Genomic DNA, 72,089 nt, shown 5'->3' on the forward strand with positions numbered 1-72,089 from the left:
GTGGAGAGGAGAGCAGGTATACGCGTGGCTCGCGTGAAATGTACAACTTTACAAGTCACAACCTCTACAGCCATAGGCTTGGAATTGATGCCACATTACCACTTTTCGTACACGCATAAATTGCCAAATAAGAGCTCTTCCGAAATCTTTTGCACGACCTTTTGTCGATCGGGTACCAGCATTCGTAAATACACCGCTGCCACAGTAGGCCTACTCCTAACTACGACCAGCAGCCCCCATACGCATAGCGTAATGGGGCTACGCATTGTAGCATTCACGATCATGACAGATTAGTATAGCGGACAAATATCAACTTAAAATCGAAAACTTTCTTCAATTTGGAGACTTACCAGTGAATTTGAAGTGTTGACAACAGGGTTCGTGCAAACGTTTACTTCTGCCAATAGTCCCTTTCTGTTCGAATTGATGACTTGATATGACTCGGTCCTGAGAAACCTGAGTGAGCTACACTGAATTGACTGCCAGCGCATGCGCACACATCACATGCGCACAAACCCAAATCCATTGACTGGATAACATGTCTGTGCGCGCATGCGCTGGCCGTCAATTCAGTGTAGTTCTCCCAGGTTCCTCTTGACCGAGTCATATTAAGTCATCAATTTGAACAGAAAGGGACTATTGGCAGAACTAAACGTTGCACGAACCCTGTTGTCAATACTTCAAATTCACTGGTAAGTCTTCAAATTGAAGAAAGTTTTCGATTTTAAGTTGATATTTGTCCGCTTTACTATTCTGTCATGATCGTGAATGCTACAATGCGTAGCACCATTACGCTATGCGTATGGGGCTGCTGGTCGTAGTTGGCCTACTCCGTACTTGGCTATGATCGGCAGCGGACATGTATTCACAATCGACTTCTAAGTGCTGCCAGTGACTCAAGCATCTCGAGTGCACTTTCGAATTACAACGATAAAATCATTACTAATCCACATGTAAACTAATAATAGTAGACCGAACTTCAGTAGAGTCTAGTTCTGTGTTTTCAAACTGATTAGTCAATTAGACGTACGTGATACGTGAGCGTGATTGTATCCGATGTACAGAGTGCATGCTATCAAGTATGTGTGCAATGTGAATGTGTTTTGTAGTGCTAGCTAGCCTAGCTAGCTAGCTATCCTAAGCGACATGACAGTTCAGTTTTCTGCATGTGTACATTGATCGGACGAACCTCGTGAGTGCAGTGACATGTTTACGCACGAACGTATTACATGCACAACACCATAGAGATATATACTACATCTCTATGGCACAACACACCACACACACACACACACACACACACACACACACATATACATATACATACACAGGTACGGAGTAGCTAGCTCGCTGCATCGGGTGTGCGCTGCATGCACACGCGCGATCGATCCACACAATAATAATACGTATAATAAGAAATACGTTTCATGTGTACACAGAGAGTAGGCCTGTGGAAATATGCGAGTTGAGTCTGTTCATTGTGTACAAGTTGGCCCAGCTATACACGCGCTTGCGCATTTCAGTATTTCAGCTCAACCAATGAATAATTCATGTCCCATAGCGTTTCCATGTACGAAAAAAATATTCGCCGCCGAAACAACGCCAGTCCTGCGCGTATCATCATACAGTAATTATTTTTCACGAGTAGGCTACACAGCTGATGTCGGCGTAGTCGCTGCGCAAACCCTACGCAAACCCCGGTGTAAACCCCCTTTTAAGGATAAAATGCATGCACATGAATAGAATAAGCACACGTTTTCATGTCCTTGCATTACACATCTCAGGACAAATAAAGATTAACAGTGACAGTGGAATTTCTCATTTCATTTCATTTCATTTCATTTATTAAGTTTCCACACAAATCATTAAGTGTGGTATCTACAACATCCATCCATGACAATGTAAAGTAACACATAGATTATAAGTTCAGAATATACAAATAGCCCCAAATCAATTCAAATCAATCTCAAGTACATACATGATAATGACAGACAAATAAGATTGTGTGGCAGGAACCTATATAGAAGCAAATGCTTGTAAGAGTAGGTTCCACGAAAGAAAGTCAAACACAGGCAGTTACACTCACACACACACACACACTCTCTCTCTCTCTCTCTCTCTCTCTCTCTGCACGCACGCAAGTGCACATGGACAAGCGTGCGTCCTCACACTCACACACAAGGAGAAAGAGAATAAGAAAGAAGAATATCTAGAGAATTCAAACTCTTGCCATTGTTCAGGACTATTGTCTGGGTGTTAAACACTCCCATACACACCAATTGACCCCTGTGCAAAATTAAAGTGTTGTACAGCGGTTTAAAAAAGAGCAAAATCTGACGCCTAACCTTTTATAAGAGTAAATGTTGAATTTAATGCAACTGATATATGCTTTCATTCTTTAATTACCTCTGATAAAATTGTACATTATTTAGCTATTACACATATCAATGCCGTTGGTATCTGATATATAGTGTTTTAACTATTAACAATCAAAAGGGGGAACTTTTTTAATATCTAGTATCATACGTTTGTATTACAGCTGTAGATATTGTTTGAATTTGTATTTACTTCAGGACATTTAACCTTCAAATACGAGTTGATGATGCGTCTTTGCGATTTTTTTTTGTATTATTTGGATGTGGAAACAAATAAATGACATGAAATGAAATGAAACATTCAAAGATTTCACACTCATTAATAGACAGGAAATTGCGATTTCAGAACCTTTAATATTGTGTGTCTAAACTTTTAACATGCTTACTACTCATGACATGCTTGACATAAAGTTCACAACCAGAGAAGAAATTTTTATTTTCTTTACGAGTGTTTCACAAATGTGACTGTGCATCACAAAACCAACAAATGTTGCACGGCCTGTTTTTGTTTTTGTTTTCTTTTCATGAGGACTCAACACAGGTGAAAAGCGAATAACAAGTCAAACTTTTGTTTTTCTTATATTCTCTGTAAGAGTAATTCTGCTTCGAATATTTCTTAAGTTTTGGTCATCAAACAAATAGGAAATAGAATACCTGAATATAGAAACGACCCAAGTCATTACACAAAATTTAGAAAAAATAGATATCTTGAAATGATTTTCTTATTTTGTTATTTTTTTCGGCGAGTGGAATGTCATTTATACAAATCTAAATGTAAAACAATCATTTGACCAATTACTTATCTTTGCATGATTTCGTAAAGCGTCTCCAAAGACGATAGGCAAATTTGGACCTGGATCGTTTTTTATATTCAGGTATTAAATTGTCTATGTGGCAGGATTGTTTTTTTTTTTGTGGAACACTTTGTTTCGGTCTGACGAAGGTGTTTTTACGGTCGATTTAGTGATTCGGAGCACAAATAACCCTTCATTTTTTCCCATCTCTAACAACTTTTAAAATGATGATGCTATGATTTTGGAAATTAGTATCAGTGATGAATAGAATGTACATGATAATATTTAAAAAGAATAATTAGTTTAGTAATCCCTTCACAGTGGTTATTATAGATTCTTATGTCCTGTACTTTGTTTCCTTCATTGAAGAGAGCAATAAGCCTTAGCTTTAAACTTTTTTTTTTCTCGTTACACACTTTTCCGTAGTGTGTACATTTTTTCCATTATCTAGATGGGTAGGGATAGTCCATTTCTATTGAATTATGTGTCATTTAAAGCTTAGAGTCTGCTCAATTCGTATCCACCCTACCAGAAATCAATTCATGATGTCTTTTTGGTAGTTTTGTGATGCAGGGTCACAAATAGTGATTAGACCACTATACATATAAGCAGAATGCTGTTATAGTATACATATGCATTTAGAATTTTTGAATGCACTTGACATCATCTTAAACTGTTTATATTACAAGAAATCCACTCTATATTTTTTTCAAAACTTTTATTACGTCTACCTTTGTAACTTTGTAGCTATAGAACAGCATGTCGTCAAGAAGCCACAGCAGAATTAACATACATGATGTTAACTTGTAAAATGTGCAGCACTAATTCTACGGGGTCATCCCACGAGACCGACATCCATGAGTCATACAGCCCACGATTTCGACACTAGGCAAATAAAGCCCATGAATTCGACAATAGGAAAAAAAACCAGAGTTCGACAGATACAGCACGGGGTTTTATATGTCGGTCTCGTGGGCCTTGTTAGCTTAGTGTCAAACCCATGGGCTGTTTGACTCGTGGGCTGTATAACTCGCTGGTGTCGATCTCGTGATGTGCACCTTTAATTCACTACATATTGATGAATAGACAGGACATTGTCATAACAGTACCATAAATATTGTGTGTAACAATGTTGTGTTTACTATTCATGACATGCCTGGCAGAAATGCCAAGGCCATGTGAAAGTTATGATATTCGTACAGAGTGGGTCACAAATGGCGATTCTGCAATCTAAATACCTGCAAACTATAATATACAGTTAGATCTAGCATGCACGTGATATCACCCGAACCTGCTTGTATTACACAATAGTCAGCACAAACCTTACATTTTTTTTTTATATCTGCATATGCCAATTCTGTTGCTCAAACAACATTTTGTCAAGTAGCAAGCGCAAGTAACATTTAGCTTGTACAATGTGCATCACTCATTCACTGCTCGCTGTGTAACGGATAAATAATTGTCATTCCAGTACCGCGTTAGCATTTGTCACATTATAATTACTTCAGGACATGCCTGACAGAAAGCTCATAACCTGATAAGTCATTACATTCTTCGACAGTGTTTCACAAACAGCGATTCTGCAACCTACACACGGGTAGAATAGTTTACATTCAAGAGTTGTAAGATGCATGCGATACCATATATATATATAATATATATATATATATATGTATATATATATGTATATATTTAATCATTATTAAAAGTAATCTAAAGCGATTTTACATAATTTATAACTTATCGCAATTTTGTTGCTCAGATATTGTGTTGTCAAACAGCAAGCAAAAATAACATATCCCATAATATAAGCATCACTCATTTACTGCGTTGGGTGCATGCTGATTTCAGACAGGGAATTGTCATCGCAGTATACCACTATAGCGTGTATCACAGCTGCATTATGTTTACTTTTCGTGACACACTTGACAAGATGTTCAAACCAGAGCAAAGTGCGTTTTATCTTCCTAGAGTGTTTGACGAATAGAGATTTTGCAACCTTCATGCTCGCAAAAAAAAAAAGGATTTCGCCATATAAACACGCACGTGATACCAATTAAACTTGTTTTAACAACACGAAAATTCAACCCACTGCGTTACTTCTAACAGTTACTTATGACGAATATAATCAGTGTAATCAGCATGGTCAATAGGAAACAGTTCCAGTCTTGGAGTTTGTTTTCGTTAGAGTCTACTATTTTACAGAGATATGGCAAATCTCAAGTCATTTTAATACATGTAGTTTTATGTATAAAAAGCTCAAGTAGTATATAGCTTGTAAAATCTGCATCACTCATTCACTGCACGCTGAATAACAGATAAGGACTTTTCACTGCAGTACCGCGTTATTAGCGTCTTTCCCAACATTATAATTACAATTCATGACATACCTGACAGAAAGTTCAAAGCCAGAAAAGTCATTTACATTCTACGACAGTGTTTTAGAGACAGAGATTTGCAAACTACACACGCGCAGTATACTTTACATTCAAAAGTTGTAAGATGCATGGGACACCACCTATTATTTTTTTTTTACAAAAGGAATCTAACACGATTTGTACATAATTCTATATCTAACTTAATTGCAATCTTGTCGCTCAGATATTGTGTCGGCAAATAGCAATCATAATTAACAAATGCTATTATATAAGCATCACTCAATTACTGCGTTGAGTGCATACTAATTTCAGACAGCGAATTGTCATGGCAGTGCCCGGCTAGCGTGTGTCACAGCTGCATTACATTAACTTTTGATGACATGCTTGACAAGAAGTTCAAAGTGGAGCAAAATGTGTTTTATCTCCCTAGAGTGTTTCACGACTAGAGATTCTGCAACCTTCATGCCCGCAGAAAAATAAAGATTTCGTCATTCTAAAACGCACGTGATACCAATTATACTTAATGAAAAAAAGATAATATTATTCAGAGGGGTGAAGGCTCAGGTTTGAGTTTCTTCAGTTTGTCTCCCTCTAGAAATGAAAATTTGTTAAGATCGCAACTGCTGATCTGTAAATTAACAAAAAGGGAACCAGTGGGACTCGAACCTGTCATCTACTGCTTTCCGGGCAGCGACACTACCACCAGGCTGTCCCTGGTTGCCGCCAGTGACATGATGAACATGGAAAAAAAATACCCAAGCTCCGAGATTCCGACATTGTTATGTTAAGTAGTCCATGTTGGACATGGCATAGGATGAATGAAAGAAAGATATTATTATTCAGAGGGGTGAAGGCTCGGATTTCAGTTTCTTCAGTTTGTCTCCCTCTACAAATGAAAATTTGCTAAGATCGCAACTGCTGATCTGTAAATTAACAAACATGTCGGAAAAAAGGAACCAGTGGGACTCGAACCTGTCATCTACTGCTTCTATCTCGGAGCTTGGGCTTTGTTCCATGTTCATCGTGTCCCTGCCGGCAACCTGGGACAGCCTAGTGGTAGTGTCGCTGCCCGGAAAGCAATAGATGACAGGTTCGAGTCCCACTTGTTTCTACCAAAAAATGTTTATTCTACCAAAAATGTTCGAGATAAACTGCTAAAGAAACACACTTTTCTGCCCGTTTTATGATACCAAATTTTGGCATAATGTAAAAGAAGACCCGCTCTTTCAGAAAATACGAAAAAGTCAAGTTCGGCAAGGTTGACCCATTTCACTTATTTTCAGTCCTCACGCAAAATCAGTGTGTGCGACTTTATGTTCGTTTTGAGGTGCACGGTCACATATAGACTATTTCAACTGTACCTTGTTTTAAGAAAAAAGTTTGAGTGGGTAATGCATAACAGATTTTAGAAGTTTTCATGAAAAAAAGAGAATGTATAACTATATATATATGCATTGTATATTACATTGTACTTTACTTTGTTTGTATGCCAATGCAACATTGTGTACTTTCGTCAGAAATGAAATAAGATGAAAAGAAATGCAATGTGCGAGCCTGTATGGTTTCCACAAATTCTTTTTAAATGAAATGCCTATTATTGAAATACAAGATCGAAAAAAATAATGAAATAAAAGTCAATGAAAATGTAATTGGAATATTATATGGATCTTTCAGAGGCTTTTAATTGTATTTCTCATTCTATTCTGTTAAAGAAATTAGAGTAGTGAAATGCCTATTATTGAAATACAAGATCGAAAAAATAATGAAATAAAAGTCAATGAAAATGTAATTGGAATATTATATGGATCTTTCAGAGGCTTTTAATTGTATTTCTCATTCTATTCTGTTAAAGAAATTAGAGTATTTTGGTATCAGAGGTATTTGTCTGAAATCATTTGAGAGTTTTTGGCAGAATGCAATATACTGTTTTTGATTCTGTTTCTTCTGATATTAAAACGATTTGCACCGGGGTTCCACGTGGGTTGACTCTAGGTCCTTTTCTTTTCTTTTCTTTTCTTTTTTATTTTGCTTTATATGAATGATATTGCTATAAATTCTTGCCTGATTCTACCTTCGTTTCATATGCTGATGACACTACCACTCTTGCTCCACATAGTAATATATATATATATATATATACATATATATATTATATATATATATATATATATATATATATAATAGAAAAGTTGCGCAGTTTCTTGGCGTTTTAAAACGTTAGAAGTTGAATTATCCCCCTTTCTTTTATTTCATATTTACATTTTTTTTATTTTACCTCATTTGTTGTACTGAAATATTATATGGGGAAACACTTTTACTTACAGACTTGCGTCATGCGACATGTTACAAAATCTTCACATTAAGTTCACACCTAAATCACTTATTAAACGATTGAAAACACTAAAGTTGTATGATACAAATAAAGTTCATATAACTTCCGCAATGCAACGTTTTCACACAGATGCACTCTCTTCTTACATCATGAATAATCACATCTTCATATTAAAGTAAAATATACATACTTATCATACACGGAGCTACAATAATGTTCATCAATGGAAATGTCCTTGTACGAAATTAAAGCAACTCTTTGTCATGCAGGACCAGTTTTTTGGAACCCGGATAAACCCGGATAATTATAATAAGCAAAAATAATGATTTATTTAAGAAGCATCATAAGAGGCATTATTTTGTCTTTTCATTAAAACTACGTAATTAACCACCTTTTTATGTCTGTTTTTTATTCATTTTTTTGTATTGATGTATGTGTATGTTTATAATTTAGGTACCTTCTATATAAAACTGATTTATGATTTCTGAAAATAACTTACATTCCAATTTTAGATAATTTTGACAACGGTGTCCGCGCGCCTACAGGCCTTTTTGTTTTTTATGTGTACACCGTTTTCCATTTTACTTTTTGCCTGTTGTAATCTTTAACAATTTATGACTGTAATCTTCATGTTCTTGATGTGTATTTTATATGTCATTGCTTGTATGTTTTATCTTGTAACACTGGATGTTTAATGTTATATTTTGTGATTTGACGTCGAGAAAAGGGATTTGAATTGAATTGAAGTAGTAGTTGGTCACTTGTCCAACATATTTGAAAAATACGTGAGGAAAAAAAAAATCTAAGTTATGGAACTAAGGGATAAATGATCAACAACCATAAGAAAGTGAGACACGAAGTAACTCCATTGTAATAGTTGGCAAGAGCATGAAAAGCATATATCAAATATGAATCTTTTACCATTGTGCATTAAAGGTTTCAGTAAGTATTTTTTTGTGTGTGTGCGTGGAGGATTGGATGGGAGTTAGTGAAAATCTACAAAAGAAATTGTAAACTATTAGCTCAACAAACCTCGTAAACGTTGTTGTAAGTATTTTTGTTTCGTTTTAAGTTCGTTTATTTGCCATTGTTTTGAGTGGGGAGGGAGTTGGAGAAACAAAAGCTCTTATAACCATAAGTTTCAAGATTATGTCAACTGAAAAATTATTGTATCAATGATATCAAAGTGATATCATGATATAGAAATTGATTTGATAACATGACAAATTAAAACAGACATGCAATTAATTTCATGTATAATGTTAGACAAATTCAAAAATTCATAAACATGGAAAGAATGATATGATAATTGAAAACTGCAAACAAATACGATTTCATAATGAAGGATCATGATTACGCGAGAAAACATGATCATTTTAAGTCTACTGCACAATAAAAAATATATATCCACAGAATTCTATATTTGGCCAATTGAGTTGCCAACACAATTACATATAGGGACATAAAAAAGCAAAGGAGACGATACGAACAAATAAATAAATCAAATTAATTCACTTGAGGGATCATTATATGAAGAAGCCCTCAAATAACATGGCCCAGAACTTCGACTCTCATCGATGGAAAGTTCATGGACGTGATTGGATGGAACCTGACGTAACGTGCCCTCACCGGCTTAGGTAGTAACGAAGTCACGTGGGAGTTTCTGTCATAATTAGCTGGGTACACCTGATATGATATCACACACAAAGAAAGACAAACTTTAGCACAACAGTCAGACCGCAACTGTTTATGATTATAGAGATAATGAGGCAAAAACCTGGGAATTGCATGCAGTACACAAGGACACGCGAGACCTCTCTGTTCATCTTGCATTATACTTCACGAGTTCAGACACCGCTTTTTGAAATTGCAATAATTCATGATCACAACATGTGCTTTGAAAATATGAGCGTGAAACTTGATAGGAGACATTTTGAGCTTTTTAACTCTAGATCATTCTGTTAACTTGACCCCTGAGTAAGTACTATCAAAAAGATGAAGTAAGCATTAACAAATTGAACGTTCTGTTTTTATTCATTAACTACATTATTGAATCAATCTGGTTCATTTTAAAGGTTTGTACAACATTTTAAAGAAATTCATTTTAGTGCTTTAATAGTTCAAGAACCAGGAAAATAACAGGCAGAAGCAAAATGTACTAACGGATCCAGCATTTCAGGTTTGTGATTAGCTAATTGTAAACCAAATGAGAGTAACTCTAAGGCAAGACGACCCGTCATCACAACCTTGATGTGCGCCCATTTGTGGGACTGTTTTGTTCATTTTCCTTCGTCCAATCTTAGCTTAGTAGTGAATTTTCTTTCAAGTATTTTTTGTTTTTTACATGAGCATGATTGTGGGTGAAAAGTAACCACATGCATTCGTTATTGTGCGAGTGGAAAACATTTAAAGTACTCATAAGGAGAAAAAAATAGCCCGATTTCATAAATAAGGTGAACTGTAGATTTCTGGAAAGCTTAGGTCTGTAGAAATATGGATAATTAAGTTTCAGAAGGTGAAAACGATGGATAGATGGTGTTTTGAGATTCTTTTCTGACCACCAGAACCCAATCTGACGGCAAAATTTCCGGACCAAAATTATGACGTCACGCAAGAAACGAACCAGCTAGCCCTGCGCTGATGCGCTGTTGTTACACATCGCCGTGGTTCAAAGCGTGAGTTCTGCATGATCTGTATGAACATTTCAGCGAGGCATCTTCCTAAGAAAGGAGGTACGTGAACTTTGTTACATATAATTTTCGAACATTTTTCGTATGTCTTGCTTAGAACTAAGAAGAATACAGCGCTCCTTCTATACTTTTACTTGTGCTTTTGTGCCATAGTATCGACCCTCGAACAGTCGGTACTTGCTAATTCGTGCTAGAACTAGAAGCTCGTAACAGTCTGGTCGGGCTAGTAATTCCCTGAAATTTTGCACATCCATCTTCGTCTGTAGATCTAACATGTTACATTTTTAGATAGAGCTAACGTTAAAGATCTAGACTAGCAAATTAGTCCTATTCCTAGAGTCCTGAAAAAAAAAGTGTTCCCAAGACACCCTCTGAACCCTGGACATTTCAGGATTCTAGCTAAATACATATATATCAGATTCGTATCCCAGATATGGATAACTAACTATGGGTTTGGCTTTAGTCCGTAGTTTGTTTATAGGGAAGCAGAGCTAGATATAGTATGTAGGTTTAAATTAGACTTTAGAGGTCTACAAGCTACTGCAGAGTTCTACAGTAAACAGTCCCTATACTTTTGTGAGACGTAACTATGCCCTGCCTCTAAAACACACCGCCCCATTTTATCAAAAGATAAAATCGACATCTTACCACACAAGTTGCCATAGACTTACAGTTGAAATTAACTTTATAATCAATTTGACTCTTTATAAAACAGTGCCCTTTTGTCCTAACGGCTTCTGCTGCTAGCTTAATTGCTGCTGGCGACCGGCTGGCAGCTAGAATGTGTCCACTGAACACGCTTTATATGAGCTACTATACGGTGCCCATAACCCTAGCTACTCGTGTATCAGTATTCAAACAAATGGTAGTGAGAGCGCGTTTACACCGAGCACGTTAACGCCAACCGTCATGATTTTTTTTTTTTTTTGGGGGGGGGGGTGGGGGGGGGTGAAGGCTATGGTGCGAAAAAGAGAATCATGTCTGGTTCCCTTAAGAAAAAAAAAGACAGTATTTCGACAGAAAATCACCAAAAAATAGTGTTCTTATGTTTTAATCAACGGCAACAATCAGTCACCAGTAAAAGTTTACTTAATAGCGATATTAGGGAGGTTTAGATTTTCGCGACTGAGAGGTTCAGAGGGAAAAAAAATGCTTTGAGCATGCGCAGAATCGCATATCACAATTTCAGAGCCCTCCCCCCCCCCTCTCTCTCTCTCTCTCTATCTCTCTCTTTCTCCCTCTCAATTCTTCTCTTGGTCAGCGATGCAGGCTAACATGCCATGATTTTCCCTAGAACAACCAATAGAAATCAGTGTAGGCGGTCAATGCAATTTTCCTTTCTAAACAGTTGTTTTCAGAAAAGCTGCAGAACACTAGGCTATTTTTTTTTTCTTTGGGGGTTATCTTTCTTTCTTTTTTTCTTGTAGATGGGGGGGATACCGTGGATGGGGTAGTGTAGACATCTTGGTCATTTTCGCTGTTTTGCACATTTAAAATTTGTGAATTGAATGTTTCTTTTTTTTTTTGTACTGATCATAATCATAGACATTAACATAATGTATTCCTATATGACCGGGTCGCTGTGTTTTCAACAACACGCATGTCAAATTTCACATATGTTTTTCGTACATTTTGTTGAAAAGGGAAAATAAAATCTGAATCTAAATTTGAATTGGAATTAGAATTAACATGGACCAAACGAATGCGGTGCATGGTATTATAATCATTTTTTATTGTTATGATGCACGGACATGAGGAACAGCCCTATTGGCTGAATCATGTGCTGTCCTGGAGTAAATGCAATTATGAAATTAATAAACATGTATTCTTATCAACCATGACACTCTTCTTCTTAGTATGAATTATCTTATTGGTGATCTTTGTGGCCATCACCTTATACATTTTCACATTACTGATACCTAAAAACAACGTCTCTTATTATTGCAACAAAATGTCAATTATTCTTGCCCTAAGAGAAAAATATTCCTGGGTAAAGTGGCCATGTATTTAAGTGTAGTGATGAGTATGTATGTGTGTGTGTGGGGGGGGGGGGGGTACAGTGCGTTATTCCGGAGATTCGTTATTCCGAAGGTTCGTTAATCCGAAAAATGACACAAAGCTCGTTATTCCGAAGGTTCGTATCAAACCCTATTTCAGTTTCAGATCAAAGAACCTTCGGAATAACGAACCCTATTTCATTTTCGTATAAACGAACCTTCGGAATAATGAACCCTATCATTTTGGGATAAACGAGCTTTCGGAATAACGAACTTATTTCATTTTCGGATTAACGAACCTTCGGAATAACGAACAGCACCTGTGTGTGTGTGTGTGTGGTGGGGGGGGGGGGGGTTGAACGGACATTAATCGCCTTTCTTGGCCGCAATACATTGAGATCGCTCTCGGTTACAAATCATACCAGGTCTAATCTGAGGACTTGTCTACGCCACTGCCCCCTCTATACCGTCGGAGCTTTTGGATTTCTCAAGAAGAATTCAACAATCTTTGGCCGGTGCCCATTTCGGTGGAAAGATTTTTAAAATCTTTTTAATTAAATAGATTCTGGGACAGTAGGATTGCCTGAATCATGGTATCTGTCAACTCTTGATCCATATGTTGTCGGTCTTCGTGGTGCACTCTGACATGTGTGTTGGAAGTTGACAGTGGGGCTCGGGGGAGGGTGTGGGGGGCGGAGACTAATACCCCGTTTATTCTGCGAGCGGGTTTTCCAGCCGCCTCGAGGAGGTTCGAAAGCCCGCTACGAAAAAGCGGGCTCTCGTCTGTTTATACTGCGCGAGCGAAAGCAGGCCCGAGCGGGTCTTAGCAGGGTCACGGCTTCCGTTCCTATGGTAACCGAATTCCCCTCCGAAAACCGGCGCGCGCTTTCGTGGCATCACTTTCGTGCGGAAACGTGACTGCTGAGCGCGAATTTATAACAACGTGGGTTCGCGATCCGGTGCAGTTGCTTGTTTACATCATGAACGCGCGATGACCTCCAGTGATAACTTCCGGGTCAGCAAAAAAGCGGCTTTTCGAACCCCCTAGCGTTTATACTGCTGTCGAGCCTCCTCGAGCCTGCTATAGCGGGTTCTGAAACCTCCCCCCGTAGGAGGTTTCAGAACCCGACCGGACCCGACCCGACCGGATCGCCTTTTCTGAATTCTGTCTGTTTATACTGAGCTGAAAGCCTGCTCGAAGCGGCTACAGGGGGTTTCAGAACCCGCTTTTTCCTTAGTATAAACGGGGTATTAGAGGATGTCTCCGTCCCACACGAGGGAGTTTTTTTTATTTTCAAAATTGATATGATTTGATGCGTATTTTGACGGAATAATTGCTTTTTTTCACCCGTTGAGGACGAGTCCCGAGTATTCTCGGGCAAGTGTCTATGGGAAATGCGTTTTGTAGCAAATTCAGTCCGTCCTTAACGGGCTAAAGAGAGGAAATGTACGGAAAATTTGGCTGAATTAGTTATTATTCGCAACCTCTTTATCCAAGATCGACATAATATGCGCGTCTTCATTGTGTGAGAGGTGGACCGAATGCATTTTCAGAATCAAAGTCAAACCATGTGATGCACACCTTTGGTGAAATATTTGAGAATTTTCAATCAAATATTAATACATTGTAATCTTCAACATGTTCCCATTGCAGATCATCGTGACAAGGTCTATAAAGAGTGCTAAAAAAAAAATAAGAAAGCTAAATTTGAAAAAAAAATACAAGGGGGGTGATCCTCAGAAAAAAAAAATCTAGGGGACACGACCCCCCCCCCCCCCCTTAAAGATGTTTTATAAGGCCAAAAGGGCAGGGGCGAAAGAGAGGGAGAGATGGAGAGAAAAGCGTTTCAATAGCTCGAACTTTGAGGGACTACAGATTCGAAAATAATGGACATTTCTTCATTTTTTTTTATCTTTAGGCATGAATGATGCTACTAAATGGAAATTTTAGGTCTTAAACAAAACTATACCGCTGTTTGCTCCCTTAAAAGGGAAAAATGAAGGGGAGGCAGAATTCACTCCTATAGGTCACGTATTAGACGCTCGCAATAATCCAGCGGTTTGCTTCGTAAAATGGCCGCCGTTGGACTCCATGGCGTACTACACCTGTTCAGGTGCAGAATCGCGCAAGTAGACCCTCTTAGACTAAGGGTTGTACGCTCTTTGGTAGAGAGCTACTTCATGCACCGACAATAATTATGGGGGCGCCATTTTAGTTTTTATAGGTTGCGTCTTGGCGTAATCTAAAGCTGCTTTTCAACACGACGCAGGAAAAAGGAGAACGTCCAGCTCAAGCGTCGTCTCAAACATCCGTGCAGCAAATCTAAAGCTCCCTACTGTAACAGAACCAGTCATGGTTCCTTTTGGCGCACCATAGCAAAAACCCGGCCCGTTGCCCGTACTGTGCTTGAGACTCATATTCACGCTCATAATAGATGCACGTTTTACGTGCAACATCTTAGCGACTGCAGTGGTCGCAAACGTATCGTACACGAACACTTTCGACATGGCCTTTTTAATTCTGAGCCTAAAAGCAAAATTAGGATAACTGTGTTTTAATGAATGGATAAAGTTTGTGCCATTTAATCAGTCTTCTTCGTTATGTGTCTAAAACTAAACAGTCATGGCTATATATATATATATACATGTAATATATATACATATTATGTTATATGTAATATATATATATATATGTATATATATATATATATATGTATATATATATATATATATATATATATATATATATATTATATATATATTTGACTTTTACTATGCGCCATCACTTCGTCGCGCTATTCCCGCGGATTTCGCGGTCCTGTGATTCCAACACCAGTGCTAGTGATCGATAATTTTGATCGGTATCGCCTCGTTAATCTGACGTGTTGGAACGGCTCGATTTAAGACTGTTCGCGGGCTAGCACTATAGGTACTAGCACCGAACTTGAAATCACACAAGGTCCCGCTGCACTTTTGTGACGTCACAGTTCAGGGCTCGAAAAGGACGCGGCTGTAAATTGTTGTTCAGTGAATTGATTAGTTTTAACTCACAGTTTCTCAATGGCGCGAATATATTTTGATAAGACAAAATGATAATCTGTTTCAGGAGTATTTCCCTCTTCTGTGATACTTTTTCTTTCATAAGATATTCCTAATATAAATATCTCGTTCGTTGCACTTTAAAGGGTGTGTACAGTTCTGGTCGAGGTGAAGATTTAGCTTTTAACGTTTTGCAAGATATTCAGAAACCACTTTATGAGATGTCAAAGAACATGCAGTTCTAAGGGGTATCAAAAGTTTATTCGATGAAAATCGGTTTTGAAATGGCTGAGATATCCAAAAACAAAGTGAAACAAAGAGATACTAATAAAGTTGGGGCATGTCGCCTTTTATTATTAGCACTTTTTTGGATATCTCAGCCATTTGAAAACCAATTTTCATCAAATAAACGTTGAATCCTTCTTAAAATTACATGCTCTTTCATATCTCATAAGAGGCTTTTCATTATCTCACTTAGGAATGTTCAAAACATGAATCCCTACCTCAACCAGTACTGTACAGTCCCTTTAACTCTACCTTGGGTCCACGGGATAGCGGGTCGGTTGTAAAAACCCAATCGGTATCATCCAGGGAGGTGGAGATGTACATGGACGTTGCCCATTGTTCAGCATTTGATCTACCTTGAGTAACAACACCTGTGACGATGTACTCCTCTCCGAGGTCAATCTATTGCAAAATAGAAATATAACAAAGTACAGTGATTGGGTTTTGTCCCCTAAATAGAACGAGGAGTCCTTCTAGCCTATTTCTTTCTCTTCTGTTTCCTTCTCACTACATTCCATTATGGCTATCCCTTTCTTCTTTGTATTTATTTTTCTTTCTTAGCATCACATGTGTACTTGACCATGTATGTTTTATTGGGCCAAATAGTTTGTTTTTGATGTAGCTAAGAGACATCGACAGTTGATTAAAACTGTTTAGTTCTTTGTGCACTCAATGAGGCCCCAATATTAAGGTCGGCATACTGAGTATCCTCCTGTATTGTACTTTGATTTTTTTTTCCTTTAATTATATCCCTGTTCTCTGTCACAATGATTTGCTTACCCACATGTGCAAAATAGCCATGCATAATAATGAACCACGTGTAAGATGAGCATATTCCGAAAGTGATCATAGTTGATTACACGTACCGTGCAGAAACAATAAGATGAAATGAAATGATATAAAAACACTCAAGTAAACAAACAGGAAATTGACTAAAAGTAAATGTTAGGTCTTATTCATCGACAAACCGTGTTTTTCTCCATGATATCTAGAGGATCAGTATTTTTTTCCGAATTCATGTAGGTTTTAATTGTTATAATGATGACAGACATAATTATGTTTGTAGTGTGTAGATCTGACGATTATCATTTCTAACGTGAATCAATGAAAATGATGTCAGCGTAATTTACGATGTTGATATTCGAAACTGCAAACAGTGTGACTGTTGGGTATGTACGTATGGACAAACATTTTGCCAATTATGAAATTGATCGAATCGCCAATCAACTTGAAAAGAAAAATAGTAATCTTGTTTATGAACGTTTTCCGTCTCAGAATAATGAACTTCCTTTGGAATGCGGCGAGACACAAAGGACTGAAAAGAAGGAAAATGCCAAGAGGTTTAGATTGACATGGCACAAATTTCTAAGATATGCTACAATGTTCACCGCTGATCATGGACAAATCACAAGGAATACACGCTAACACTCCCCTCTACCTGTCCACACTGAATATCATGGTATATAATTCCTATGTCAGAGTGTATAAAACCATATTATAGTTTTAAGAATGTATACCTCATTTTATGCTCTCATACTTCCCGATCAGGAAAATAGCAGTTCCTGACACAGGATGAATAGAGAATGAATGATTGAATATCTAAACAATTGTACATTGTAGTAATTTGCAGTCAGTCACACTCTTTTTATTTCTTTGAACCAGAACACTAATAGGCCCTGTCTGGTTCTTCGTATAGATTTCACCGATATCCAATTGTCTCATTTTGCCCTCTTTGAAATACTGTATACAGATTTGGGCAAACTGCAGTGATATTGTCAAGTCTGTTAGAAAATGTTAGATCTAAGATTGATATTTTTCGTCAATGAGTAAATGTCCGTTGTGTGCATGTTTGTACGTGTGTGTGTTTGTAAGCATGCTTAGTATACTTTATCGTTGTTTCACCCAGCAAGTTTAGACTCTCATTACTTTGCCCTTTCTGTACACGTTTTCAGGACTTGACTTCACACATAATCATTATGAGCTGCCTTCCTGTCGAGCACTTAGTTATTCATAAATTCTGTCGATTACGTCTTTTATCAGTTAAAAACATGCCTTCAGCTCCTTTATGTATTTGAATACATGCATTTGTATTTATCTGCGTCTCAAATGTATTTAGATTGTCGGGGCGATCGTTAACAATCGTCCCGGCGCTGTATAGGCATGCTAACCTAGAAACATTGAATTGCATATTACTTGAATATGACACAATTCTGAAGCAAATAAATTTCCCACAATAGATATACAATGTACTCTTAAATGAATCCCAGAAGGATTGGAACAATCATCCCCCAGCATTCCACTGATTCCCAGTGATCAGTTACTAAACATCCCCTTTAAAACCCGATATCAGTTTTTGTCTCGTGAAAGTAAAGGTAGTAGACAATTCTTACTTTCAGCCATCCGTCTTGATCAGAAGGATGTGGTTTCCATACTGCCGAAATACCATGCGAAGCAGGATTCATGTTCAGCCGGCCATGCTGCGGCAGGGTAACGGGGCCGTATGTAGAAGACGACGACATACTTGAATCAGGAATCCGACCATCTTCGACCCCGAGAGGGACGCCTTGATCGAGTGGACAGAGCTCACTCTCGTGATCAATTGCGGCTAGAATCAATAACCATTAAATAGCCAGTTTACTGTTAGCTTATGTGAGCAATGATACAATTCTCTTTTTCTCTTTTTCTCAGTTGGTAGGTATTTTACTTCTTTTAAAATAGCATAATGCACAAGCTTGTCCGACGTAACAATTCGTGGAATTCATGTTCAAAGAAGAGAATAAGCTTGCGTCTATACTAGTTGACCAGAATTGGGTCAGCAACCACTTCATTAGACACCCATGCCTTCATTTTTGTATAGATAACGTTAACCACCTTTTCTATTAATATCACCAAATGCATGCACGCTTGCCAAGCGGATAGGCTCGCCAGCACCATATATTGCGATTATGGATATTGTTGTTACATTATAAAGGATGGTTATCTCAGTGAAGTTAAAAGCCAACATGCCTGATTATAGAAATGACCTTTTAATAATCATGTGCGAAATGAAACTGTGAGCTCCAATATCATGTCAAAGTTTGTTTACAATATTCGTGCTTATATCTGTAATAAAAACATAGCGAATAACCTCATACAAAAACGAACATACAATGCAATGTAGTGTGAATTATTTTATACCTATGATGTAAATTATGGAAATGTCATTGATACATAATTCATTTTATCTTCAAATCACACCTCTTATCTGTAATATCGACATATCCTGTAACATTGCCAAAAGGAAATTTCATTTATGTGTACAGCTATGATGAAAAGAAAATAACAACAAACAAAATAATCAAACAGTGTTATCTATTCTTTTTAACTTGGAAGACGGAGTAAATAATAATTAACAAACAAATAGAGCAAACCAACACAACACAGAGACCATCGCATAGAGACTCACTTATACAAACACGGCCACGTAGTGAATACATAGTGAAAAAAAAAGTGAAAGAGGAATTACATGGAAATGCTGCAAAGATGAAAATCGAAATAAGCTATATTTCAGATATCTGTCCTCAATCAAAACAAATAGTTTAGAAAACATGGAATTAGTGTGCTTGTTTGTGAATGTGAGTCAAATTGTAACTTACTGTTTACCTTCATTTTCACTACTAATAAGTCTTTGCCCTACAGGTAAAGTGAACCACTTCTTGCAAACCTTTTAGGATCTTTCCCATTACAATCATGCCAACAATTAACATCTATAATACATTTGTGTATGCAACTCCGGTCAATCACTTTAAAATGTTGGACTTTTTCATTTCAATTTACACGCATTTTGACAGACGGCCCAGCTGGAGGAAGTGGTTCTGTTAAAATTAATATACACACTCTTTATAAACACATAATGCGTGTTTACATTGTTGCCCTGTTCGTGGTGTCGACATAGCCTGATACAACGTTGGGACCGGGCACATACTGATATGAGTGTGTGCTTACATGTCTAAAAATCAAGAATATCTACCGATATTATATTGCACAGGTCCATAGCCAATCAGCTCCAGTCGGAGACTCATGTACTGGTAGTAAGTTTGTGGATGGAGTCGAATATATCGCGCAGTCATAGCTCGCCTGAAGTAGTGTCTCACTTGACTCGTCCTATCATAATTAGCGGGAAATACCTTCAATGGCAAGAACGTTATGAAAAACACTAGTGAACAAGCGACAACAATTTATGAATTATTAAAAAAAAAAGGTTTCTGTGAAGTGCACACAAACTAACTTACTGTTCACACGAACGTAAATTTTAAACCATGAATACTTGAAGAGTTTGTTCGCAAAAACCGATAAGTCCATTTTTGAAGATTTTGAAGTACGGTCTGTGTCATAAAGTACAAATACCTTTCAAATGATATATTGGTCACTACATATAAAGGTATATTTTTGAAGTTATGGTCATAAGAAACAAAAATGTTCTTATTATTCTCTTTATGTTTCTTGACCTTTAATCGCAAATATCTCCATTTGGCAAATATGGACTTATCGGTTTTTGCGAACAAACTCTTCATTTTTTATTATACACTATTATTGTATCCCTTTATAATAACTTCGAATGTATGATAGGTAAACGGTATTACAATGAATTGGGTTTAAAAGCTATTACCTTATCATTCTCATTTCTTTACGTGTAGCCTTGACGCGGCTATTGGTAATGTTGACATGTAGATAATCTTTGAAAACGATGATATTAATTTGGTTTTATTTAGAGAATCCTTTAATCATCATCTGCATGGTGGGTATATTTGCTCTCAATTTTGTGCGTGTCACAACCCTACCTTCGCCAGCATGAACAATCTGCTTTAAGAGGCATGAAACTCACCTTTACGCTGCTCGTGAAAGAATCCATATAATCTGTCCAAACTATGCTGTCTAAGCTGTATGACAGTTTATATGACGTGACATACTGGTCAAGTGAGGCCCTTCCCTGTGTGATGATACCAGACACCAGGTAGTTCGATCCGAACTGAACCTGCAACCATTGAAATGTGTTTAGGACGCTGGTACTCCACGATTCAGGTCCGTTGAGACGAGCGTCTTGGGTACAATGGCCGCCATCGTAACAGGATGAAGCGGTGATGCTGGAGTCTGGAATGGCACCACTTTCGAGACCAAGAGGAGTACCAGGAAACATGCTGGGACTCTCTGAGAGATATTGTGACACGGACAAATAAGATATGAAAATTCTTACCCGTTATTTCAGTTCACAATATATATATATATATATATATATATATATACATATATACATTGTATATATGTATATGTATATATATATGTATATAAACAGTGAATATACATGCATGAAAATACGAGTGTTATGCATATGAACGCATATATATATATATATATATATATGGAGAGAGAGAGAGAAAGAAATTCTATATGCAATTGGTATGTGTGCGTTTGTGGATATATAACTTCATAGGACGTGTACGGTCCGCCACAAGTACATACAATTGCATGGACACCATGGAAGCCCAAATATTACAGCTGCATACGGGCTATCCAGCCATATCTGCAAATGGAAAATGAGAACAGACAAACAAACACGCAAACATAACACTCATACGTAAATATGAAACATATCACCTGAACAACACACAATGCCGGAGATGGTAGCGTCTACACCATCATCTGTCTCTTCGTCCATCCAACAGTCGGTGATATTCGCGGCATTTGTTGGGCAACTGACCACACCCACTTTGGCGTACACATCCTGTGGCGATTCGCCGTAGAAGTTTCCATTAACTGTTCCGTAAACTCCCTGGAATCCGAGGTACTGGCAGACCAGACGAGATGCATTTACCGTCCATTCATTTTGGCGTACGAGTCTAAATTTGTCTGGGCTGTAACGAGGTGCAAAGACGATTCTCCCTTCATTCCTGTTTCCTCCAAGGATTCTGACAGTTTCGATGAAAGCAACTGAGAGGAGTGATCAGAAGTCCCAAAAAAGAATATCTCAAATGAAATTATGCATAAACACGAAAACAAATAAAAGAAAAATCCTCACCCATGTATATAGGTCACAATTTAAAACTAGTTTGTGATTATTATAGTAAAACCAACGGAAAACACTGATGAGAATTATACATCTCTTTTTAACACACGTTTTATAATTAAAAAGAATTCAACACCAAAAAAAGAATCAAGACAATGGACTCTACCGCATGAGGTAATCTTCTGCATAAAGGTATTCAAGAAGAGGAAGCAAAATTTACTACTAAGACATCATTTATGCTACAGAAGTTCTGTTTCCAACCTTTTTCACACCGTGGGCCGTGCCAACCGTCGAGACACGTGCAGTTGAAGCCATCGTCCGTCTCAGTACACTGGGACTGATGAAGACACGGGTCAGACAGACAGGCTGTTTTACAAGAGTGTATAATAGATGGTAAATGTGTAAACACTATGTTATTCCTTTGATTATTTTTACCGTGGTAACTTAAAAGTATTTTTGAAGCTTCTTTACTTAAATATCTTGCAATGTTCTTGCAATTAATTTGAGTTATGATTTGATTTTATTCGAATTCTCAAGCACAAATATAATAATACAATATAAAGATGTAATACAATATAACAACACAATCCATAGAACATAAGACAAGACACAACGTCGTAATCAAGAGAACAGATAATTTAACCATCATGAAATGTTGGGAACCTACTAAAAAGCAGAGCTTGCATATATGCCAAGATGATAACGTTAGTGTCTTATTAAACAACATAATAACGAAAATGTTGAAAGAATGAAGCGGGGATTACAGGAAAGGAGAACCAAAAGATAGATTAAACCCACCAAGAACATCAGAAAATTAACAAATATGTCGGAAAAGGAACCAATGAGACTCGAACCTGTCATTTACTGCTTTCCGGGCAGCGACACTACCACCAGGCTGTCCCTGGTTGCCGGCAGTGACACGATGAACATGGAACAAATACCCAAGCTCCGAAATTCCGACATTGTTATGTTAAGTGGTCCAAGGCGGACAAAGCATATTAAATGAAAGAAAGGAAGATAAGGTAGAGGGAGACAAAGTGAAGAAACTCGCACCTGCACCTTCACCCCTCTGAATAATATCTTTCTTTCTTTCATTTAACATCAGAAAAGTTGAATGCAAAGTTAGCTATTAAAAGTAAATATATTCTTTCCTCAACAATAATGATGACGAATGCTTGTCTCGGTTGTCCGGGTGTTCCCTACAACCAGTTCATAAATCGTATATAGAATATGTGAAGAAAAAAAAAAAAAACCCGAGGATTTCAGACTCGCAAAACTGTACATCTAAAGTAGACTAAATATACATCATCATTATACGTATACAGGACAAATGTATATTAGTATTTTAAGTGAGATTATTTTCATCTTCTATGACTTTTTCCACATCACCAACTTCAGCAACATCTGTGCCATGAGTTGCAAGGAAACAAATAATTGTGTCTTCATATTAATCTATTGGAAAGAGAGTTTGCTTATGTATTTTCTGAGGGTCCCATCTTTATTTAATTTGTACTATGCATACTTATAATTATCATATTAAACGATAAAATTATGCTTTCTTTATGTTGTTACCCATCTTCACATGTTTTTTTTTTATTTACGTTTTTGCCACTATAACGTTCTGCTTATAAATTGTACATAATTTCACTTTTTGATGAAAATAAAAATAAATTTGAACTTGAACTTGATAAAAATGTACAGATAAACAGCTTGTTTATTAAGTTGTACCAAGCCGCACAACGGAACAGTGCTCCAGTATACCATGTTGTATTACGTAAATCCTATTTAAGATTGAGGACGTACCTGGTCTCGTGCAGATGTATCTTGTCGGGTTTTCGGGAAGTTTCATTCCTGGCGGCAGCTGCGGTAAAGTGTATGCGTGCGACTTCACGGGTTTAGGTATGTACTGAATAACGGCCCCATTATCTGACAGCACAGAAGGGCATGGGGCTTGGGTGAGCTGGGGGCACACTGCAGTATCGCATGATGCTGCAAAAAAAAATGGAATAGGAAAACATTGTCACTACTTTCTTAAGAAAAAGAAAAGACAGAATCACAAGATATCAACACCCTTGTAAACCCAGCAAATATTGTCATGTTAACATGGAAACTTTGGCATGGTGCATTACTTTCATACCCAACTATTGAAAAGTGTCATTCAAAACTTGACTACCACAAATGCCTTCAAGTCCAAATGGGATCAAACAGTTTAATTCTCATGATGAAAAAACAAACAAACGATGGAGTGGTGCGCAGAATAACTGACTGGACACATTGTTCAATGCTGTTTGACGTGGCGGAGAAAGTAAGATAAACCTTTTAGAAAATGATGACGATGACGATGATGAAGATGATAATAATAATAATAGTAGTAGTAGTAGTAGTAGTAGTAGTAGTTGTAATAATAATAATAGTAATAATAATAATAATAATAATAATAATAATACCACTAGTAATAATAGTCGTAGTAGCAATAGTAGTAGTAACACAAATATTAATAAAATCAAGATGATATGGTTTTCTTTGTCGAAGGTAGCCTATTTCGGGTGGATCATGCTGTAACAGATGGCCTTGCTAGTAATATCACCCCTGCATTCTTGGGTACGTAGACCCGTTTTTACAACTGGGTCGAGAGGGAGGTTTAATTATTGCCACTTGGTCTACTATCAGAGAGTCTACTTCCCAGCTCGTCTAATACTACAGGGTTAATCTCATTTAATCTACTATCAAATTCATCTAGTGTCCGTACGGTCTAATGCCCAGTTTGGCTAATTATCGTTTCGTCTGCTGACCAGATGGTCTACTTGCACCTTTGTCTCCTTGGATTTTTCCCACTTTGTCTAATAAACAGTGGGTATTACACGATATGGGCATAGCCCATATGGAAGTAGTGAGCCAACTGGTAATTAGGTTAAGTGGCAGTTGGACTAAATAATCATTAGGCGAACTGGCTGTACACGAAACATGATTTGACTATGTGGGTTGAAATTAAATGGCGATAAAACGAAGTGGGAATACACCAAGTGATAGATCACCAAAAGGGCCATTGTCGTTGTGATTAAACCTTGCCCAAATATGAAAACACTAGACTGGGATCGAACTCGGGTCCTTTGATTGAATGCTAAAAGTAAAACGTTTATGTCACAGTGTCTCCACAGTAATCTCAGTATTGTAAAGGATTAATTTGAATTTGAAATTTAGTATTTGAATATTTCGAAGGTATACAAAAGTGATCGTACATGGTATAATAATAAACATGTATATGCATATATAATATAACATGTATATCAAATTAATGCAGATAAGCTTTACTCAGATACAAGGCGGTCTTAATACTTTAGGATATGAAAGAAGATTACAAAATAATTCATAGTTTGTAGAGGTGACTATTCAACAGAGGATTTTTGTGTGCGAAATTACACAGATACCAATGCGCTCATTCAGACCCAAGGATTTCTGCCGAATACGGCTTTTAGTATTAATTGAACAGAGTGGCAGTTGTTCAAATTAAGTATATTTTAAGCCTAAACAAATGTCCTTGTTTTAACGTATTGCTGTAAGCCGTATATCCCATATGGAAGTAGTAAGCCAACTGGTAATTAGGTTAAGTGGCAGTTGGACTAAATAATCATTAGGCGAACTGGCTGTACACGAAACATGATTTGACTATGTGGGTTGAAATTAAATGGCGATTAAACGAAGTGGGAGTACACCAAGTGATAGATCACTAGGGAGAAAATAAGGAGAAAAGTGATAAAACCGGCTTTCCATGAGTGTACAATTTCAAACACTTTCACAAAATACAGCTCAGATTTACACTTTTGCTCATATTTTCGAACGGAATTGACTTTTATATTATATGCTTTATCATTAGGTGAAATTTCATTGCATTTGATACATTAACGAGCAGCATATACCCAATATTATGTTAGCGTTAAAAAGGAATCTTCAAACTGCTCAGAAAGATGGCGGCTTCAAGCATCGAACATCAAAGGCACAAATGCACCTGTGGAATTCTTTTGTCCATCCATAGAAAACTGACAGCTGATTGAATAATTATAGTCAGTTGTAACTCCATCTCTCGAACCTCCTGGACTACATAATGCTATCCCTGTGCAAACAGGTTCTTCTATATACATAGGGCAATAGAGCCGCTTATTTGTGAGAGGAGATATTAAAACAGCAATTGTGCTTGGGGAGGCAAAACTACTATTTGATGGCTTATTTTCATAAACGGTGTTTCGTCATCTCTTATGATTTAGATTACATGGATTTAAAAATGGTTGATAAGAGTTAAACTTTATACCCTTATGCTCTAGTCTTAGTATTAGGTAATTGCATAGTCTGGCCACTTGATTTTGGAATGAAAATATTACCAAATTTGATAAATGAAAAGTTTGTAAGTTTGCATTTCAAATTGTCTCAATTCAACTCGTAATGAATTCGAACATGCAACCCTGTCGACATGTAAAGCACAGTTTACATAAGATCAATAGTGCAACATACAAAATATAATCTTACGATTTCATATCAGGGCTACTGAGCATTTTTTTTTTTTTTAGATATAAACATATAGAGGTGGGACATATTGGTTTAGAACTGTCCCATTATCATAAAGATGGAACTATTTTAACCAAACTAGCAAAACAGTTTCAAAATACAGCTAAACTTTGTTTCCACATAATAATTATTAAGCAGAACCTGTACCGCCAACGTCAAATTTCATTTCATTTCATTGATTAAGTATTATGCAGTTTCCACACAAAGTATATAGAGTGTTGTATTTTGCAACATCCGTCCATAACAATGTAAATTAACGCATTAGTTCAGCATAATTTACATGACAAAAAATCAAATGAAATCAATTTCAAGTACATTACAATCATGACGGATGAATAAAATTGTGCGATGAGAACCTACGTAGAAGCAGATGCTTGTAAGAGTAGGTCAACAGAAAAAAGTCAAACCCAGGCAGTTAACCCACACATTACACACACTCTGCACGCATGCAGAGGACTATTGGGTACTGAAATGATATGTGCCCTGACATTATTGCTATAAATTTGTCATGATAACGTTATGGTATTTAGGGTCTTCCAGCGAGATTTGGTAAACCAGCATTTTTAACAAGCACTACAATCTACCATATCTCGAGGTAGTGTAGAATATGGTGTAAACCGGAGGAGGGGAGCAGTCGGCAGTACACGCTGCCTCTAATCCAGCCCTAAACTCTGGCTATGATGGTGGAGATTAGAATCATTTTTACTTCATTAAATCAGTGCTTTTGTAATTCAATTCTTTTTTTAATATTAAGAAGGTTGGTAATTGATAGCTTTTGTTTTACAATTATCATTATGAATGTAAAAAAGTTTGTGTCGGTTTGTGTCGTCAAACTTAAGTTCTTCGATAGAGTAGTAAGTGTTGGGCCCGGGCACCATGGGGATTGACGGCTTCGAGGCAGACCACGTCTAAATAAAAAAAAAAAAAGTCATCACATTGTCATATATTTTTATTCTACCCCCTTCCCTTCCCGGTTACAGCTCGTTATTCCGAAGGTTCGTTATTCCGAAGGCTCTTTAGCCCGAAGATTCGTTATTCCGAAGGTTCGTTACTTGGAATTTCATTTTCGGATAAACGAATCTCCGGAATAACGAACCTTCGGAATAGCGAACCTTCGGAATAACGAACAGCACCCCCCCCCCCTCCCCTTCCCGGGAGAAGATAGGTCTTCTTCCTCAGTACAGGCCTTGTCCTCACTTTTAAGCTAGGCACTCAAATGTACTACACAGTATAAGAAAGTGTTCGCTTGCCCCAATGAAAATTTGCACTATCGTTTAGAAATTTCCATCACCCACCAACCCTGTTTTCTCCTCTCTTTTTTTGCCCTTGATTGCCCTTGGCAAGTTTACGATTGGTCCCTGTCAGGCTATGTCATTTATCTGTGATCCCCCCTTGATTTTTTTTTCCCTTTGCACTTTAACGCAGCGCTTTTGATCATTGTATCACTGTTGTGATACGTCATGATCACATTTACGCTAACAGTGTTTTGACGTGACAGGTGATTTTGTAACGGCGCTTTTAAAAAGACAACGAGACGGTGATAGGAAAGTGATTCAATTTAATTCAATAGTGTATTTATTTCCATCATCAAAAAGAAAAGAAAAAGTTGACATAATTCAAAGTGATACAATTTTTTTCATTTTTCTTACATTCGTCTGATTTTTTTTTCAAATACAATATAAAGTATATGCACGAATGATATCATAAAAAAGAAACAATGGACTTTGCCATGGCAACAAAAATAGTAAATAATCACAATGATGGAAAATAGTGTTCCACTATTATCAGAAAGCCAAGCTTGTAAGACTTGGAACACTGGGACAAAACAACTGCACCGATTTGTTATACCAATAAAACATATTCATTTTAAATTCTTCTATATACAGTACTCTCCGCGTAATCGGGTATCGCTTATACGGGTACTCCGTTTCATTGGGTAGAAATGTCAAAATCAGTTCCAATGCACATTAAAATTACCTGATGATTGGGTTGCCTCTCCGCATAAATGGGTAAATAATTTTCTTCTAATCTACTTTCTACCCACATTTTATCACAGCTATAGCACTTTAAGAAATCATGAATGTCAAATTGTCCACGTTAGCAAGGAGTCTTAGTCAAATCACAGTTTTATGAAGACATATCTGTCCATAAAAAGAGGTAAACTTTAATTAATGCTCCTGACTGAGCAAGTGTAAGGTATGTATAATGTGCCGTACAAGCACGCGTGTTAAGCATACAGTGTAGGTGTTCGGTGCAGTATACAATGCATACATACACATTGTGTGTGTCAAATGTGAATGAGACGTGTTCTTCTGTTAATCGGGTACTGTACTCCGCTTAATCGGGTAAGAAACGCTCTGCCCGAGCCTACCCGATTATGCGGAGAATACTGTATATATATATATATATATATATATATATATATGTATATATATATATATATATATATATATACTCCTGGGTGGAACCTTAAGGAGACGTTCGTGAAATACATACCTTACGGAGACAATATGGTAAACTGTGAAAAAAGTGATTTTGTCATAGTTTCTATTTTTGAATTTTTCGTTAAAACATTGAAAATGAAGATATCTTTTTAATCTGAAATAAAAATTGGAGCTTAGAAAATTCATTTCAGATATATATTCTGTAAGTGATATTTTTGTCTCCTTTGGGTTTTCTAACCCATAAGTCCACCTTAGGGAGACACTATGAATAAAAAGTACCTTTGGGAGACGTGTCTCCTTAATGTGCCAATATCAAATTTCATAAATATGCATCGTACATTAGGGAGACAGAATAGAGTACACACGTATCCATATATTAACAGTAAAACATATATTCTTATTTTTCTCATTTTTCTTTCTTATTCCCGATCATTTCTGTTGCTATTGTTCACGAGGAAATATTCAATTCTTATTTTTTTTTTATAATTAAGTACTCGTAACTTAAAGTTTCATACCCTTCCCATAAGCTACCTTTAAAGCTCATTGAGGGGAGGGGGCATTGTGCCCTCACCAGATTTTCATTTGCCTTTCCTTTGCCCTCTATCCAATTCCAACAAGACTTAGTGACTTATTCGAACATCTTATTGCAAACATTTTTATATATAATTTAATTACATATTTGATATTGCTGGTTGCATGGCAATCATAAACTGATAACCATGTCAGTCAGATTCTTTTTCTTTTTTCTGTTCCACTTTCAATTAACAATATTACAACGTATGAAATGGGCGTTTCTGGGCTGAAATTTGCTGAAGAAGCAACATGTGAAGTAATTATGGTCCTAAATTTTTTTTCTTATTATGTCCATTGTTTGTATGTGACAAAAGCCCTTCTATTTTGGATCGTTTTGATTCCTTCACCCAAGTTATACCTGTAATATCATTACATAATCGAATAATCTATTTTCAGACTCGAAATTCCAATATTATACAAATGTGAAATGTGATAACTATATATGTACGAACACCTATACCAGGTCACAGGTCTCATAATGTATTTTTTATGTTGTTATAAATAGAGCCAAATATGGGTGATCTTAAGAGATTTCAACCATAGCAAATGATAAGATTCTTCTTATTCATTTGTGGCAAATACTTATGGAAAATGATTGCTCTTTAATCAGACATACCTACTGGGGATGAAAATATTTCACAGAAAAATCATGTTTTAAGCATAATAATATTATTTCTACATGTATGTATGTCTTTATTGTTTCTCGTAAATAGCGCCCTCCATGGGTGACCTTGAGAAATTTCACATGTAGGGTCATGCATCCAACATGTTCAAGTTTAAGTTCAAGTTCAAATTTATTTTCATATTTCCATTTTCTCAATGATGAGATTACAAAATTATTGACAACAAAACAAGAATACAAAATATAAAAAAATCATGTCTTTTGATTGTAGACGAAAAAGAAAAAAATGCATACTTGACACAAGTGTACATGGTCATATCGTGTGAAAATGTCACTTGTAAGAATGATGGGGCCTACAAAAGCTTTAAAGCTTGTAAAACTGTAGGTTCCCGAGTTCATAGGCATATAATTTTACACGGAGAACGGATATGTTTGTCTTGACCAACTAAAATTACACCAGTACAAAAAAAAAAGAAAAAAAAAATCGATAAGTAATAGACTACTGTAATGAACCACATAGATATCGCACAAACCATACTGTATACAAATCTCGAAGTGTTTGAAAAACAAAAATGCTATATTATTTAAAGATGAATCGGTACCATAAAATAACTTGAATAACTTGGTGCTGCGGACAAGGACAACATACTGGGAGCATAAAAAAGTTGTTAAAAGCTTGGTAGTGTGTATCCACTGAGTAATAACTGTTTTAATTTGCGTTTGAAGGTGAATAAAGATAAGGAAGAAGTGATATCTAGAGGGAGATCATTTCAATATCTGGGTCCAGTAAATATAATTGTTTTCTTTGCAAAAACAGTGCGAATACGGGTGTCACTCTGGCGAGTGGGATAACTGTGGATAGAGCGATTCCTTTTGAACATGTGGATAAAAACAGATGGTAATTCATTAGCTGTTAGTTTACACATGAAAATTCCGAGAAATGCTCTACCAATGCGCCAAAATATGACAGTGATACATTAAATAATAAAAAAAGTAAGGGGGCACAATGTGCCCCCCCCCCCCTTGGACTGGGAAGGGTCAAAATAGCTTTGGGTTAATGGGGCTGAATCCTAACAAATCCTACAATCTGTCAGATCTTGCCGCAGACAATAGCGTGATGGGTGTCAATCGGTAAAAAAAACAACAACAAACAAACAAACAAACGAAAAAAAAACCCTCGGCATTTGTATTTGTAGTATTTCTTTGCCTATTGCTGCTGAACATAGCTCCATTCTCCTTGACGGCATGTTCTTTTTTCCTTCATTCTTTCTCTCTCTCTCTCTATCTCTCTGTCAATTCTGTTACTGATTGTAACACATGTTAGCACCCTCCACGGGCCTTTGTAATTTTATGCAAATATCACGCAATACCTTTACTCTACATTTGGTGAGCGCGGTTTTTTTTTAAATCATGAACACGAAGAATTAATGTTGAAAGTTATTATTTCAATCATTTCAAGAGGGAGTTAACATGCTCATGTATGACTGCACAGATGTCTCTCTCGTCGGTATACATGGGTAACTTTTCACTAGTTTCACTGAAAGTGGTACACTCACACATTCTCATTAGGTAGGGATAGTAAAGTATCGGTTGAGATGAGGCGTCAGGTGTCCTACATTTGATGTATGATAATGAGAATTAAACCTCTTATGAAGTACTGCAGCGGATATGATTCCAAACGGAATTCAAAGTTTATTAATATGTTGATGAAAATAGTTTTTGAAATGGCTGAGATGTCCTGAAAACCGATCCTAATGATTGATGGGACCCATCTTTTATTAGGATCGCTTTGTTTTACTTTGTATTCAGATATTTCAGAAATTTCAAAAATAATTTTCATCAAATAAATTTTGAATTGCTCTTAAAATTGTATACTCTTTCACAAAATCACAAACTGCTTCCTAGGTATCTTCTCAGCCAATACTGTACCATCCCTTCATGAACACACTGGACTCTTTGATGTTCTTCCACAGTAATGGATCCAGTAACTTGAAGTGGCGAAAGAGGCGACCGCACCCCTTTCCAGCCAATTTATTATCCATGCGGTGTGCCTGTTATCAAGCAAAGCCCATGACCACTCAGTTAGATCACTCCCTTTTTGAATATCCTGATTCTGCCACTCATTCACAATTTCAGCAAAGAAAGTCAAAAACTCCGCGAGCATCAAATCATGATACAATTGTACTCTGTCAATAATATACCACAGGAAAAAAGAAGTAAGATAGAACAACCAACTGATTTAATGCCAAAAACACCATCTTCTTTGACTCTGCACAGTGCAGTTACAATCAATTTGCACTTAGCAATAAATAAACTTTCAAGATAATCACGTGGGAACATAAGTAATAGGAAAAAAAATGCCTCATCTATTTCATTCGTAAACGTACATAGTCCAAACTACACCATGAGATAAAGGATCAACCTTGTTTGTTTCTATGATTTACTAACGTGTTTGTTATTAATTGAAACATGAAAATTTTAAAGTTTATTAAAAGAAATTCACAATGGCTGCTGACAAACCATTTTTCTGTAACAGATCCATTGCTTTTTGACATGTCAGACATATATCGCTATCAACTGTAAATAAACATTTGCAAAGTATTCATGACTACAACAAAGAACAGCACACGTGTTTCGTTTCCGTGGTAACTGATATTATCACAATGTACACAATAACTTGTACTTGAATGTATTCCTGTCACAATGAAAGTACGGTTTCTGATTCGGATGGTACAAGACAAGAAACTACTAAAATACATACACTATTCAAAATGGTTGGCGCTTTGTAACTTTATTCCATTAATTTATAATATTTGTCATGCACTTTATTTGATAGTGACATACAGTCATAATATCTTTACATACGCAATTCAACACTAATTATTAACATCAGATATATGATACATGCAAAGATATTATATGTAAACTAATCAAAGTCGATGCAATTCAGTGGTGTTGAACTTTAATAATAAATGCCCCATATATCGTACTCAATATTTATGATGTTTTTCTCAACGTTGATTTCGTTTTGATTTCGTTTGTTTCGTAACAATTTCGTAACATTTCATACGTAGATCGGTGCTTTGTTATTGCCTTGGAGACATGAACTCTGAATAAATATGCTGGCCAACTATTTAAGTAACCTTTACAAAATATTCCAGATTGCCATAAAATTGATGAGATGATAACGTAACCGATACATTGTATTTGACATTTTCTTGTTATTATGGAAGTGTTGCTTCCTGTTTTGACGGTGCAAGACGTGTAACTACGTAAAATATGATACCACATTATTTGAAATAGCCGCCACTATGCTACTATCACTATACGTATACATATATATATACGTATACATTACTATCATTTTTGTCATACACGGTTACACTATATACGCTCACATGATCAGGATGATTTTTTGATGGTATCCTGTCATAACAAGGGTGAAATTCAGCGAGTTTTTACATATTATATACACATGTATGAATAGCATCAATTACTTTAATTATCATGACAGCACATATACAAGAAAATGCAAACTACTTATAGTCAAGGCAGTTTGGTATAACTGCATAATTATGTCGTACATACTTTATATTTAGCGCATTGAAATTGCCCATGTCTTTTTTCTTTCAAAAATATTCCAAAACGTAGTTGGTCCAGGCCGCACCCACTGGCCGAGGGATCAACCCGCTTGTTGTTTTGATACATGCATTTTTATTGATTTTCATTGATATGGATTACGTTGATAGTAAATCTGATGAGAACCAGAGACGAAATTTTCAAATAATTTCAAATACTCCAATTTATCAAAATAGCTGCCTTCAAACAATTTTCTCTATCAAATGTATTTCCGTTTATTAGTAGATGTTGCAGGAAATCCGTTTGTTTTATTATCGATATGGATGTCCAAACTCAGAACTGCTGTCGGGTGCGCGCGATAACACTTCCAAAGTTACTTTGGTGTGATGTTTGTAAAATGTTTTCTTAAGAACAATCTACATGTCTCACACTGAGTATATACATATCTTTATATAGGAAACACTTCCAAACTTACTCTGGTGTCGTGCTTGCACACTCTCTCCTTAAGAACAAAATATATGTCTCAAACACTGAAAATTTTGTCTCTCTAAAGACTGTGTATTTTCTATAGGAAACACTTCCAAAGTTACTTTGATGTGATGTTTGCATAATGTTTTCTTAAGAACAATCTATATGTCTCACACTGAGTATATTGTCTCCTTAAAAACACTTATATATATTTCTATACAGGAAACACTTCCAAAGATACTTCGATGTCATGTTTGCACACTGTCTCCTTATATAAGAACAAAATATATGTCTCAAACACTGAATATTTTGTCTCCTTAAAGACTCTGTGTATTTGTAGGGAACACTTCCAAAGTTACTTTGTTGTGATGTTTGTATGATGTTTTCTTGAGAACAATCTATATTTCTCACACTGAGTATATTGTCTCCCTGAATACATATATATCTCTATACAGGAAACACTTCCAAACTTACTCTGGTGTCGCACGCTGTCTCCTTACAAACAAAATATATGTCTCAAATATTGATTATTTTGTCTCCCTAAAGACTCTGTGCATTTTCTTATATAGGGAACACTTCCAAAGTCACTTTGTTGTGATATTAGTATAATGTTTTCTTGAGAACAATTTATATATCCCACACTTAGTATAAATTATTGTCTCCCTAAATACACTTAGATATCTCTATACAAGAAACACTTCCAAACTTACTCTGGTGTCATGTTGGCATGCTGTCTCCATAAGAACAAAATATATGTCTCAAATACAGAATATTAATTGTGTCTCCCTAAAGACTGTGTATTTGTTATGTAGGGAACACTTCCAAAGTTACTTTGATATGATGTTTTGATGTTTATATGCCCCACACTGAGTATATTGTCTCCCTAAATATCTCTATACAGGAAACACTTCCAAACTTACTCTGGAGTCATGTTTGCACGCTGTCTCCTTAAGAACAAAATATATGTCTCAAACACTGAAAATTTTGTCTCCCCAAAGACTGTGTATTTTCTATATAGGAAACACTTCCAAAGTCACTTTGATGTGATGTCTGCATAATGTTTTCTCAAGAACAATCTATATGTCTCACACTGAGTATATTGTCTCCTTAAAACACTTATATATATTTCTATACAGGAAACACTTCCAAAGATACTTCGATATCATGTTTGCACACTGTCTCCTTAAGAACAAAATATATGTCTCAAACACTGAATATTTTGTCTCCTTAAAGACTCTGTGTATTTGTTATGTAGGGAACACTTCCAAAGTTACTTTGTTGTGATGTTTGTATGATGTTTTCTTGAGAACAATCTATATTTCTCACACTGAGTATATTGTCTCCCTAAATACACTTAGATATCTCTATACAGGAAACACTTCCAAACTTACTCTGGTGTCGCACGCTGTCTCCTTACAAACAAAATATATGTCTCAAATATTGATTATTTTGTCTCCCTAAAGACTCTGTGCATTTTCTTATATAGGGAACACTTCCAAAGTCACTTTGTTGTGATGTTGGCACGCTGTCTCCTTAAGGACAAAATGTATGTCTCAACACTGAATATTTTGTCTCCCTAAAGACTCTGTGTATTTTTTTATATAGGGGAACACTTCCAAAGATACTTTGGTGGGATGTTTGCATAATACTTTTTCTTAAAAACAATCTATATGTCTTACACTGAGTATATTGTCTCCCTAAATACACTTATATATCTCTAAACAGGAAACACTTCCAAACTTACTCTGGTCTTGCACGCTGTCTCCTTACAAACAAAATATATGTCTCAAGTACTGAATATTTTGACTCCCTAAAGACTGTGCATTTTCTTATATAGGGAACACTTCCAAAGTCACTTTGTTGTGATATTAGTATAATGTTTTCTTGAGAACAATTTATATATCCCACACTGAGTATATTGTCTCCCTAAATACACTTAGATATCTCTATAGAAGAAACACTTCCAAACTTACTCTGGTGTCATGTTGGCATGCTGTCTCCATAAGAACAAAATATATGTCTCAAATACAGAATATTAATTTTGTCTCCCTAAAGACTGTGTATTTGTTATGCAGGGAACACTTCCAAAGTTACTTTGATATGATGTTTTGATGTTTATATGCCCCACACTGAGTACATTGTCTCCCTAAATATCTCTATACAGGAAACACTTCCAAACTTACTCTGGTGTCATGTTTGCACGCTGTCTCCTTAAGAACAAAATATATGTCTCAAACACTGAAAATTTTGTCTCCCCAAAGACTGTGTATTTTCTATATAGGAAACACTTCCAAAGTCACTTTGATGTGATGTTTGCATAATGTTTTCTCAAGAACAATCTATATGTCTCACACTGAGTATATTGTCTCCTTAAAACACTTATATATATTTCTATACAGGAAACACTTCCAAAGATACTTCGATATCATGTTTGCACACTGTCTCCTTAAGAACAAAATATATGTCTCAAACACTGAATATTTTGTCTCCTTAAAGACTCTGTGTATTTGTTATGTAGGGAACGCTTCCAAAGTTACGTTGTTGTGATGTTTGTATGATGTTTTCTTGAGAACAATCTATATGTCTCACACTGAGTATATTGTCTCCTTGAATACACTTATATATCTCTATACAGGAAACACTTCCAAACTTACTCTGGTGTCGCACGCTGTCTCCTTACAAACAAAATATATGTCTCAAATATTGATTATTTTGTCTCCCTAAAGACTCTGTGCATTTTCTTATATAGGGAACACTTCGAGAAGTCACTTTGTTGTGATGTTGGCACGCTGTCTCCTTAAGGACAAAATCTATGTCTCAACACTGAATATTTTGTCTCCCTAAAGACTCTGTGTATTTTTTATATAGGGGAACACTTCCAAAGATACTTTGGTGGGATGTTTGCATAAGACTTTTTCTTAAAAACAATCTATATGTCTTACACTGAGTATATTGTCTCCCTAAATACACTTATATATCTCTGAACAGGAAACACTTCCAAACTTACTCTGGTCTTGCACGCTGTCTCCTTACAAACAAAATATATGTCTCAAGTACTGAATATTTTGACTCCCTAAAGACTGTGCATTTTCTTATATAGGGAACACTTCCAAAGTCACTTTGTTGTGATATTAGTATAATGTTTTCTTGAGAACAATTTATATATCCCACACTGAGTATATTGTCTCCCTAAATACACTTAGATATCTCTATACAAGAAACACTTCCAAACTTATTCTGGTGTCATGTTGGCACGCTGTCTCCATAAGAACAAAACATATGTCTCAAATACAGAATATTAATTTTGTCTCCCTAAAGACTGTGTATTTGTTATGTAGGGAACACTTCCAAAGTTACTTTGATATGATGTTTTGATGTTTATATGCCCCACACTGAGTATATTGTCTCCCTAAATATCTCTATACAGGAAACACTTCCAAACTTACTCTGGTGTCATGTTTGCACGCTGTCTCCTTAAGAACAAAATATATGTCTCTATTGTCTCCCTAAATATCTCTATACAGGAAACACTTCCAAACTTACTCTGGTGTCATGTTTGCACGCTGTCTCCTTAAGAACAAAATATATGTCTCAAATACTGAATAGTTTATCTCCCTATAAAGGCTCTGCATATTTTCTCCACACTAAACACGTCCTACATCAATATTGTGTTGCCTAAACCGTATCAATAATACTGATATGTTCAACACACTTAACTGCTCAATCAGCTCATTCAATACTTTCTCTTTCACAAAGCACATCTTGGCGTGGTGAATTTTAACAGGATTGTAAATAGTGTGTTTAGAAAAAAATCACATGCACACAGAGTCTCTTATTTTATTTTCCCCTCACCTTTCCTTGTTCCGTTCTTATTCGCTGTTCTTCTTCTTACCTCTTGGGCCTTTGTCTCTTCATTTGTTGATGCTGGCTCCAAGTTGTGTTTCCAGTTTTGTCCTGGCAACAGCTCATCTCCGTCAACATGTAGCACACTGTCCTCATCAACAACCTTTTCATTCTTCTATGTCAATAAAATTTTAATACATGCGCGATTTCAGCATATTCATGAGCATTCAAAACTCTTGTTTGAATGTCAAATGGAATAAAAGCTGATCTGTGACATAAGTCAAATCAGCAGCAATAATCACGAAATATGGATCCCTTGTACCTTCTTCGTTTAGGATGATGTGTACATCCCAAACAGTAAACACCACGTCCAGTATAATTGACACTGTATATTTTAAAGGCAAAAAACATTTCAGTCCGAATTACAATTCGAGCATAATATTTGCCGTCTTGCAATTCTTTCACACGGGATATCTTCCGAGGTCTCATCCACTGTCCACTATAGCTACCACGTGACTGGTCATGATGAAAAATCCCCTTTACGCATGATAAACTTCTCTCTCCTTTGGATCTTGAGCACCCTTCCCCACACTCTCCGCAAGTTTCAATTACCTCGACATACGTTTCAAGCAATAAAAACGTAACATGATAGTTCATGTACAGGGTGGTGATCATTTTGCATTCTCAGAGATACCGAAACCAGCGACAATTCGGCTTGTCGTAGAACCAGTAGCGTTCGCAATGTGTGGAATGTGGGGCGGACAATGACAATCACACGTCTGCCTCACATTCCACACACTGTGAACGCTACTGGTTCTATGACAAGCCGAATTGTCGCTGATTTCGGTATCGCTGAGAGTGCAAAATGGTCACATTTTGAAAATTGCAAGGGTTGACAAAAATGGTCCTAAAATCATAACGCATCAACCAAAATTAAAGAACTTACAGTCATTCTATTGGACAAAGAATGGCCTTTCCAATAGAAGGCAAAATAATGATATAGAATTATTTGCAACAATATTGCTGAAATTAAAGATCTTAGGTGTTCCGCTCTTTTTGGACCACCCTGTATAAGTGAATCTAATAAAAAATAGTAATATTTCATGAGTACAACGGTAAAAATTTGACTTCAATTGGATTGAAAATATGGAAGTTGTGAAATTTGCAGTTTCGATAATTTCTCAAAAACAGTTCTTGTACAGTATGTATGAATACGCAAATGAGTGAGCTATCCATGTCATACCCTGACAATTTTCCATTGATAACGTCCAAAAAAAGAAAAAAAATAAAAATTAATGTTTCTTTCATTGAAATCTAAAACATGATGGTATTCTTGGTTGAATAACCTCAGGATAGTGATAAGCTAGATATATGAGAATTGAAGCCTAGGGCAAAATTGCAATTGAATGGAAAATTGGAAATTTCAAAATTTTATGTACAAACTTTATGGTAAGATGTGAGGGAATGACATGCTCACATTGTCATTTGCATATTCATAATTTCTGTTCAAGAACTGTTTAAGCCCAAAAACATTGTAACGTCAAAATGTCATAACTTCCTTATTTTTCATCCGACTTCGATAAAAATTGTACCGTTGAACTCGTAATATTTTACTCTTTTTTATCAACCTAATATACATTTGAACTGGATTTCCCCTTGGAGCATCAAAGTAGCTTAGGCCTTATGGGGTAAACAGTGAACCCTTTGCGGATGTAGTATTCAATGTACTAATTGAATTGTGTAACACATGATTAAAGGGATCGTATAGTTTTGGTTGAGAATTAACTTCAGGTTTGTAACCTTTCTTGACGAGATATGAGAAGCACCTTACGAAATATGAAAGATGCATTCAAGGTTGATTCAATGAATATTAGTTTTGAAAATTGCTAACTATATCCAAGACAGAGTGATCCTAATAGAATGTGGGACACACCTTTCATTACAATCGTTTTGATTTACCCTGTTTTTGGATGTCTCAGCCATTGCAAAACTCATTTTCATTAGAAAAAAAAAAACACACTTTGAATTCCTCTGAGAATGGTATCCTTTGCTGTATTTTATTTCTTGGTATCTCGCAAAAAGTCAAAAGCCCAATCCTCATCTTCAATCATATACCATCCCTACAAGACAATATTGCTCTGTAACACGCCCACAAAAACTTTTATCATAATTATTAAAAACTTTTGGTCATCTCCGGAACTGCGTTTCTGCGCGAGCGCTATGTACATTTAACGGGTCAAACCCGGCGCATATTTATTTTTCCCACAAATTTTTTAATCTGCCGAGATTCTGAAAGTTTACCTTTCAGGGATTATTCATGTGTATGTATCATTAAAGAATTGTTTTATAGTAGAGAAGCACATTGTTCAAAAAAGTACATCATGAGTCGATTTGTTGTGGCAAGCACTCCGAATTAGGCCAATTTGAGTATTATGTTGCCTCTTGCAATACTATTCTTTCACCTTTCACACGGGATATCTCGGAGACGAAAGGTTGAACGAACTTGGGGTGTGCACTTTCAGAGAGCAGAGATTCTGCCCAATTGTGTGATATAAGAATCACTTTCACTGGCTGAGCACTTTTGCAATTAAGTTGCTGCCAAAGGGAACGCGTACAACCTCCAGAACTATAACGTGAAGAGACTATACTACCCTAGGAAATTTGAGTCGTTGACCTTCATGGTTTGCCACTACTGATGTCAACACTGTGAATTATTGAGAACTCTTCTTCACGGTTTTGTTTCTCGTCAACTATCATACATTTTTTTTAAGTTAAAAAGGGTTGTATAGTTTTGGTTGGAAACTACAACTTCAGAGTTTTTTATACTCATTTTGGGGCGGGGTGAGGTGAGATAATGAGAAATCTGTTATGGAATATGAAAGCGCGATGCAATTCGAAGAGGATATCAATGCATATTTAATGAAAATGGTTTTGAAATGGCTGAGGTAAACAATCGTAAAGAAAGGTGGGACCCACCTTTTATTAGGATCGCTTTTTAAAATTGATTCTCTATAAAAAAAAAAAAAAAAAACAAACAACACTTTGGATTCCTCTTCGAATGGTATACAATCCGTATACTTTCGTGAGTGCTTTCTCGGTATTCTCGCAAAAAACAAAACAAAACAAAACAAAACAAAACAAAAAGCACAGCGATTTTCATCTCCACCAATAATATACCATCTTCTAATATTCCCATACTTTTGTATGTGAGACATTGTTTGGATTCGTAGCAGCCCTATGAACAAGATAACTGTTATGTTCGGGAGCAGAAACAACCACAAATTATATTCTACTTTCCGTCTTCTTTTTGGATCACATTTCCTTTGTGAGGTGGTAATAATGTAAATGGCTGCAACGGTCGCTTGCCACCTGCTGTCTGCAGTCGCGCACATGTATGCACGTGCTTTACACAGGTAATCAAGTGTTGAAATAATGTTGTAAAGCAATGATAAGGTCCTATACTACATCACAACTGTAGATCTAACTCGATTTCTGTCGTTCACAGTATACACACAAGACACCACCGGGGAAATTCAGTAAACATGGAGTAAAGCGGAGTAAAATTTTGCCTCCGACAAAGATTCTGCTAGGACCGAAGGCTCAGGCCCCTTCTGAATCCATCTCATTAAATATACATCATGATAGCTGAAAATGTAGTTAAGAGAAATAAGGACAAGGACAGGAACAGAGACAAAGGCTCTAATATACTTTTATATGATGTTAGTATTATTATATCGTAATATACATCCTCAGAATAGCTATATTCTGCAAAAAATGGTATAGATTTATGATATCAAATGACTAAAAATCTATACACTGTACCATTTTGGCAGAATATAGCTATTCTGAGGATTTATACTAGCATATGCAAAAATTTAGTCACATCATATAAAAGCATATAATATAAGTCTTTGTCTCTGTTCCTGTCCTTGTCCTCATTTCTTTTAAGTGCATCTTCTGCTACATTGTATCATGATATATTTAATTAGATGAATTCAGAAGGGGCTTGAGCTTTCGATCCTAGCAGAATCGGGTCTAGGGCAATTTACCCCCTGGGCAATTACCCGCACCCTTCCCCTGGCCCTTAAACTCCTAATCCTAACCCTAACCCTAATCTTTACTCTTAGCTTACCACTAACCAGTATTTAGCCGGGGGTAATTGCCCTCTGGGGGTAATTTCCCGGATACGGATATCATGTACGGGTCAGGAACACACAGAGAAATCGGAGAGTGTAAATCTCTCGGTCAACATACTGCTGTCGTCAATTTTCTTTAAGACGCATGGGGATCGATGGAACCCTCTGATTACCTTGCGCATTCAGCCTGGGTTTGACAAACTTGTAAAAAAATTCAGAATCGTGGAATGGTTTGCCCTTGTTATTATGTTTTACAAAGTTTACTTGTGTTTTTCATTTGAAAAAAAAAAAATCTTTGTTCTATTACATTTAGCATAATGTATGATTTACAAAATAACTAATGTAAGCATCGCTAGTTCAATACGTCCATCGTATTCATTGTGTACTGGATGTATGTGCTTTCCATGTATGGTAGGTCTCATTTATTTCAGTACATGTACTTCATGACTTTATCTTTTCTCTACTCTTTCTTTCTCGAATTCATTTGATGAAATCACATGATCTCAATCTAACATTAATGTACATTTCAAAAGCAGAGCTGGAACAAAAAAAAAAGGATAGCAGCACAGGAAAATATGCTTTCTTGTTACATGTCTTTCTTTAAATAAACTGTGTGTTGATTTGTTTCTGTTGAAAATAAATTTATGGTAATGGTTTATCTAAAATTTGTTTGTAAAATTTCAGGTATGGGTATGGTTGAATTGCAGAATTTTTTAAAATATCATATTAAATATCATAACATACATCACAATATGAAGAGTTTGTTTGCAAAAACCGATAAGTCCATATTTGCCAAATGGAGATATTTGCGATTAAAGGTCGAGAAAAATAAAGAGAATAATAAGAAAATTTTTGCTTCCTTTGACCATAACTTCAAAAATGTACCTTTATATGTAGTGACCAATACATCATTTAAAAGGTATTGTTTTGTACTTTATGACAGAGACCGTACTTCAAAATCTTCAAAATAATGGACTTATCGGATTTTGCGAATAAACTCTTCATATGTATGATTATGTATCTAATTCATCTTCATGTACATGGATTATTATTAAATTCATGTACATGGTCATGATCATAACAAAGAAATGGATGTGGGGCTGTAAATTGATTCCATCCCCATTCTACAGCCCTTATCTAACAAAATCTAACAATCTTACATAACTGGTACACGAAACGCATGTCGTGGAGCTGATTTCTAAATATAAAGGACTTTATAATCCTTTCACTCCTTGCTACATAAATTTCATCCATCAACTTCGTGTTTGAAAGACATGCATATACACACACGCAGACACAAACCAGTGACACAAACCAGTGACATCATTACTGAAACCAAAATAATGAATCAAATAATATTTCTATATTCAGTTCTTGTTAACCTTTCCACAAGAGCATATAACATAAACTTTTATATAATGCCTTGAGATATCCTTGTCATTTGATTGGTTTTTGACATTGATCATTTCACTATGACGTCATACACATGAAAAACGCTTGCATTTGCAGTGTGTGTATACGACAGCGATCTAGCGTAAAGCACTCAGTGCGCACTCTCACGATTTCAGATTTTCTCTTGTTTCTTAATTAGTACATGTAAAACATTAAATGAAAAGGATTAGGTGTTATATAAAGCAAATAATAAATGTTTCCATTCGTACAATGGACAGATATTTTATCGTGTTTTGTCCATTGCACTCATAAATATTCATTATTTGTATGATATAATACTTTTTTAAAGAATGCAAATGACGGTCATTTGTAGCCTGACATGGAGACCATAACATACATGTACATTGACAAGAGGCTTCATTTTCACACACTTTAATGAGGGCTGTTTATCACAGCAAAATGTCGCACTGTCATTTATCATACATGTAAATACTATAGGACAGAGTATTGAGTAGACCTTGGTCAAAGGAGTATAGAACTACATATTTCTCTACAGACAGCTTATATGCATACAAAATACATGCAAACAGGTGTATACGGCATGTCATATTCACAGCTTGAGTTCCAACAATATACATTGTACTTCAAATACAGCTATATACAAGGACAAGCTAAGGATGATAACATGTGAAATAAATATCTGCTCTAATTAAAGTTTTTTCAATGAAATAAAAAAAATCAACTGCATAGGCTTACTAATGTCATAAAGTAGGATCGAGATTTGTCAAAAGATACATGTACAGGATACTCTTTTTCCATGTTATAATACGGTTATTCTCACAATCCTGCCCAGGCACATTTAAACACAAAGCAATGTCAAATGTGGTACGTATATCTATTAAGAAGAAAAAAATGTGCTGAGGATGACACCATACCTTACATATTTAACAAATCTCCCTTACAAAAAATAAATCATTCCTACAGTAGAGGTTCACCATCTATTTACAGTCAATTTGTGCATGAGAGTCTGTATCACAACTAGTGATAATACATGAAGTTCTGCACACATTATCGAAGTGCTCATAAACTCTGTATGTATGTAATATTTCACAGGATGATTTTGGCTGCTAGGCCATGGTTGAGGTTACGCATGAAAACTTCTTGTTTCCCCTACTTAAGGTGACATAAGGGGGTCAAAACATCAACATTGTCACTTGAGACAATAGTACAGGCAGGAGGCTGTAAATGTGACAGTTTCAGCTTTTACACATCTGTCATGAATGTACTGTACCTTCAGAGCTTGAAAACCATATACAGTATTATTTAACATTTTAAGAAATCTAAATGAATGACATGGTTTCTTGACGTATTAGCCATGATGATAGAAAATGGGTTTATGAAACACCATCCTTCAAACAGAACTGATTAAAAAAAAATGCATTATTTTTGTTTTCTTTCATGTCCCTCTTGTATGCTGATATGAAATTGATGAACTCTTCATAAACTCCAACATGCAATAATCCAAAGAAAATCTATTCATCAACTATGGCTTTTAGTAGACATATGGTATTCCACACGTAAGGGTAAAAAATAGACAATACCTTTGTTCATGTGAAACTCTGTAACAGATACAGGTTTTGTTTTGTTTTGTTTTGTTTTGTTTTGTTTTTTGATAAAAGAAAATGTTCCATAATGCATTTACCATGCTCTTGCAGTGATCACTACAGTCAATTAAAATTTGATCTCTTCTAAATATACAGTATCACCATCAGCATCAGATGATGGACTTAACTGAACATCTTCACTACAAACACAAAGCCAGGATAGTAGGATACTGTAGTCACCTAAACACATGTACATCACTACCTTACCCATGTTTCTGAGCATAAAGTTCTAAATGAACCATTTGGCACACATTAATATTGTGTTCATAAAATGGATCAGTTGTAAAGACAAGGCAAGTGCCATAATGCGTCTCGCCCATTTGCGTACAAGAAATTGTGCGTGAATGCACTAGAACAGATAAAAAAAGAGATATAACAGATGAAAAGAGATCTAAAAGGGTACAAATTTATGGCAAAAAAGAAATGTGCCATAAAAGCTTAACATTGGGCCCTAAAAGTTTGTCGACCCCTGCCTGTGACCTTTGACCTTGTGGTGACTATCCACTCCCCAGGAGACATCAACCATCCAAGTTTGGTCACAAATGGACTTATGGATCAAAAAATATGACCCATAATAGAAACGCACCATGAAAACTAAACATTGGGCTCTAAAAGTTTGTTGACCCATGCTTGTGACCTTCGACTTTACCATGTGAGCTCCAACGGCACCATAACATGAATGTATTCCAAGTGCATCCATCACCCAAGTTTGATTGCCATTGTAGCAACATGTGCTGAGTTACATGTGATAAGAGAGTCTTGCAAGTAAACTTTAATGTATGACCTAAAATGACCTTTGACCTTATCATGTGACATGTTATGGCACCATAACATGAAGGTACCCCAAGTACATCCATCATCCAAGTTTGATTGCCATTGTAGCAACATGTGTCAAGTTACGTGTGATAAGAGAGTCTTGCAAGTAAACTTTAATGTATGACCTCAAATGACCTTTGACCTTATCCCGTGACCTCCAACAGCACCATAACATGAAGGTACCCCCTGTTCATCTATGACCAAAATTAGGTTGTAATCTAAGCAACTTATGTGAAGTTATTTGTCAAAAGAGAGTCTTGCAGGTAAATTTTAACATAGAAAAGAGGTCAATAGCACAATCAGGGTATGCAATTGTGTAACAGGGCAAAAATGAAAAAACTTGGTGAAAATGCTTTTTTTGTTGTTTGTTGTAGCTGAGTGTTCAAATTTTCATTTCATGTAAAGAAAGAGTCAAAATTTTGCATTAAACTGCGCATAAATTAGCATTTAAATTAGGGGTGTCGAATTACATTGAAATGACTAATGTATTGGAGAAATTCATTTAAAAAAAGGAGAATGTTTTTTTCATCTGATATTGCTGTTAGATATTCCTGATAAATATCCCTTTCATTCACCACCAGCACATAGCCATGACATATCACAAAATATGAATGAATTTCATATTTTCACTTCTCGAAATGGATGATCAATTTTGTAGGCATTATTTTGAATTCAAGTAAAACCACTTTTACATATTTTATCATATTTCACTTTTGCCAAAGAGTGAAGAGGCGAAACTTTCAGGAATAGGTAACAGACATATAGTGGCCATTATTACAAATTTTTATGAAATTAGGGCTGGTACTTTGGAAGATATTATACTTTTCATCAAAAAATTATCTGTACAGTTTGACCTTGAATGTGCGCACAGTGTTTGGATCAATTCTCATATTTGTAAACACAGATAGAAGAATGAATGTGAGATTTATGATGACTTGAGTTGATATCCAAGCTGTGACACTCAAACAATGACATATTAAGCCAAAATACTATGTTTTTGCTTATGATATCTTTAGAAATTGAACAAGCATTGAAATATGAACACTGAACACTTATCATATGACCTTCATGCAGTATAACATGGGCGTGTATCGCACTTATTTATGCTCAGCAATTTGTAAAAATATAAAAAAATAAGTTCCTATTGCTCAAATTTGCTAAAATTTTCACACAATAGATTTCTACTTTAATATGTACAATTCATGGTTAAAAAAACAAGGATATTCAATAAGGGGAAAAGATTCTTTAAAGTAGTCAAATTAGGATATACCTCACTGAAAATACTGAAAAACGGCTGCACTTATTTTACTCAGCATTTGAAAATGGCTCAAAACTCAAAACTGGCTGAACATTTATTGGCAAACGGCGCACCAACTTGTAGTGTGTCTTCAGTACTTTCAGGAAAAGCAGAAAAATAAGCTGTTTCTCCATGTATAGCTGTACAGCATGGGTTAAAAGGTCACAATGTCACAAAAATAAGCCAGCATTACACTCCTACCAGGATGGGACTTCAGACCTTATAACTTTCTCCAGCTGAAAGAACCACTGTTTTTTATTGCATGCAAGCAATGCCAGGAAAAAATCCATTAATTTGATACCAAACACATAGGGGTAGACTTAAAATATGGACCTCAAATCTTGATTTTACGTAAGTTGTAAAACGCTTTTTTTGACGCATTACGTGGGTTTTGGGGGACTTTTTGGTAATTAATCTTTAATAATTAACAGTAAATGAGAAGAAATTAGCTATTGTCTTACCACATGTGATTACTGATGTCTTAGCATGCTGCATGTGAATTTTTAAGTCAGTTGGTGCATTCTTTTTAGAACAGAAGTTACAATTTTTTAAAGTGAGAAAGTCATGATTGCATACCCTGATTGTGCTTATCACCAAGAGAGTCTTGCACATACATGTACTCTTTAATATATGACCTCTTATGACCTTTGACATCATCACATGACCTCCGACAACACCATAACATGAAGATACCCCTATTACTTCTATCACCCAAGTGTGGCTGCCATTACTGTAACAATTGCCAAGTTATGCATCATAAGAGAGTCTTGCAGGTAAACTTTAACATTTGTGACGGACAACCGACGGACGGACGGACAACGGACGGACGCCATTTGGATTCCTTAGTCTCGCCTTTACCTCTGGTGGGTGAGACAAAAGCCAAGTTTTTTTTTTCTGAACAGCTGTATGAATGGGTTAAATTACTTTCCAAACTGATGAAAAATTTCCTCTTCGCATACATGTCTTCTTTTTTCTTTTCTTTTTTCGTGTGTGTGCGTTCTCATTGTAGGTCTGGATTGCTGTCTCTTATCCATGCATACAGCATGCAGTTACTTCAGCATAAAATATTCTGATACGGTTAAAAGCAAGAAGTAACCACTTCTCTACAAAGCTTGCACATTTGAAGAAACACCATGCTTATAGGGGAAGGATAGTAACTGATCAGTGGGAATCAGTGGGAATGCTGGGGGATGATTGTTCCAATCCTTGTGGTATTCATTTAAGAGTACATTATATATCTATTGTTGTGTGGAAACTATTTACACTGTACTTCAGAATGGTCCTGTATTCAAGTAATAAGCAGTTCAATGTTTCCAGGATAGCATGCCTGTACAGTGTTGGGGCAATCATTAAAGGGATAGTACAGTTTTGGTTGAGATGAGAAATAGGCTTTCGAATTTTTGCAAGATACCAAGAAAACACTTGATATAGCACAGAGCATACCATTTTAAGAGGAATTCAAAGTTTATTTCATCTTATTTGATGAAAATCGGGTTTGGAATAACTGAAACATCCAAAAACAAAGTAAAACAAAGCGATCGTTACAAAGTGTGGGTCCCACACTTTATTAGAATCGTTCTTTTTTGGATATCTCAGCCATTTCAAAACCCATTTTTATCAAATAAACGTTGAATTCCTCATAAAATTGCATGCTCTTTCATATTTCAGATGAGATTTCTCATTATCTCACCTAAAAATGTTAGAAACCTGAAATTAGGTCTCAACCAGAACTGTACGATCCCTTTAACAGGCCGTTAACGATCGTCCCTACACTGTACAGGCATGCTAACCTGGAAACATTTAACTGCACATTACTCGAATGAATCCCATAAGGATTGGAACAATCATCCTCCAGCACTCCCACTGATTCCCACTGATCAGTTACTAGCCATCCCCTTTAATAATAACAAGTTTGTTTTTAAGGTTAGCTCATCATTGCCATTTTTTGTCTTCTAAGAATCCCTGCAAAAATCTTTTGTCCAGTTCTTCAAAAGTTTGTTTCTTTTTACATGTGAAATGTCATCTGGCATGACAATAACAAGCCCTTCAAGTATACTATGACTTTTGTCCGAAAAGTGTCATTAATTTGACAAACAAAGTGAATCTTTAACATCAAGTACACTTAAAACTGGGCATGAGACTTGCTTATCATCTGAGGTACCTTCACAGACAAAACAATTTGAAAACTTTGTGATTATTTTGTACAAACACATATCATGATGGCTCTTCATGCATATAGCACAAAGCTGGTATCCACAAACACTGCAAGGAAAGGGCTGAATTAAAGGTCTCTAATGTGCATTGACATATTTTATATATATATAAAATATACTTCTATGGACAATACTTTTGCAAGCCTGTCTAATAATTGTTAAGGTTCAGATTGTACAGTAGAGAGTTAGATGTATTTCAGTGATGATTTCTTATAACACAGCTTACATGGGCCATTGTATTGTTCTTTCTCTGGTTAGCATTTTCCTTACCCAGTAGCACTGTGACAACTGAGTGATTTCTAATCGCTTCTGGCTCAGATTCTGAGATGGCAAGTTAAGGCAGAGATGTTCCTTCCCAAATGACAATCTGGAGGATGCTCTCTTGGTACAGGAGGATGGGGACCAATTGGGTTAGGTGGAGATATCTGGTTGAGTGATGTTCTGCTCAATGGGTTAATTTCTGTGCTGGAGGAGCAAGAGGTCAGCTCTGTTGAGAAGGTGGAACTGATGTGCTCCTAAAAGAGAGAGGACAACAGAAAAATTAAAAAACAAGGAAATTCGATGTATCCACTAGTATCTATTTGCATATAATAGCATAGGCTATTTGACACTTTAGACGATTCATATTACTTTGATGCTATTGTGCAAAGTTTTCCACAATTAACCCTATGTATGTTCTTGAAAAAAAAATGAATGAAAGAAGAAAAACCAAGAAAAGGTATACAATTCAACAAAAGGTAGGTTTTGCCTTTTACAGATTTTCAAGTGAAATTTCCCATGAGACTCATATATTCTGGCAAAATGTACACATCAATGCAATACACTGTCTTTGACACAGTACTAGTCTCATAACCCGTTGAGGATGGACTGATTTTGCTACAACATGCATTTCCCATAGACACCTTCCCAAGTACACGTATACTTGCGACTCATCCTCAACTGGTTAAGAACCCACCTCTTTCTGACTTTATTGTACTCACCATTCAAAAACTAAACAACAAAAGATTGCTTAGAAGTTGTCATAAACTAACAACATCAGACTCTAGTGAGTCTACACTGTAGGCCTACAGGAAACATTATAAAATTCTGATGTACAACCAATGTGGACTCTTCGGTACTTCAGCACAGAACCTACCCTAGCCGCCTTTACGTGTACAAGCTCAAAGAGACATATACATTGCAGGATTGAGAAACATGTATAAATCTGGAATCTATGCTTTACTTCTTGATTTACAATGTATATACAGGTACGGTAGGGTATTACTGGACAGCAAGGTAATTCCGGACGTGCACATTTCCACGTACTAATGACATCCAATATGCGCGGGATTCCTAGACTAGCCTCACAGATCGTGGTATCAACCAAAATCATGAAAATGTGCCACAAAAATGTAAAAAAAAAAAACAAAAAAAAAAACTACTTTAGATAAAGATGTCAATTAATCTCAAGATTCTTTTGCATGAACTATATGAATACTGTACATTCAGATTTGATATTTCACAGTAAAACATGAAATTTGACCCTCATTGGCTGATTTTTTCCTTTGTCCTCCACTCAGTAGGAATGTGCAAGGTAAATTGTGGGTATGAATTAGGATTCTGGAGCAAGGACACAATGTGAGATGTTGATTATTCCATTACGAAAATCAAGACAACTTTTTTGGAGAGGGGTATGTTTGAAGTCTATTTTCCAAAAATCAGATTGAACTATTTTTCGTAATTGGCTTTGTGAATAACTGGTGCTATTTTTGGCCAAAATATCATCTGAGTACAGAATTCAGAACCACAGGGGGAAAAAAATGTCCAGTGACAGTACCGTATCCACTCTCAAACACAAATCTACAAGTATAAGAGCTGATGTAATAACATACTGATACTATAGAGTGTGTGGCACGAATGTATCCGTTATAGAAATATTTGTAAGTTTTGATGAACTTTCTTCACAAAATACATGATGGACACACATGCAGTGCATGGCGCCGCATGGGTCTGAAAAGGTAGCCTAGTAATCGACTGGAATTTACGGTGAGCCCCGAAAAATATTGAATTCAAAATCTAACGGTCAATAAAAATGTACTCAAAATTTTACCTTCCACTTTCATTACTTTATCGGAGTTTCTAAAATGATACTCTCTTCAACTGTTACATACCACTGTTAGGATAGAACTCTTCATTTAAGGCATGCAAATGGGATTCCCTACCTTTAAGTTTCTATCGCTAAAAATAGATACAGGATAATTTTAGGGTGTCAATGTCTTGGACACCCGATCATCATACCCCCTGGAGCACGCGTACGTGTACGCGTATTCAAGAGAGCATCCAAGTCTTGGCACTCTTTAATTGCCCTTGGTGGTCGGATGAGAGCTCTCATACGCGTACTGATCAAGAGTGTAACCATACATCAGAACCAACCCATGGGACTAAACTGATACGTGATGATGAAAGGACGTTACAATTTCCCGCATCATAAAACAAAAAAAATTCCAGCAACTTGGTGAAAACTATGTGATTTCTGTCGCATTGAAAACCATTGCGACTCTATTTCTTTTTCCAGCTCACGATTGCTCCTTTTTTTCACTAGATTCTAACGTTAGACTAGTAGTAACAACGGAGTAATAACGTTAACACTGTCATAGCCATAGGGGACTACTCTGGAAATAGTCTAGGCCCCACCACTGCGTGTGTCCGTACTTGTTTATACGACGGCTCGCCTGTTTAATAGATGCATCTAATGTACATGAATGTTCTTTAAAAAAAGAGTGGTTTTCAGTGATCACTTACCCCACAATTCTTCCATGATCAGTACAATTTGCAAAGTCTCGCGATTCCATGTTGTTCTTTTCTGATCTTCTTCTGGGTGCAAGTGTTTTGGTACTGTCGCGACATTATCATGCAAAGGCGCGCGCGCGCGGGGAGGCGTACGTAGCGCGCGAGCGGCCGAAAAGCCGATCGAATGTGAACGGTGCGTAAGGATCAAAAAGTGCAATTTCGAGGGGCTGTTTTTCAATTAAGTGCATGTTTAATGAACAACTCTGAAGTATATTTGATGATACCAGTACCAGAATGTATAGAAAAGATATATTTGTTGCTGACACCTTTGTAATGAAGATATACAGTTTCCTCATTCCACAAATAGCCAAAAACTGAAAGTCTCCTTTATGTCGCTTTATAACCCCTACAGATATACACGATGAAAACAACTAACCTATCCTGTCTTCCACCTTTAAATTATGATACATGACCGAGTGGTAATGCAGAATAAGGTTGGTTCCCTCTAAACGAAAAAGAGTGCAAAAGACGCCAATATCCTTTCAGTAAGATGGTACAAGTTGTGCAATCATTAAGGAGACAGCAAATTGTCTCCTTTGAGAAACTGTCTCCTTAATATACACATTATAACCCCCATTTGTCTCCCTAATGTGGGCTACAGGCAAATATATATATATGTATATATATATATATATATATATATATATATATATGTATTATATACATGTACTATTAATTACTCATTGATATATGAGTAATATGTGACCTTGCATCACAAAACCAACACAAAGTCCCTAGACATGTATTTTTAGTTGTGGGCAGATTCTGAAAGAGCAGTCTCTTTTAGCTTTAAAATGATGTATACCTCAATTGAAATGGACTCTGTTTAATCTAAACGAAAGAAAGCACACACTCTGGAAAAATGTGAAGCAAGGAAAAAAGATTTGAAGTACAGCGTCTATCTGTCTATTCAAACGCTTAATCTTTTCCAAACCTAGCTGTGCGATGAATGTGACAAAAAAAGGATGTAAACTACTGGAGCAACAACAATAAAGGGACTATCAGATTAAGTTGAAAATGGGCATGCTTCATTAACAAATTATGTCCATGATTAATGCTAGCTTTTAAAGCGGTAGCGTTATCCGTTCAAAAGTTATCAGACTTAGAAATGAAGAGTGTGCAAAAGATTATCATGAAATAAAAAGGGGCCTCTATCAAAGGCATATCTGATCTCACTACTGTATAAAAAAAAAGATGGTTGATATAGAAAAACTGTTGAAAATGCACTTTCCCATTCATTTTATGATCCCTAACTTAAGAATAATGTAGAAGAAGGTTAGCTCTTTCAGAAAAATATCAAAAAATTCTACGTTGACCGGGTTGACCAGTTTCATCTTTCATGCCTTTTTCGAGTCCTCACGTACAATCAAGGGGTGCGATTATTTTGTTCGTTTTGTGATGCACGGTAACATACATGTATATTATATTGAATGACACAAAATCTGGTGAGAGATTCATGGTTTCTCGACATACGATTAAAGAAAAAAAAAACTGTTTGGGAAATAGGGCCTATGGAGATCACTTATACAATCTATTATGAACGAGAGCCCTGGACAAGTTCCATTAGTGAAATGGCTGCATGGTTCAGTAATCAAGTTATTAATATTTGTGTTCAATACGACTTTCGAATGTCAATATTCAATGTGTCACTTTCAATCTAGGCACTCAAAAGTACTACACAGTGCAAGAGTGAGGACTATTTTTGTTTTATGTAGCTACAGAGTGCACCTTTGAATTAAAAACTCTCCGCCTACCCCGAGGAGTATTTGCACTATCGTGTAGAAATTGCCATCACCCACCCTCCATTTTGTTGTACTTATGTTTTTTTGCCCTTCGAAAGCTTACAATTGGTAACTGTCAGGCTATGTAATTTATATCTGACACCTCCCTCCCCCTTTCTTTTTTTCTTTGCAGGCTAAAGCAGCAATTTTGATCATTGCATCACCGTTACCGTGAAACGTCACGATCACATTCGCCCTAACAATGTTATAAACGTGACAGATGATTTTATTTTTTGGTAACGGCGCTTTAACAATGGTAACGAGGAGGTGATAGAAAAAAATATATATTGCATGACACAAAACTGGTGAGAGTTTCATGGCTTCTCGACATACGATTAAAAAAAAATGTCTGGGAAATAGGGCCTATGGAGATCACTTACTAATCAACTATATGAACGAGAGACCTGGACAAATTCCATTAGTGGAATGAATGGTTTCATTAAAGTTATTAATATTTGTGTTCGATACGACTTTTGAATGTCACTATTGCGCGCGTTGTGGGGTACGTCATATACGACCCTGCACCACAAGCCATACAAAAAGTCGCAAGACATGGATTTTTAGTTGAGGGCAGATTCTGGAAGATCAGACTGTAAGCTTGAAAATGATGTATAAGTCAATTCAAATGGATTCTCCTAACCTATATAAATATTGGAAAGAATGCACACACTCTGGAAAGTGTGAACTGAGAAAAGAGGCTCTGAAGTACAGCGTCTATTCAAGCGCTTAATCTTTACTAAGCCGTGCTACCCGTGCCAGGAATGGGACAAAAACATGATGATAACCACTGTAGCACCAACAATTAAGGGATTACCAGATTACGCTGAAATTGAGCATGGTCTATTACCACATTCTGGTAATGATAAATGAAAACTTTCAGAGCAGTAGCATTATCCTTTCAAATATTATAAGAGTTGAAAGTGATGAGGGTGCAAAGCATTTTCAGGAAATGAAAGGGGCCTCTTAAGAAAAACCTGATCACAAAAAAAAAAATACTTTACCAAAAAAGGGGTTGTGGAAAAACTGCTGAAAACCCACTTTCCCATTCAATTTATGATCCCAAACTCAAGAATAATGTAGAAGAAGACAAGTTCTTTCAGAAAGTATGGAAAACAAAAAATTGACTTGGTTGACCCATTTAACCTTTTTTGAGTCCTCACGTAAAATCAAGAGGTGCGACTTTTTGTTTGTTTTGTAATGCACGGTCACATAATGGTAATTTTCATTCTTTTATACCAAGGCATAAGCTGGCAAATGTCTGGTGATGAATAATCTGCATCAACCTTTGAATAAAAAATAATACTAGTGTACATTTACATTCACTAGTCTCGTTCGCACAAATCTCCTATATGTGCTACGTGTGTGTGTGTGTGTGTGTGTGTGTGTGTATGTATGTATGTATGTGTGTGCATGTATTTTAGATGCCATTAACAATTCATAATTATTATAGAAATATACGTTATTTATGTTATAGGCAGCTTCCTGGTCTCGATACCAAAATTAGCAATATGATCATTTGTGACCGTGCACCTCAAAACGAACATAAAGTCGCACACACTGATTTTGCGTGAGGACTGAAAATAAGTGAAATGGGTCAACCTAGCCGAACTTGACCTTTTTCATATTTTCTGAAAGATTGGGTCTTCTTTTACATTATGCTAAAATTTGGTATCATAAAACGGGCAGGAAAGTGTGTTTTTTAGCAGTCTATCTCGAACATTTTTGGTAGAATAGTGTGATTAGGTGTGTCTTTAGAATCCCTTTTTCAGTTCTGAAAAACCTTGTCCACACTCTTCACTTTCAACTCTAGTAACTTTTGAAAGGATAGTGCTACTGCTTTGAAAGTTGGCGTTAATTATGGACAGAATGTGTTAATGAGGCATGTTATAATTTCAATTTAATCTGATAATCCCTTTATTGTTGTTACTCTGGTGGTTTACTGCCTGTTTTTTGTCCCATTCATCGTACAGCCAGCACGGTTTAGAGCCTCTTTTCTCAGTTCACACTTTTCTTGAGTTTGTGCCTTCTTTACAATATTTAGATAGGTTAGGAGAGTTCATTTGATTTGAGTTATACATCATTTCAAATCTTAAAGTCTGCTCTTTTAGAATATGGTCTTCACTAAAAATTCATGTCTGGCGACTTTTTGTTTGTTTTGAGGTGCAGGGTCACATTTTTCCTTGTCATGAACTCCTTCCTGCTAAGAGAGATCAGAACCGAATGATTTTCTTTGCTTATATTTTTTCTTATCTTTTTTTTTTCAGATGACTCTTATATTTTGTTTTGGTATAGATTAGAATATCAAATAGAAGAGAAAACACGAGGTTGCTAGGGAAATTTGTCAAGATGGTAAAATGATATGATCCGTTTAATCATCGATTCGGGGCGATCGGACATCTGATATAGTTTTTTTTTTCCTTCTTCTTTTTCTTTTTCATTTAGTAAATTACAGAATACCGGCAGCCGATCATGGGTAGCGCAAATCGCCCTGATAAAAAAAAAAGAAAAGCGTAATTAGTCCTCTTTTAAAGCGAAGGTCGGTGATTCGGCTGCCGACGATTCAATTTGTTTAATTGTGACCCTGCATCCCACAACCAACAAGAGTCGCTTGACAAGAATTTTTAAATGTGCGCAGATTCTGAAAGCGCAGACTCCAAGCTTTGAAAGGATGTAAAGCTCAATTCAAATTAAATCTCCTAACATATATAAATATTGGAAAGAAAGAACACACTGTGTAAAAGAGTGAACCGAGAAAAGAGGCTATGAAGTACAAAGTCTATTCAAGCGCTTAATCTTCAACAAACCGTGCTAGCTATACGATGAATGGGACAAACAAAAATAAAAAATGAAAACAGGGTGTAAACTACCGGAGCAACAACAATGAAGAAATCATCAGATCAGGCTGAACGTAAACATGCTCTATTAAAACATTCTGTCCATGATCAACGCCAACTTTCAATGCAGTAGCGTTATCCCAGGCCTTCAAAAGTTACTAGACTTCAAAGTGAAGAGTGTGCAAGGGGTTATCAAGAAATGAAAAGGGGCCTCTGAGGCATACCTGATCTTACTACTCTATATAAGAAAGCGTTGTAGAAAAAACAAATGAAAATGCACTTTTCCATTTATTTTAAGATCCCAAACTGAAGAATAATACAGTATAGTAGGGTAGCTCTATCAGAAAATATGAAAAACCTAATATTGAGTTTCTCTTGTGTTATCACGTGAAATCAAGGGGAGCTACTTGTTTTTCTTCTTTATTGTTATGCACGGTCACAATTTCGTTTTCCTCCATCTATGCGGTGAGAGTGCAGTATCCATGTTGTTCTCGGGGATTCAGGGGTGTCCCTCCAATAGTGTTCAGTCAAACCTATCTTAGCGGCCACCTGCTTATAGCGGCCACTGACAAATCTCCCGCACGAAATTCCTGTATTATGGACCCTTTATATAGCAGTCACCAGCCTCACTCGGTCAACGGCCACTCATTTTGGTGTCCCGTGGTGAATACCTACATGCGTTTAGCAGCCACAGAAATTTAACTGAACCATTAAATCAGCCATGAATACGTTGACTTTCACGTTCACTGTGTGCATTGTACCGAGTCCTACCTCAGTCACAATCACAGTCATGCTCTTTGCCATGAAAAGCCGTCTTACCTCAAACCTGACCAGATCTAGACTCAAGTAATGCCGCTCTAAATAGATGTTACAAAGGCAAAGAAAGCTGCTAATAGTATGGTAGAATTTGACCAAAATGCAAACAATTAGTGATTAAATTACTTTTGATTAAGGGTAATAGGGTTCATGTCTGGGCATTGTTTGTTGCCTACGTCAGCTTCACACAATATTAATCCCCTCACACTCATACGTGAACACCATCCATGTCAACCGGTACGAACCAATGCAGTTGCTCAGGCCAGATATGCTATCAAAAATTTAAAAAAAGGATAGAAATAGCCCCCCCCCCCAAAAAAAAAAAACAAAACAAAACAAAAAAACATAAGAAAAACAAAAAAACAAAAAAAAACCACCACCACCACCAACAACAACAACAACAACTCACCAAAAAGAAAATCAACATATACTAGCTGCCCATGCAAACTTACTTGCTTGGTTCTTTTATTTTTCAAGAATAACATGCGGTATTTTATATCATAATACAATGCAAGTGTTGAAACTCAAAATGGTCACGGACCTTTCTTTAGAAGCCACCTGTCCATAGCGGCCTCTTTTGTTGTTTCCCTTGGGTTGCCGCTATAGACGGCTTTGACTGTTCCTCTACATCTTTTTTCCCCTTATTTTTCTTGGGGGGGGGGGGGGAGGCAGGGGTTAGCGGGGCCTCAATCTTGCAGTCCTTTGGATATCAGCTCTGTCATTTCAAATCCGAATTTCGGCTCATACTGTTCTCCCGGAGGTGGCTTTCATACGCTTAGATATGTTAATTTGTATTGCGCACAACCCGTATTTTGTAACTCCCTTGTTTGTTTTCTCACAATTCTTGTTAAGTGAAGATTTGGTTACAAAATAACTCCAGCGCCAGGACTTGGATTACTATATTGATTATGTTGAGGCAAAGGTTGTGTTCATACACAACATTTATTGCAAAAATATTCCCAAATCGAAACCCAGGTTTCAATTTCAACCACACCTTAGATACAGTTCTGCCCTTGGTATTGAGGTCTAACAATAAATTGACGAAAACAATCCAGAGAGCCCAAATTTTCAACTGTAACATTAATCTTTAAAGAGGAAGGCTAGTAACTGATCAGTGGGAATCAGTGGAAATGCTGGGAGATGATTGTTCCAATCCTTATGGGATTCATTCAAGAGTTCATTGTATATCTATTGTTGTGTAAAATGATTTGCTTCAGAATGGTCTTATATTCAAGTAATGTGCAGTTTACTGCTTCCAGGTTAGCGTCCCTGGTCAGTGACGGAGCATTAATCTGCACATTACTTGAATATGGGACCGTTCTGAAGCAAACCATTTTCACACAACAATAGATATACAATGAACTCTTGAATGAATCCCATAAGGATTGGAACAATCATCTCCCAGCATTTCCACTGATTCCCACTGATCAGTTACTAGCCTTCCCCTTTAAAGGACAAGTTCACCTTCATAAACATAAGGATTGAGAGAATGCAACAATATTAGTAGAACACATCAGTGAAAGTTTGAGGAAAATTGGACAATCGATGCAAAAGTTATGAATTTTTAAAATTTTTGTGTTGGAACCGCTTGATGAGGAGACTACTACACCTTGTGAGTCATATGCGTACAACAGTATAAAGAAAATGTAAAGAAAATTCAACATATTTTCACTTTTTTTCGCATAATAAAAGAGCACTTGACTTGCCACTTTCTAAAGGCAGGGGGAATAATATTACCCATAACATTTGTCGGTAACGAGTCTGGGGAATGTGTACTTTTTTCAAAAGATGAAATTTTGTGAAATTCTCTTTATATTTTCCTTATATTGTTGTACGCATGTGACATCTAAGTTATTCACACACTGCAATAGTCTTCTCATCCAGTGGTTACTGCACAAAAACTTCAAAAATTCATAACTTTTGAACGGATTGTCCGATTTTCCTCAAACATTCAATGATGTGTTCTATTAATATTGCTACATTCTCTCAATCCTTATGTTTATGAAGGTAAACTTGTCCTTTAAGATGAAGAGAATGATATTATCCATTGCTCAAGTAACAAAGACAGATGTAATGGCATTTTGAAAGGGACCGACTGACGTGGAGATAACACGCAAAGCAGTACTTTTTTTAAAGGTAAACTCAATTGACTGTTCAATTGTAAGAGCGTCATCAAATCAAATAATCGTGTTGATGAGTGCAAGGATTTTTATTTGTTACGTATGGTACTGCATATGGAAATTTGGGTAAAAATTGGTCTAGAATACATGAAATATGCTAAGGTGAGAGTATTTTTCTTCTTGCATTACATGCAATATTAATTAAATAACTTCAACTTGATCTTTCAGAATCGATGAACCATCAAGTCGCACAAATCACAATATCTACAACTCATCAGCATGTGGAATTTGTTAAAAACAAGGGGGGTGGTGGTTGGGACAGTTATAGTTCGCCCTAACAAGCTGGTACGGATTTAAAGTAGACATTTTTCACACATTTTCATTGTATATTTCACAAGAATTCAATCGAATTCAAAGACGTGTCCTCTTTTCTTCACTTACACGCATATGGGTGTACAAGAAAAGTGAGAAAATAAATAAGAGCAAACGCAAGTTTATGCAACCGGCGACACTTCGTGGTGGAGTCAAGAAAAATGCAATTTGCCATTACACCACTGACAATTGACAAGGACACAAATATATTCACACATTAACTACCAAACACTCTCTTCTGACCCAGCCCAGCGCGAAAAATCAGTCGCGCGAAAATATCCACTTTTACAGCATACATGTAATACATTTGTTTGTTTGTTTGAAAAGATTTTATTTTCTGCATTTCATATTTTCTTTCAGAATACAAAAATAACAAAGGCAGGTTCAATTACACAAATACAATTCTGAAAATTATTGACATATTACATAGTAAGTCATATTTTGTATATAAAGACAAATGAAACGTTAAATAACATACAAAATGTTTATATGGCCAATAATGACTTGATTCACAGTACAATATATAATATATACATATAATGCAGAGGGCCGCCGTTATAAGCCGTGCTTGAACAGACGGACAGCCAGAGTTAAATTACCATTTTTTATTGTAGTACTTGAACACTAATACGGATGGGCCATGTTAAAATGCGTGTAAATCCAGTTTTATACAATTACTTGGTAAACAGGAGTGGTGCCTGTGAGTGCGTGTGCAGGTGATGAAGCGCGAAAGTGTTGATGGTCAGCACTTCTAAGAAAATGATTGAATATGTTATAATATGGGCGAAGGGTCAAGCAGCAAAGTAAAAGAAAGGGAAAAGGGGGTGGACCAAAATATTGCCTTGTTGTTGAGTATAAGAGGTACATGTTTAATGATTACTGTACCGTATGATATTGTGCCAAGAAATATTTCTTTGTATTTGCCTTAAAGGAATAGAGAGATGTGCACTGTTTTATGTGGAGAGGGAGTGAATTCCAAATATCAGGCCCGTTATGCCGAATTGATTTTTGAGCTAATAGGAGTTTAGGGTTATTCAAATGGAAATCATTACGATGGCGCGTGGGGTAAGCATGGACATCCCTGTTAAGGGAAAATGCGTTGTGGAAGAGTGGGAGTAGATTTTGCGTGTATTTGAACATAAATATTGCTGTTTGAAATTTGTGTATATCGTCAACTTTAAGAACTTTTAGTCTAAGGAATAATGGATCAGTATGTTCTAAATAATGTGAGTTAGTACATATTCTTATTGCCTTTTTCTGTAAAAGAAAAATAACATTTACTTTGGTTTTATTACAGTTTCCCCAGACAACATTACAATAATTAATATACAGTAAGATTAATGCATTGTATAACATAGTGAGTACTTTTTCCGTTACAAAATATTTTAATCTCCGAAGTATTCCAATGACTTTAGATATTAATGTGGTTATATTATCAATGTGGTTATTCCAATTTAAATTGGAGTCAAGGGTTACCCCTAAGAACTTGGTTGATTTTTTTCCAATAATGGGCATACCATCAATAATAATGTTATTAGGCATTATCGGTTGCAAATGTGAAATATTGAAGTTTATGAAACACGTTTTATCTATATTTAATGATAATTTATTGCATTTAAACCATGTAGAAATTTTTGCAAGCTCAGAATTAAGTATATCCACTAGTGTGTTTAAACAGTTGTGAGAGTAGAAGACACTGGTATCGTCCGCGAATAATACATAGGTGAGAAGGGTTGAGGAATTTATAATATCGTTAATATATATAAGAAAAAGTAGAGGTCCTAAAATGGATCCCTGTGGTACACCGCAAGTAATATATGACTTAAACGAGGTACTTGAATGAAATGCTACGTATTGCTGACGTTGGGATAAATAATCTCGGAACCAGGAAAGAACTATTCCTCTTATGCCATAATTATGTAGCTTTTTTAATAAAATTCCATGGTCTATTGTATCAAAGGCCTTGCTCAGGTCCATAAAAACTCCTATCACGTGCTGTTTGTTCGCAATAGAATCGATAATTTTGTCACAAGTTTGAATGATTGCAAAATCTGTAGAAAAACCTTTTCGAAAACCAAATTGGTTAGGATTTAAAATGTGGTTATCAACTAGAAACTTATACAAACGTTCATGTGCAATCTTTTCAAGGATTTTGGAAATGACGGGCAATAATGAAATTGGACGATAATTCTTTATTTGGGACGCATCATCTTTTTTGTGAATAGGGATTACTTTCGCAATCTTTAAAGAATTTGGGAAGATCCCAGTAGATAATGATAAGTTACAGATATGTACTATGGGGGTTACTAAAAAATATATTATTTGTTTTAGTAAGTGCATACTTAATCCATCGTGGCCACATGATCTACTCGACTTAAAAGATCGAACAATATTCAGTATTTCATTTTCATTCGTGGGAGTAAAAAATAAAGAATTATTATTACTTTCAGGAAGGTAATCTGTAAAATTTCCAGCGTTTGGAAGTATTGTTGAGGCGAGATTGGGGCCTATGTTGGTAAAGAACTTATTAAAACAATTTGCAATGATTTCAGGGTCGTTAACATCTTGGTCATTTTCGGAAATAACGGTCGGGAGTTCTTTCTTTTTATTCTTAATAAGGTCATTGATAGTTCGCCACAGTTTGGTTTTACTGTCCTTATTTGATTCTAATATGTCTGAATAATATCGCTTTCGAGATGCCCGGATTAATGTGGTTAATGTATTTCGATATGTTCTGTATTTTGCTTTATTCTGTGGTGTTGGTTTACGTAAGGACATTTTATATAAGCGATTACGGGTGAGTATAGAACGCATTAGCCCTTTGGTAATCCATGGTTGTTTTATTTTTGCGCGATTGTTCTTATTAACTAAGGGAATACGATTATTATAATAATAAAGAAATTTATGCAAAAACATTTCGTAAGATAGATTCGCGTCATTGACCGAAGTCACATCTTGCCATTGTTCGCGTGATAAATCAGATATTAATGAATTAATATTTTCGTGAGATTCTTTTCTTCGCGTTCTATAGCATTTTTGTTTTGGTTGAACGTTTCCAATCTGCTCATGAATGGTAAATATGGGAAGATGATCAGATATATCTGAATAAAGTATGCCATTAGTATAATTTTTATCAATAATATTAGAGAAAATGTTGTCGATTAAAGTCTCAGTTGACGTGGTGTTACAGATTCTCGTAGGCTTATTAATGTGAGGATAAAGACTACTTAATGATAATGTGTTATGAAATCTAGAAGAATTATGGTTTGTCGTACTTAGTAAATCAATATTGTAATCCCCCATTAAAAACAAACTTTTATTTTCATGAATAATTGTATTTGAAAAAATTTCAATGCTGTCTAGAAATAAATCTATTTCGTTATTTGGTGGTCTATAAATAATACCTATAATAATATTTTTAGTTTTATCATTTATAATTTCGACGAATAAGCTTTCAACACCATTTATGGATAAGTCAGGTCGGAGTTTGTAACGAAGTTGATTATGTATATACAAGGCTACTCCACCTCCTCTTCCAGTCCTTCTATCTGCACGAATCATATCATAATTTTGAATACTAAACATATTTGGGGAGACATAATGCAACCAAGTTTCAGAAATTCCTATTACGGAAAAGGCAAAATGGTGAAGAGAGTTTAAGAGCGTTTCGATTGATTCAAAGTTCTTATTCAAGCTTCGTGAATTGATATGAATGAGGCTGAAATATTTATCTATGGAAAAACTGTGAACAGATCGACTATCATTTCCAGTTTGGGGGCAAAATTCGGAATTGAATTCGTCAATTGTGAAGTATTCACTATGATGATCTGTTAAATATTGGTCCACAGCTTCGTGTGCAGGTTCGTTATTCATTATTCAAAGGAGAACACGACGGAAGAAATGGAGGCCATTGAACACAGACGCGCGTCGTACTGTGGGTGAGTGCAAGTGAATGAGTGGAAGGTTGCCTATTGTGTGTGTGCATCTCGCGTGCGAGAGGGAAAGATACAAAATGTTTAGCTTTACTGGATTCGGACAGTTATAGCAGACTATCTTTGTGAAGTGCAGGAAATATTGCAAGTCTCTGATAAATATCTTTCTATGATAATTTAGGACAAAACTTGTTATTTTGTTCAGTAGAAGTTTGTAGAAATTTGTAAATTGGAATAATACGAGGAAATAGTTCAGAATTAATGAATACTAAAAGTCGACGAATATGACTGTAATTGTTCGAGAAATTTGATCAGCTGTTAGAGGTAAAAAATATAAATGAAATTATTTCCAAAAACAATTAACCTGACATCACCTAAAAAACAAACAAACAAACAAACAAACTACTCTGATCACTCATTGAATTATACCAAATTGATAGTAATACATTTCAGTAGATCCACCCAACATAATCATATTCCGCATCTAATATACAAACATTGGGAAATTTGTCTATAAATATAATAGCTGGATCATCACGTAAAATATGTTGCTATCAGGTTTCATATAAAAATAATGTCTAGCGCTGGAGATACAGACAACGATGCTTTTGGAGAATATGACGTCTTGCAGATGTCACGGTTGGGTGATCGCAAGGAGGAAAATATTGAGTCCATCCCAAGATCATAGAAAAATAAGTGCTGTAAGTTTCATGACAAAAGACGCTAAACTGTTGCTTGGGACAATTAATGATTCACAAGCAATGTATAAAAAGAAAAAAACAGGTTTGAAAACAATTAAACAAATAAACAAACAAACAAATACACCAATTCGTTCAAACACAGTTGGTTACTTATTACACGGAACAGTTATTTGACGAGAGAACAAAAACAACAGCAACAACAACAACACAACAACAACAGCAACAAGGCATTACTTACCAGACGGCTGCCACAGCAGAAACGAGAACCATATTGAGACTAAAATTCCCTGGAATTCATTGAGAAAAAAAAGATCGAAGCGTTCCTCAATAATAAGTAACAAAAGTATAACGAGTAAGATCTGTTCTTTGTATTTACTTTCAAGAAGTACTAAGTAGGCCTAATGGACGCTATAGCAGTCATTCAAAATAATGGCGTCTGACATCATCATGTCTTCATTGATGCCAATTAATGTATCCACAACCGGGCTATTTGAAAACCGCTGAATATATGTTAAAAAAAACATTGGTTAGAATACTAGAAGCAACACCGGATACTTCAGTTTGCTATATATATCATGATAACAGCATTATAAATCAATTATCAACTAAAGCACATGGGTACGAATGACCGATCTTCTTATTTGGTGAGGGGTATCTCACTTGTTTTCAGAGTGAAATAAGCCTTAGTGATGATATCTATAAGATTTCATTCAAATGAGGAATGAATTGGAGTAGTCTAGATGACCAGAATGATTTGTCAATTAACGTTTGGGAAAGGGCCCAATTCATGATTTTCACTATATGAAGAGCTTGCTCACAGAAGGTAGTAAATCCATTAAAAAATGATGTATTTGGCTTTTTTTCGGGAGCAAACTTTTCATATTTACAATCTCGTTCTATTCATATTGCCAAATACTACCTTTACTGTCATGTGGATGTGCTTGCAAGCGGCATATAAGGATTACATGAATAATCATGACATCAGAGATGCTTACCCCAGTTAATTTAGGAACCAACACGGTTGTCGGTATTTTAAAGGATGATCTTTTCTTTCTGCCCATGGGGAAGGTTGAAGTACGGACTGGCTTATTGTGCCAAAGCGTGATAAAAAATTGACAGAAACCAAAACAAAGGAAAATTGTTCCTACGTCATATATACAAAGTGGACTTTAAGATAAGCAGGGCGAATTCATGATTTCAGTAATTCAATTCAATTCAAATTCAATTCAAGGTAAATACAATGAAGTGCTTCACATTATTTCTGTTTCCGTCGTAAAGGAACCAGTAGGAAGTCATTTATCATCATCTAGACAAGTGTCTTAGAAACAGGTTTTCGAACTAATCTAATAATATTGATATCAGATCTGGAAGTAAAAAAAGAATAAATAAATAACATCGACATGCAATAATATACGACGCGTTTAATTGACAAATTCTACCAAGATATTTAAGTTAGAAAAAAAAGCACAATATTCTATTCTAGACGTTTTGTGTCGAGTAGACTTTCCAAATCTGGTTCATCGGCGATGGCCTAGTATTTAAAGTCTAATGTACACTCGTTTTATCCTAATTTTGCTCAATTAGATTATGCTGCTAGAAATTGAGATACATATACGTATAGTTGCTATTCCAGTATTAGTTCAAGAATCCACACGCCAGCGGGTTGAATCATTCACTAATTCCAAGTTCCAATGTGACGTGGGTATTGGCTTCAATGCGTCGGCTCGTTCACGGCATTCGCTGATCACTTTCTGCTCAAAATAATGTTTTCATCAGTTTAAATGACAACTTACCTTTTTGTCACAAAGATTCCTCAGTCTCTTCATCTTGTTTGTATTAGAAGATTTTGCAGACACTGTTTCCTCCAACATGCCGTTTTTCTCATAACATGTCATGTAAACTTTATTATGCTGTGCTCAGACAAATTCTCCCATGAACATGAAAACTCAGTTGTGACATGAAACTCAGCTGTATCGATTTTGATAAGCCTCGTCAATGGTGTGTATTTTTACGGCTGCTTGTGCTGTCGCGCGGCTCCCAAATTCACGTGAGGAACTGTAAAATATAATTACCTACTATTGACGAAAGACATGCACTCAGCTACATATTCAACTGGCTAGAGGAATGATTTAAAGAATAATTCGTGGACTAAGAGCCAACAGGTGTACTTTAAAAAGCTCTTGTCAGCTTGGAATTTCTTCTTTTTTTATTCATTCATTTTCGTTTTCTTTCCATTTCCAAACACAAGGGTAATGCAATCGAAGACCTGAATATAAGAACGACCCAAATTCCATTTTTGGCCAAATTCAGTTTGATATGGGAAATTGAAGCTTATGCATGGTCTCATCTTATGTATAAATGATAAATCCTAATTACCCCTGGAAGTGTCTGAAATAAATGAGTTAAATCTTATATGAATGTAAGAATGAAGAACTTGGGTCATTCTTACACTCTTATTATAGCGCCCTCTCTCGTCCTTCTTTTATCTCTATAGCGGAATATCATGCATATGAATCAAAGAACGACCCAAGTCCATATGAATCAAAGAACGACCCAAGTCCATCACACAAAATGGCCTCTCCACAATTAATGTAAATGTTAATTGTCATAATAATATATGTTCTAATTTGTATATACAATGTTGCCTTCCCATCAGAGTTAGATAGAATATCGTTGGACAAATAAAATAGATCTAGAGTTTTTTAAAGTTTACTCGAAATGGTCTTCAATGGACTTGAGTCGTTCTTATATTCAGATACTCAATCGTCAAAACGATGGTACATTCTTGTAACATGATTATAATGGCACATAATCAGTGGGAATGCATCGTGTTTCATTAAGGACGTTCCTCATTTAAAGTAAAGTCCATGTCATTTTCTTCCAACTTTCCATACCGTAACTTTGACCCATCCGAACCCCAAATATGTAAATAAAACCATAGGTTCATGTGCTTGCTTTTCTTCTACGGGACTTTGAAGAATATGACTAATCTGCCGTCCTGTACCAAAATAGTATAGCGTTACAGGATCAAGACCACAATTGGCAACAAAGTCTGCAATGACAAACTTAAATCCCCATAACTCACGTTATTTTCTCCAAATTTCCAAGAATTGCAGAAAAGGATACCCAAAACGAGGGAAAAGTTTTAAAGTTAGTGCTTACACTCTCATTCACGCGGAAGAAAACACCGAAATCTCTCAAATCCTTCTCATCGACGTTTTCTGTTAGGGGTGAGCAAAAGGACAAGGTTCATAAAAGTTATGCTGTACATTCAAAAGCCATGTCATTTTCACGAAACTTGACCAAATTGTAGAAGAAGGCTTACTAATTCCAGAAAACAATACAAAGTGAGGGTTCATGTCCTCGTTTTTGTGCTAGCAGCGCCCCCATGCTACATATATCATCGTAAGTCCCAAAAATCTGGTCAGGCACCTATGCAAGGGTGCCCTGACAGGGTGGGTTAATAAATCTCGCACTGTACATTCAAAACCCATGCCAATTTTATGAAAATCGACCAAATTGCAGAAAGAGGCTCACTTATACCAGGAAAACAATCAAAAGCGGGGTTCATGCGCTAGTTCTTGTGCTAGCAGCGCCCCTATGCGACATATATCATCGTAAGTCCCCAAAATCTGGTCAGGAACCTATGCAGGGATGCCCTGACATGGTGGGTTCATAAAACTTATGCTGTACATTCAAAACCCATGTCAATTTCACGAAACTTGACCAAATTGTATAAAGAGGCATACTAATTCCAGAAAAACAATCAAAAGTGGGGGTTCATGTGCTCGTTTTAGTGCTAGTAGCGCCCCCATGCGACATATAACCATCGTAAGTCCCCAAAATCTGGTCAGGAACCTATGCAAGGATGCCCTGGCAGGATGCTTTCATAAATCTCACACTGTACATTCAAAACCCATGTCATTTTCACGAAACTTGACCAAATTGTAAAAGAAGGTTTACTTAGTCCAGAAAAATAATGAAAAGTGGGGGTTCATGTGCTAGCTTTTGTGCTGGGAGCACCTCCATGTGATAGAAATCATCCGAGGTTCCCCAAATGTGGTTATAAACCTAACACGGGTGTCCTGATTAGGTGGGGTTCATGAATGCCATGCTGTACATTCAATACCCATGTCATTTTTGCGAAACTTTATCAAATTGTACAGAAAGGATTACTTTATGCAGAACAATTGTAAAAATGGGAGGTTCATTTACTAACACACGCTCGTTTTTGTGCTAGCAGAGCCTCCTTGCGACAGAAATCATCGTAAGACCCCCAAATCTGGTCAGGAACCAACGTAGGGATGAATCTCTATGCGGTTCACTCAAAACCCCACTTTCTTTTCTTTCTTTCTTTTCAAAAACAAAAAACAAAAACCAAAAACGTGTCACAATTGCAGTGATATGGTGGAAAAAATATTCAGAAATTAAGGTCCAAGAGCGTTTTTGTTATTTCCCTTTACACAGCCATGATATCATGTGGACGCAAGCGTGGAAAACTCCACATTAACATGCTTGTTTGTTTGTTTGTTTGTTTGTTTTACCCACTTGCTGTTACCATGTGCAGAAAGTTATAATGGAGGAAAAAGAATAAGTACAAGGAAATGGGAATTTTGGCATTAGTTTGACGGTCCTCACAAATCTTAATTATGTTGCATGTGTTGGTTGTTGCAGTGGTTGGTAAAGTGCGTGTTGTAAACTATGGATAACATGTACCTTGAGTACCTCCCCCCCCCCCCCCCGACCTTTTTTTTTTTATTCTCCTTTTGTTACACCAGATTTGGTAATCAAAAATTAATATCTGAATGGTGAAAGTGATCAATACATATTTAATAATACTTTCGTGACCTTGTATATTGTAACCAAAAATAAAAACAAACAAACAATATTTTGCATTCATTACAAAAAGTCTACACGCGAACGGTGACAAAGAGATAATGAGCTGTCACGTAGATCTGTCATTATATTTTGCTTACCACCAATCACAGTGCGTTGAGCGTTAAAGAATAATACATATTCATGATGCAATCACGCGCCGCAAATGCTACGTTGAGCTAATGTATTAATGAAATCTAAATAGTAATAAAGACGCGCGCACCTATTGTCACGTCACGAATTTACATACGCGCTACGTCACGATCACGCGTTGACCCGATGCGACGTCGTAAGGCCAATGACAATAAACTGACATGGTTTATGAATATCGAAAGGTACCGATGGCAACGTTTCACGAAATTCCTCCAAACTCAGTATAAATACACGTGAGTATTTGCTGCAACTCACTAGGCAGATGCATTGTACAAAAACAACAGGTATGGCAGTAAAAAAGCCCTTCCAAAATGGCTTTCAGGCTTACAGTTGGCACAACGCGCCGTCAATGTAAAATTGCGTGTTGTCGTAGAGCTGATTGCGTTTGTACGGAAGCCCATTCGTGCCACGCAGGATAAAACTTTCAGTGGAGCTAACTGGCGGCCGCCAGATGCTTATCTGGCGCGATATCGATACCGCTAAACAATAATCATCTGGCCGCCGCCAGAAGAAAATTTTCTGGCGGCCGCCAGTTAGCTCCACTGAAAGTTTTATCCTGCGTGGCAAGAATGGGCTTCCGTACGTTTGCGTGAGAAATGACACCTAATTTTCAACTCGAAAGGTACTGATGTAAAAATTTCACAAAACTCTACAAATGAGGTATGTAGAGCAAGCTTCAAATCTAGATTTTCATAAAAACTAGGTGCATTTAAGCAAAAAGACATATTCTGGGAGGTATGAGTTCGCAAAGTCGAGGGCCGGGAATGTGTCCTATACCTGGTTGTGCGCTCTGCGCGGTGCATTTAAAACGCTCGTTTCCTATAGAGGATGTCACCGCACTCTTTTGTAATGTAGTAATGACAAGTTTAGATCTAATTTAGATTTTAACAGAGATATTCAGATTGTTTTAGTTGTAAGACCTAAAGATGAAATTTGTGTCATATGTTTGTTTTGTTGTTATTGTTGTTGTTGTTTGTTTGTTTTTAACACCTAGTCTAGTAGACTAGTAGTCCCCGACTAGGGCCTATAGGCCCTAGGTACCTTAGCACTCGATTTGACCATGTTAATTGTAACAGATAATGAACTGCATGTCACAAAACAGATCGATGGATTGAAAATGGAAACAGCTCAGTTCCACTTCCAAGCTTCCCGATTCCGTCGATCAGTGCAGATTGTGCTACCATGTCTATGTATATGCGGCTCGGACCGCTGAACTTTGCGTAGTACGTACATTGTAAAGCGTACAGTTGGCATGCGAGCCGAGCGAGGCCGCCCAGCGCAGCCGCGGTAGGGAGCTGTACAGCTGTCGGGGTATCCGTACGTACCGCACTCTAGCGCGATCTGCTACGGTAGCAGCTGCTCAGCTCAGCTTGGTCAGCTCATCACTCGTGCGTGCGCTTCTACGCTCTTTGTTACGTCACTGAAACTTGCGCAGCTAGGATGCGTACAAACTCAACTGAGGAACGTCCTTAAGGACTTGATGGAAATAAAGAATGAGGGGCTGCTAAAAAGCGAACTTGTATCGTGCTGTCCCCTTACTTACCGTATATTACTACAATACATTTTAATAGAAAGCTTACAAAACTGCAATACATGTACCGAACAAATAAATCAACGCAAGTATCATGAGTATACACGTATCATTATATCGATGGTAACATGAGGCATGCGTATGCACACACACACACACACACACACACGCACACACATATTGTGCACACTCATACACGCGCGCACCTTCACATTGGCGCTAGAGAAAGCAAGAACGCACAAAACAAAGTCACCTGGATATGTGTCAACCAATAAAGTACAGAGAAGAATGAGGGGGCGGAAGAGAATAAGGGAAGAGGCGGGGGTGGAGGGGGGGTGGGGGGAGAGAGAAGGAGATGGGGTAGAAAGAACGAAGGCCGATCAGAATATTCTCGATGCACGGCGAAGAAAAAGAAAACAACGTCAACAACAGCAATTCCAGTTCAGGTAAAGTAATCATTGGTAAATATCATAAACTACTAAGATATTTCGTTATAATTAAAAAAAAAAAACGATTTCAAACTAATATAATGTTTTATATTTTTCGAGGGAATTCCATAATTTGTGTGCTTCATCGTGCTCATCAGCTCATCTCCCTAATTATCT

At 36.4% G+C, this 72,089-nt stretch overlaps 1 protein-coding gene across 1 annotated transcript; it reads right to left on the reverse strand.

Annotated features, from left to right (window-relative positions):
* Positions 1-9,421: 9,421 nt before the first annotated feature.
* On the reverse strand, positions 9,422-38,974 carry LOC139734659 (lactadherin-like). The gene is made up of 10 exons (XM_071645447.1): positions 38,969-38,974; positions 38,032-38,197; positions 23,737-23,922; positions 22,195-22,299; positions 21,525-21,857; positions 20,755-21,077; positions 19,900-20,056; positions 18,281-18,495; positions 16,143-16,292; positions 9,422-9,565 (listed from the first exon to the last, which is right to left on the reverse strand). The coding sequence occupies exons 1-10, from the start codon at positions 38,972-38,974 to the stop codon at positions 9,422-9,424; spliced, it is 1,785 nt and encodes a 594-aa protein (XP_071501548.1).
* Positions 38,975-72,089: the final 33,115 nt, after the last annotated feature.

Source organism: Diadema antillarum, unplaced genomic scaffold (assembly GCF_040938485.1).
Source record: "Diadema antillarum isolate AM-2024a unplaced genomic scaffold, OU_Dant_1.0 seq00000538_RagTag, whole genome shotgun sequence".
In the NCBI taxonomy this organism is placed as follows: Eukaryota; Metazoa; Echinodermata; class Echinoidea; order Diadematoida; family Diadematidae; genus Diadema; species Diadema antillarum.

What these genes read in the sequence shown, in the direction of transcription:
- LOC139734659 (XM_071645447.1), bottom strand. An exon ending in CGGCATTGTGTGTTGTTCAG is followed by an intron (nt 21,078 to 21,524) that starts GTGATATGTTTC and finishes AATATCTCTCAG; the next exon opens with AGAGTCCCAGCATGTTTCCT. An exon ending in CGCTATCCCGTGGACCCAAG is followed by an intron (nt 9,566 to 16,142) that starts GTAGAGTTAAAG and finishes ATATCATATCAG; the next exon opens with GTGTACCCAGCTAATTATGA.